This window comes from Pinus tabuliformis, chromosome 4_2 (assembly GCF_031772625.1).
Source record: "Pinus tabuliformis cultivar Carrire ecotype Pingquan chromosome 4_2, CPIR1, whole genome shotgun sequence".
NCBI classification, from domain to species: Eukaryota; Viridiplantae; Streptophyta; class Pinopsida; order Pinales; family Pinaceae; genus Pinus; species Pinus tabuliformis.
In genome coordinates this window covers 88,096,833-88,168,921 of record NC_142304.1, presented here as the reverse complement: position 1 = coordinate 88,168,921, position 72,089 = coordinate 88,096,833, and the positions used below count along the sequence as shown (strand labels likewise).

Below are 72,089 nucleotides of genomic sequence, written 5' to 3'. Positions count from 1 at the left end.
CTTTTAGTTCTGCTGTTACCTTCTCTAGTGCAAGCTCTTTTTCTAGTTCAGCTATTCTCTTTTTTAGAGCTTTTATTTCTCTTTCCTTTGCTGCCTCATTCTGCTTGCTTTTATCAAATCTTTCATTCACCTTAGTCAAATATTTTTTGACTTCATCAAGCTTTTTCATTTGGGATTCAAGAACTCGGATCTCAGCTTGCAACTTCTGCATATCCAGACTAGGAGTCTGCTCTGTTGTTGGCATAGTTGTGGCTGTAGATGGTGCTGTAGTTCCCGTCTGATGAGGAGGAAGAGTAGTTATTGGAGTAGCTTCTTCAAGATTGATTACTTCCGGAGGGGGCTGGGAAGTTTGGCCTTCTTCTCTTTGCTTTAATGCTGCTTGTAGTGCTGCCTTTGCAGCTTCTGATTCTCCTAGCTTGTCTTGAATCCGAACTAGCTCCTTATACAGGGATATCATTAGGTCTGTAGCATCCTTTTCCTGCCTTTGCTGGGCAACCTCGTCTGTTTGTGGATGGATGGTAGCTGGGAGCTTGATTTTCTTTCTTAAGGCCGCCATGTCTGCATCCCTTAGCTTCAAGAGTTCTTGGATACCTTTAACATCTTTAGGATCATGTCCTATTTCTATAATTACATCTTCCAAGGACTTGATCCTGTTGTCCTTGGCTTGTGATGATGCTCTTTCCAATTCCAGCTGAGAGGCTGTGTTATCAAGGCTACTCTTCAATTTGTAGTTCTCCAATGTTTCATCTGCCAAGGAGGCATACACCATTTCACCGGTTTGTTTATGCAGTTCGATCTTATCCATAGGGTGTATGTCTTTAGCCATAACCTCCATGTTGGTTCTTAGATAATCCGAGGTAGATTGAGGATGCAGCGTTGTGGGCATGAAGTGACTCATGATCATCTTGCCTTCACTTACATCAAAGGCAGACATGAGTCTTTGCTGATTGGTAGGAGCCAGGTTCAGCAAATGATTGTACAGCTGTACTTTAATAGGATCACTTCTCCTCTTAATGTCAATAAATTGCTGTTTGATGCTTGACTGTCCTTCTCTGTGCTGGCTGGAGGAGCTGACCTCTCCTCCTATATCTCTATCATGTTCATGCTGGAATGAACTGGCTAAAACTTCTCCACTGGGTGGGCCCATGCCCATTGCTTGCCTTACTGCTATGTCATCCTCTGGAAAGTCATTTAGTCTTTGTCTTTTCTCTCCCCGATTGATGGATGAAGTCAGGGGAGTCTCTCTATCTCTTTTCCTGGTTAAGTCCTCCTTTTGTGGGGTTTGGAGGACCGAGGTATCAACAGTAGTCTCTGCCCTAGGAGGCACTTTTGTCTGAGCCTGTTGCTCTGTGGAGCTTGGAGCATCAATCACTTTTTCTTGCTGCAAGGGTTGCTGTTCACTATATTGTACCTCTTCTTGTTGCTGCCCTTGTTCCTGCTGCTCCATTTCTTCTTGCTGCTGTAGCAATGTATCCACTTGTTCTTCTGTCAATGGAGGTGGCTGCTCCACCTGCTTCCCTTTATCTTTGCTTGCTGTCTGCGGTGCCTTCTCAGCAGTTTGCTGCTGGGTTGTTGATGATGTAGTAGCTACTCCCAGCTGTCTTCTGTATGAATGAGGAACCTGTCCACAATTTTCCAAGTCAGCTTGCTTTTGTATATTTCTAGCTTCTCTTTCTAGAAGCTCTTCAGCAGTTATTTCTTCTTCTAAGGTACCCTCTTCCCAGCTTAAGGCATTGGCATACTGTTCAATCTCAGGTTGTCTCTTGTGTGCATAACCACCCAATTTGTATCTTATCCTCCTGAGGGAGATAGAATGATTGGGGTCATAGGGTACCCATTCAAAACTAGTTTGCAGTCTGAGGCCTTCCAGGATAGTGTTTGCCTCTTTCCATCCCTCCTCTTTTCTGTTATATAGGAAAGGACCCAGCTGGCTCCTTACCTTTAGCTGTGACTTCTTGTTCTTGCTCTGAAAATGCAGGTAGTCTGAGTTGCCAAACTGTCTGAAATATTCCAAGGCAAAAAGCCTCATGGGGACATACCTTGGCAATCTAAAAGGTGTCAACTCACAGCCATATATTCTGATGACTGTATGGTTTTGGTAGAAGTACCAATTCCCAATGCTGTAGGACTTATTCAAATGGAGAATTCTCCTCATGTCATCGGTTAGTCTAGGAGGAGGAGTACCCTGCAGTACTGTCATGGCTGGATAAATGAATAAGTCAATGAACTCATTGTATGTATAAGGTGACACAGAGGTATGATGAAAAACAGAGGTCCAGAACACAACTGACCTTGGACTTCCTTGGGCATTGAGTGGCTTTAAAGGAAAAGAGAAGGTGGCTGGTTGATAAAACAAGAAGAGGTGGTATATGTATGAGGTATACCTGAATAGTCTTTCTCTCTTTAAGTTCATAAACTGGTCATGGATTTTATCTGCAATGTATGTAGCATAATCATAATGCACAGCTGGGGGCTTACCAGGAGAGAATAGAGACAGCATTGCTATTATGGTTTCATCCACATCCTCCATTCCCTTGAATCCTAGGGCATAGCTGATTAAATCCACTAACATCCTGCCCAATTCATTCAAATATTGATACCCAATAGGCGGGGTTCTGATGGTGTCCGAGCCTGGTCTTACAAACAGCTGATTAATCTTAATGATTTGGTCACCTGACAGCTTGCTCCCTTTGTTTACCAAATTTTGCATATAGAGGGGGGTCAATTGCTTGGCAGTATGGAAGTGCAGCATTCCATTTATACTTTCTGGGGTAATCTGGAACAGGACTGAGCCTGTGGGGCTGATGACAGCTCTTTGATTTGGGTCATAGCATTCCTGGCAGCTGTATATCAACTCTGGCATAGGATTTACTTGGGGGAGGTTGTAGATGGGCAAGTTTGAGTCCCAAATCCCCAAGATATCTGCCCCACTCAGGTGCTGGGCTTTCAACTCATTCATCATCTGGATATTGTATTTGGAGCCCATAGGGAACCAGTCCAGCATCTGACAATCCATGTCTCCTAGGGCTTTCCATGCTAATTCCTGGTGAGGAGCATTGAGGGGCTTGATATTCAGAGCAATAGGAGTCTCCATGGCCTTCTTCAAAGTTCAACAATTGTAGGTGGATTGTTTAATGGAAGCAACACAGAATAGAAGTGATTTTCTGTAAAAACAGTTTGTATCTCAGAGACCAGAGGAGGAAATTACACAACAGCAGTTGAAATACTGTTTGTTTCAGGAGCAGGGCTTCTCTATGGTCTCACTATGTCCTCTTTTAGCAGGTGAATTGAGCTTAACAATAAATTAGCCGGGAATACGCAGTGAATGTTGTTTTTGAGTGAAATTACAGGTATTAAGGCTTGGCTGGTGTCTTTGGACTTCACAATTGCAAATGTGGATGTGCAGAGAGAAATGGCCGGTGAAAATATAATTTTTATGGTGTCCTTAGCCCCCTGAGTAACTTTTATTTCAATAACAGGCGTATGGAGGGCAGCAAGTGGTAAATACCTGTTAATTGACGAACAGAGGTCGCATGGGCGTGCACAGTTGGAGCTGTGGAGGTCGCCTCGGTCAATCGAGCAGGTTGGCGAAAATTTGGACGTAAACGCTCATGCAGAAAAACAGTAGAGAAACGCACAAACAATGGAAAAATAGACGTTTTTTGGCTTAATATGGGCTTTTTATGATTTTGGCGCTTTTTAGTGATGACGTCAGCATGACGTCATTGATGGGTCAAGGTCAAGTGACGTCAGCTGACGTCATCGGGTGACGTGTCAATACACTGTTGGTCCATGGGGGCGATGAGGTGGCAGCCATGTCAGCGGCCAGGTGGACGAATAACAGGGGCGAGGGCAAGCGGATATGACGTGGCGAAGCATTAGTGGAAGAGAGATGGCGGTTAGGACCGTAGCGGTTACGGTTAAGGCTAACCGCTACGGTCTCTCGGGGCGGTTTTGGTACGACGCTGAATGTGTCAGGCCTTGCTCCGAGAGACTTTAGCGCTTGACGCGTGGAGAGGCCCTGACGTGACGCAACGTCACCTTCTCGGGCGGTAAAGGACGGCTGCGGGGGCTGCTCCGATATCATCGTGGATCGTCGGATCTTCAGGCCTTGATCCGACGGTGGGCGGAGCCACAACATGCTCGGGTGATATGTGGGCGGAAAACTTTGGGTTGCGGGTTTTTTTTAATGGTTTTTCCAATGTTTTTTCATAAAATCAAACTGCGCGCTAACCCTTTGGAAATGCGCCAGAGGCGGGTTTTTTGACTTTGGGTAATTCTTGCAAAGGTTTTAAGGGGTAAAAGAGGGTTTACGAAGGTTTTTCAATGCAAATGGTGGTTTGAGGAGCGAGTTGGCTTGTAGCAAGGGGGAATGGGATTTGATAGGTTCACCAAGGTGACCAGAGGTCTCTTTGGTTCCTTTTGCAGAGCATATGGCTATAATGCCAAGGGGAGGAGTATTTATAAGATTTTGGGGCTTTATACACCATAGTGTTAGTATTATTAGGGGAGGGGTAAGATAAGGGAGCTATATAGTAGAATTAGAGGTTAATATGAATGAGGGGAGCAAATGAAGGGGATTTTACTGAGTTTATGTAAAGTTGATTTAGTTTTGAGAGTAGATCAAAATGAAAAGATCTTAGACAAGAAATGTGGCTTCTGAAAGAACAATAACCATCATAAAACCATGATCTCTCTTCATAAATCTCAGCTAAAGAAAGGGAATGTTTGTAATGGAATGAAGGGGGAGAGGGAGGTTAGTCATGCTCCTTGCTGTAATTTGATGGAATTCACCACTTTGTCCATTGATAGATTTTTGCTTTGGCAAAACACCTCTTGACATGTGTGAAATGGTGAAAATACCTTTTCTGCAACCACAAGTGCTTACCCAGCTACTTTCCTAACATTTTTTGTTTCTCCTTGGAGGGTGCATTTAGGCTTGCAAACCCTTACTTGCCTTTTCTTTTCTTTGGCTTTTTCTTTATTCTTTTCTATCTACTTCTACCCTTATCTCTTCCAAGGTCCCAGATTAAGCTGTTGGGAACCTTTACTTCTCTACCTAAACTACTTGTCTGCCAAGATTAAACAGTTTGGACAGACTTCTTTCTCTATTCTATAACTCAAAATTGAAACATGGCATGATCCAGGTTAAACTGTTGAATCATCCACAAAATTGAAATAAGGTCCTCAATATTTGAAACAGATTACACACCTCTTGTTCTCTAGGAAATATGGGATCTTTGTAATACCAAAGCAGAGCATATTTGGACTTTCCTTGGCCAATCATGAAATATGAAACCTATTAGTATAGGTATCCAACACGCTCGAAGGAGCAGGTTCGGGGCGGGAGCCGATGCAGCAACGATTTCGATGTAGTTGAGCTCGGTGGGACTCAACAGCATCATATCACCCCAAGATTCCATCTGATTAGCGGGAGGAAGAACCCACAGACCAGAGTGCATGGAAATCATGTTAATTGGAGTGAGATTAGGAGGTGGAAGTGGAAAGACACCCATAAGGGCGGGATCTTTAAAGAGTCTGGCTCCCACACTCTCGAATGATTTGGAGGTATGCTCCATGAACGACACATTGCCTTCGGAGGAGGAGGCGAAGAAGGAGAGCTGGTCCACCGTGACAATCTTCCCCTGATGAGGGAAACGAATGACACAGAAAAGGGAGGAAGCCATGGCTTGCATGGCGTATGTCCAGCTACGTCCGAGGAGGAGGTTGTAGGTAAGATTAGCATCGACAACTTCGACCTCCACTTCTACTATCTTCCCTTCCAAGGAGATGGGCAACCGTTGGAGGATACCATAAGGACGGGACTCTCTTCCATCAAAGGCTTCTAATGTCGTGGGAGACTGGCTCAACGTCGGAGAACCAATAGCTTTCCAACAGGCAACAGACATGATGCAAGTTGAGGCACCTTCATCAATGACTATACGATGAATCGTTTTAGTATTGATAATGACCTGTATGAGGAAAGGGATTTGGTGAGGCAGTCTCGGCGTATGGCCCTCGAGGTCAAAAGAAATCAGATTCGAGTCAGCCGGGTCTATGCCACCGATGGCCGATAGCAAGGACTTCCTCTGGGAGGGGCAACTCTGGAGTACTTCTAAAGCGGACATAGTAGACGGGGCCTAGGCTATGTCCTCAACGATGCTGTAGTGTTGGGCAGCACAAGCATTAGGGTTGTAAGAAGACTTCCGGAGTACACCTTTTGGAGGGGGTTGGATAGTCGTCTCAGTGCTAGGTCTTTCGATGTGGAGTGGACCAGAACTGGATGGAGGAGCGCTGGAGGGGACCTCCGGCTCTTTCCTGACATGAGATGGATATTCTTTTGCTCGAGTAGTGACATGGATGGGAATTGTCCCAGCCATAAATACTTGAGAGCCGAATGAAGAAGAGGGTTGCGATGGATCTGCCACCATTTGAGTTTGCTGTGAAGGGAAAGGTTCTTTAAGCACAGCAGGAGTCCCAGGAGCACCTTTCAACAATCGACTAACTTCGGACTGCCTGGGGTAGTATTTAGTGTAGTGATCCTCATCACAGATAAGACAAGGATACTTAGGTTTACGTTTGGCTCCTTCCTCGTGTGGAGGTTTAGGGGAGTCCTGTTTGGGCTGTTTGGATTTATTCTCGGCTTTCCCTTTCTTTTTCCCTTTCGAGGATTTATCTGCCATGGTGGACTGGATGGCGTTAACCTCGGAAGTGTTTCCAGAATTAGATTGACCCTGAGAAGTGTTTCCATTAGAAGCATTCTGTTTTTACTTCCCAGGGTTCGCGGATGATTTCTTTGAAGATGCATTTACAGAGCCAATAACACCGTCAACAGATGGTTTTGGCGGAGCTTTGGATGTTCCGGGTCTCGAGGCTTCTGGCAAATAATCATATAAAGTATCTGACTGAGAATAAACTAAGTCGAGGTACTGAGCACACGCGATAGCTTGCTCTTTAGTTACACAAGCTCCCATAGCAATGTCTCGTGCAATTGCAGGGACAAAGGAGGTTGTGAACCAATCGGTTGGGAGCTGATCAGGAATCCAAAACTTGATCAAGCGACGACGCCGTCTCCATTCATGTATATGATCGGATATATGCGTGGCCATGTCCTGTTTTAGAGACGTAAGGAGATGTGTCCATGTCTCATACCAAATGGGTAACTGAAAATGAGTTAGGAATGCCATAGCCAGCAAGTTGAAATCTTGAAATGTTCCGCGATTCAACTCAATATACCACTTAGCGGCTGAGCCGGTGAGAGTCCTTTGGAAGAGGCGGAGCTGGATGGAGTCATCAAGCCATGAGTTGGATGAGCACCAAAGGTGATAGGTCATGACATGGGCTTGAGGGTCTTCACCAGCTTTGCCATCGAATTTCGGGCAATCACCGGGTATCTTAGTTGGAACTGGTGGCCAATATGGATTATGAAGAATGGGATCATTCGTCAACTTGGACACATCTGGGAGTTCCAACGTTGCTAAGAAAGGCAACTAAGGGTTAAAGGACATTTGTGGCTGTGGAAGAGAGGTAGTACCAGGGTTCGAACCAGGTGGTGGTTGCCCCCATGGACTTTGTCCGGATGTGCCTGGCCCATAAGGGTTCTGCCCATAGGGATTTTTCCAATAGGGGTTCTGTCCATAAGGATTCTATCCATATGGATTCTGTCCATAAGGATTCTATCCATAAGCAGACAGTTGACCCTGGGTCTGCCCCCCAGCACCCCATGGATTAGCAACTTGACTTCCAGGTGCAACATACTGTTGCTGATAGTTCTAGTAAGGACTGACCTGCATTTGTTGATAATTTTGATAAGGGGTAAATTGAGTTTGCCCATGGGGTTGCTAGTAACCATTCGGTTGCTGAGCTCCATACTGATCCTGATAAGAAGGCTACGCTTGGTAAGAAGGTTGGGGTTGTGGCCCACCTTGCATCTGATAACCAAGTTGAGTTTTGGGCCCAGAAGGATGTCCTTGAGCTTGAACCATCTGGCCGGAAGGTTGTCCTGGTTGGGTTTGGGACGGACTCGTTTTCCCAGAAGGATGAGCTTGCTGGGTACCAGGTTGTCGTTGAGCAACCGAGGGTTTTCCTTGTGGAACAGAAGGTTGAGCGAGCTGGACGGCCGGTTGACCTTGAGGTTGACCAACCTATCCAGAGGGATGACTAGGCTGGGCAGTGGGTTGGCCCTATTGTGCGGAAGGCTGACCCCCTTGCCCAAAAGGATGACTATGCTAGGCATTGGGTTGGCCCTGCTATGTGTAAGGCTACCCCCCTTTCCCAGAAGGGTACCCCTGTTGGACTGCCGGTTGACCTTGTTGAATATAAGTTTGTCCTACTTGTCCAGAGGGATAACCCTGCTGGATACCAGGTTGACCTTGTTGGATGTAAGGTTGTCCTGGTTGTCCAGACGGGTAACCTTGCTGGGTACCAGGTTTCCCTGGATAACCAGAAGGTTGAGTCAGATAAGTAAAAGATGGACCACCAGTGGCCAAAGGTTGTCCCTGATAGGGTTGTCCTTGTAGGCCCCCAGGTTTTCCTGGGTAAGACTGACCATAATTTTGCTGCCCTTGGGGGGATTGCACATAAGATGGCTGGCCTTAGTTAGGCGGTCCCTGAAGCTGTGGAGGCCTTACTTGGCCCCCATGGAAAGTGGTGGCGTTCCAAGCAATGGATAATGGTACCGAAACCTCAACAAAAGGTTGAGTAGGCAAGGGTCGAGAAGGCTGAAGGTATTGACCAGTAGAATCGTAATAATAGAAAGGACCTTGCGCATTCGGATCTTGAATAGCTTGTCCATAGGCATCATATGGGCCCCCTCTTGGGACGGGACCAGAAGAGGGTGGTGTACTTTGTGCAGGATGGACAACTTTGGGTGTGTGTGCCGGCTAGCCGCTACTCACTTGACCGTGATGGGGACCAACACCAGTATTCAGAGCTGAGGATGTTGTGAAGGCACTAAAAACCAGAGTTGAATGTGCTACACAAACAGTTGGATTCGTTGGAACTGAAGTGACAAGTGTAGTGTGGACTCGTGAAACAAAAGATCCTGAAGTGGGAGTGATATGGGGGTCCCACATACTCGAAGCAGGGATATTAGCACTTATATTATCCCTCAACGACTTATAGCATGAGGGTACCGGAGAAGTGGCCAGGATGGGAGTGTTGATATTCGACAAAACAGGTGTCTCACTCACTCTAGGAGATGTCTCAACCATGTGAGAGGTAGACATCAGAGACGAAACACCAGGGGGGGTAAAAGGAATATCGTACTCATCAGGCTCTTTGATGGGATTCCAATTGATTTCGTAATCCCCGTCGTCCGGGGCACGAGAGTTGATCGATTGGATACTCAGGATAACAGGAAGAGTATCACTGACAACCGGTACCTCGTGAGCAATGGAAGACAGAGACTCTTGATCACTTGGAAGGGGAGTCGATGGTTCAGCCAGGATGACAAACTTCAAACAAGACCTAAGAGAATCTAACGATAAAGGACCCTACTCAAACTAACGCACACAAGATCTAACCAGGTAATGTTAATCGTGGCCAAATAAATTTTAAGACGCAAGGACACAACTTGACCTTTTCATGTCTTAAGAGTCGAGAAAAGGACAAAAAGTTGACTCTAGTCGCCTTCGAATGTTTTGTGAGCCCGAAGTGACAAACTGCTCAAGTGAGCCTTTTCTTTTTAAGGAGTCTAAAAAGGATCAAAAGTGACTACTCTGGAGAACTAGGCAACAGGGTTTACCAAACAAATCCGTAAAACTGCATATACACCTTGGCAGTCATATGAAAACCAAGGACTTCCCGTACGGCAGTCAATATTCCCGAATGCTGTGTTCGGTGCGTTACGGCTTGTAAGGCGGAAGACACGACTTCCTATGGATAAAGGATGATAACCTAGTGGGGTCTCCCCTTGTTATAGACATTTTTGTGCCTTACAGCATGAAGCATGAAATGTCCATAATCAAAGGGATCCAAAGTCCCTAAACATGTTGTTCTTACCCCTAGAGGAACAAGGTCAGCAAACCACAGCACTTCAAATCAGTTCTCCACCTGAAAACACTTCAGAACAGGCTTATTTTGGATCATGTCAGCTGCTTAACTGAGCTTCTGCGCTGTATTGCAACTGTCCCACTCTGTACCTGCGCTGGAAGTCAAAAACAATGAAGGCTACCTGCGCTGGGCGAGATTGGCCAAGTGGCACAGTCCTCCTGCAAGGTGTCAATTGCCCAGGAAGCTTCCAAACTGACACTTGGGTCATGAGATTCGCCCTGTGATGAGTAAGAGGTACTTGATCACCATGTGTAAGCAAGGATCTCCAAGTGGACACAGGAACTGAAGATTAACTGGAGATGGAGAGGACACAAGGCAGCTTCATGTCAGTCTCAAGCTGACTCATCCTTTTCTCTTCTCTCCTATATATAGAGCTCTTCTATGAGGTCTATAGGGGCTGGAATTTTGGTATAAGCAAGGAGGTGCTGTTGGTATACTGCCAGGATTATTGGGTGATTGTTTTACTAGAGGTGAAGAAGAGAGTTCTTGCTGCCGAGGAGGTGCTGCTGGATTGGGGCCAACATCATTGGTTGTAACTTCCTCTGGAACCCTGTTACTTTCTATCAATAAAGTTTGCATGTTCTTCTATATACTTGTTTTACATAGATGCTTTTGTGTTTACATGTATATTTGATGCAACCTAATCCATGCTTCAATTATGATTGCTTGTATCTCGTAGTTTGCTCCCTTTTGTTGTGCAGATTCTGTGTGTAGCTGGATCGGCTTGGAGAGTAAAGAGCTGGGAACGGGATACAAAGCGAGAAGGACAAGGATCGACTAAGCGCAAGACACCAGGTTGGTTGATCCTCTCTCTATTCTCTCTGTGCTTTCATAAAGATGAACATGAAAACTTTGTCATTCAGTTGTTGCTAAAGTCTGTCACCTTTAGAAAGGGTTAGTGTCATCCGCATCGGATACTTTTCCCCACAACAAACTGGCGACTCCGCTGGGGAGATCCTAGTATCTTGTTGTTGTAGTATTTTGCTATTCATTTCTTGAAGAAAGGAGTACCGAATCGAAAAGCTTTTGACTCTATCAAAAGCGAAGTAGAGGGTTTTTGCTACTCTTGCTCCTTTGCTGAGCAAATTCAAGATTTAAAGAGCTAATCTACAGATGAATCCTTACTCTTTGTGATAGATCTTTATCCTCTTGATCATCCCTTAGCCTGTACTTAACCCATAGCATTTTATTTCAGTCAAAACAGTACATTTTTGAGCTTTTTATGACCCGGAATTCTTAGCAGACGTAACTCTCGTAAGTCAGTGCAGGCTGTCCACAGGCAGTATGCATTACAGCGCAGGTGCTCCCTTCGGGAACTGCGCTGAGAGTGAAACTGGCAGACCAGTGCCTGCGCTGGTCCAGTTGGCCTTAGTCTAGCTCAGCTCTTCCTTTGTGTCTTGGCCCTGTTTGCACTTGTTTTTTGGCTGATTGCTTGCTGGTTATTGTATTTGCTGTAGACCACTTCTCCTTGACATTATTCCGCCTCAGTTGTGTGATGAAATTGTAAACGTTCTTTCAGTATTTCTTGTTTCAGTTACAATTTCCCATTGTGAAAAGCGAACCTAGTAGCTGTGGCCTCTTAGATTGCGATCTTATGAGTTAGTGTTATTACTGTTCATAGCTGTTTAAGTTGGTTTGTTTTCACTTTATGGTTTGAATTCATATATTTTTGGTGTAAAACAAGTACCTGTAAAGCGTCTTTTCATTTAGACAATACTTGTTTGTTTACGCTTCAAATTGAATTCGAAAGTCATACAACAGTTTTCCTTTTGTTAAGCATCAACATTAAAGGAAAAGAAAAGAAATACATGCATCTTGCATTTGCATTTTTGATAAGTTTGGGTGTCTGATCTAGGAGAAAGTGCATTAGTTTGTGCTTTGTGCTCTGTGTGGAAAGATATTGTTTTTCTCTCCCCTCAGTAGTTAGGATTTTCAAAGCTAAAAGGATTGTGAAAGCTTGCTTATCATTTTAGCTGCATTTAGGAATTTGTACCAATACATCTCGTGGTGATCCTGAAAGACAAACTGATAAACAAGATCAACTTAAAATATATTGAATGAATCTAAAAACGCATTGTAACATAACGCTCACAATAGAGGTCTAGGTAGAGACGTGTTCCGGCGTCGTTAAACGTAGTGACTGTCGATCTCTACGAAGGTGGGTGATTCCTCCTGAGGGACGATAGCACTAATACGGATTTGAGCTCCCGCGTACCGTCGCGTATATTGGGAGACCCCTATAGGCAATTATCCTTTATCCTTAGGAAGCCGTGTCGACCGCCCTACTGATCGCGATGCAGTGAACACAGCATTCACGAAGATCGACCACCCGTACCGTAAAACGTATTCTGTGGTTTCGCGAAAGGTTTGGCACACCCTCTGCCTAGATCTCCAGAGCAGTTTCTTTTGGCTCTTTTCAAACTCTATAATTGAAAAGGTCCAACCGAGCATTTGTCACTTCGGGCTCGTTAATACATCGAAGGCGACTAGAGTCATCTTTAGCTTTTTCTCGACTCTTAAAACATGAAAAAGCAAAGTTGTGTCTAAAAGCGTCTAATAAAATTCATTCAATACGGAAACATAATTCCCCTTTTTTGTATTTTAGTTGATCAAGTAATCCGCAATCGTGGAGGAAAGTCAATTAAAACCCCGTCGTTCAGGGAGGCTTGCAGGTCGACCATCTTTGTCTCCGGAACCGAAAGTAGTACGAGCAAAGCGATCTCGCTGGACCAGGTCAAAATCTCCTTTTAAAGTTAGAACGGAAGTTCCAACAACATCTGAGATTCTGGTCACTCCCAATATTTCTGGAATCTCTGCCTCTATTGAAGAAGTTCAACGGCAACAGAAGGACAATTGTATTGATCCTAGTCTGAAAACAAGTACTTGTTTAACTGAACCAGTTCCATTTGAAACCGGTCCACAGAGTCTTGTTGTTCAAACAACTGTCGCTGTCGAAACAACCCCTTCTTCGGCATCAGAAATCTTTTACGGACCTGACGGTCTTCCTCTTCCTCCTGGTCTGATTGCAATAGAGGAAATCGTAGAGGACCAGCAAGCAAATACTCCAACTCATTTTGGAGTAGGCATCACTCTTTTTCCTTCTGCATCAGAAGTTTGTCCATCGCCAGTGGAAGTTCCTGTAGAATCGTTAGGCAGTTTATTGGATAGACTTAAAATGTCTGAGCAACCGTCGACATCTAGGACTGTGCCAAATGACACAGCGACAGCGGAAGCTCCTGCTGTCACTCCGACGATGTTTGCCGGCATACCAGCTGTCCCGACTAGCTCTCAACAGCTAGAAGGAGTCCACCCAGGGACTATTATGACAACTTGGTCTGTTCCAGTTTGTTCTTCCGGTATAATACCCGGTAATTCTTATGTTGAAACTAGACAAATTGATCCCTTTGGAAATCAGTTTGGACCATCCAGTCCTCAAAGGCAATCTATACCCTTGAGCTCCGGATTGTTACCGTATGGGGGGCAATATGCCCTTTCACTTCCCCCTCCGGGAGGATACCCATACGGCAGTTTTCAACTGCATTCAGGTTTGACTGAAGTTACGACGAGTGGTTGGGTGCCTATGTTGCCCCAACAACCGAGAGTTGTATATTCCATGCAACAATGTGTACCTATGTCTAGCATCCTGACGACGCCAGCAATTGTAACCGTGTCGCAAGTTCAATCGATGCCTGCAACACAACCACAATCGCCAACTGCCGGGACGACACAGATACAAACGGGAACCATAACCCCGCATCTTGGTCCGTCGGTTAGTATCGCACAGCAAAACATGGCTTCGCAGCCATGGATGATGCAATACCAACAACCTCAGTTTGAACAGGTGTACTAGGGATCTGAGCGACAGATCTTTGCAAATAGTGGGCAACCCTATATTCAGAACGGGTTAAATCAACCACTTTACAGTGGCCAAGCCCACCAGCCATATCAGTCCTATCAACATCAGTTGCATTATGCTGGTATGCAAAGGCCTACTGCTCAGGCGATTCCATCGTATCCTGGGTACGCCTTGCCAAACCTAAATCAGCAGTTGCCATTCGTGGCGACTCTAGAATTACCAGATTTACATCGATTGACGAATGATCCAATCGCCTATGCCCATTGGTGGCCAGCGATTCCTCACAAACTTCCTTCGGACATTCCTAAATTCAATGGAAATCCTGGCGAAGACCCGTCGAATCATGTGATGACTTTCCATCTGTGGTGTTCGTCGAATACCTTGAATGATGATTCGATAAGGCTTCGCCTTTTCCAGAGGACATTGACTGGTCCGGCGGCTAAATGGTATATTGAATTACCTAGAGCCTCTTTCGACAATTTTAGTTCCCTAGCCACGACTTTCTTAACACACTTTCAGTTACCTATAAGGTACGAAACTGGAACCGAGATCTTAACCAATTTCAAACAGACAACGGCCACACATATATCAGATCATATACATGAGTGGCGTCGTCGTCGCAGAATGGTAAAGACTTATGTTCCAGATCAGCTTTTAGCTGAGTGGTTTATAAAGTCGCTTCTTCCTGCTATAACAGAAGATGTGGCCAAGGGAGGTGTCGTAACAGAGGAACAAGTTATTGCTCGTGCCCAGTATTTAGACTTAGTATATACTCAGTCTGGCACGCTCTATGACAAGATACCTGACGCCCCTAGACCGGAATTTTCAATTCCTCCCCCTCCTGGATCAAATAGTGACTCTCATGTCGGCGATGGTGTGATTGGCACTGCAAATGCAAAGTCAACACGGGATTCGTCTAAGAAAACCCGTAAGACTTCGAATCAAAATGCAAATGAAGAACTTCTTGCCTCGGAAGTAAGTGCCGTGTCGGACGACAAGGGCAAACAACTGAAGCAACCAGGAGACAAGAAGAAAAAGAAAGGGAGAAAAGGGAAACCCCCTTCGGGGTGTCATATATGCGATGAGGATCATTGGACAGCAGATTGTCCATGCAAAGCTGAGCTTAAAAGATTCTTTAAGAGTCCGAAAACCTCAGCTGTGTTGACTGATCCGTTTCCTAATCCTGGTCAAAATCTGGTTGCTAATCAAAATGCTTCCCGATCCCAAGTGCTTATGTTGTCTACCTCAAAGCAGCAGAATAATGCTTTGACAAGGAATAAAGATTACGGGAATCCATGGCTGTCGAATAACAAGGCTAATGAACAACCTAGTAGTTCGACGACAGATTTGACCAAAGTTGTGCCACCCATCATTCCTGAACCAATGATAAAGTTGCCAAAGGGAGTAATACACAAATCGACATTTAATCCTCGTGCCAAAATAGCACAGAATTATAATATAATCGAGGACCTGGCCCAATCGCCGTCCGCTATGTCGACACTTGAGGTACCGCAAAATTGCCCCTCCCAAGAGCAAACTTTATTATCAGCAATAAATGGGATTGGCCCAATGGATTCCAATCTTGTGGCCTTTGATCATAAAGGATATGACCCTAAGTTACCAGCTCAACTAGCTTTCCTTATTCAAGTGAAAGCCCTCAACAAAACTGTTCATCGAACAATTATTGATGAGGGGGCATCTACATGTCTTATGTCGATGAGTTGCTGGAAAAATTTAGGTTCACCACCCTTGTCGAAATCATCGACAACGTTAAAGGCATTTGATGGACGATCATACACTCCATACGGGATTTTAAGTAACTTGCAAGTTGAACTAGGGGGCAAAACAATAGGAATTGATGTTGAAGTAATTGATGGAAACCTCGATTACAACATCCTACTGGGAAGGCCCTGGATATATGCCATGGCAGCAGTTGTGTCGACCTACTTCAGGAAGATTGCATTTCCCTTTCAAGGAGGAATTACAGTCGTCGACCAACAAACTTTTCTCCCCGACAGTTCACAAGTTACGGGAAGCATTCCAATGATCCATGGAAGCAATCATTCGCTTCAAAATATCGGAGTAGGTCTCCTAAAAGACCCTGCCTTAATGGGTACTTTTGCCCTACCGCCTGCAAACAATCTGGCGGAAGTGGCAACAGTGGAAACTTACAATATGAAATCTTCTATATCTAATGGATTCGGAAGATTCCTAAACATTTTGTCAGCATGGATCATCGCCCTAATGGAAATACTGTAAATACAGTGGGCTCCGAGGACAGTTCTTATCTCATGTCAACCTCGTTAAAAAATGAAACAAGGATCCATGAGGATAGTTCTTTTACTGTGTCAACCTCATTAAAAAATGAAACAAATCCCCTTTTTAAAATTCAAAGGTAAACCTTCATTCCAACCACCAAGTTGAATGCAATGAAGCTTGGGGGGCACCCTCCTTTGACATGCGTCATTATTATGCTGGGGGCATGCAAACTTATCATCGAGCAGTTTTAGCACATAGTTCATGCTCGTTAAAAAATAAACGCAAGATCCGAGCAGTTTTAGCACATAGTTCATGCTCGTTAAAAAATAAACATAAGTTTATGAGCAGGCTTTCCTTTAGAGTTCAAGCTCATTCAGAAAAAATGAACCGGTAAATAACCTTTTGAGATCGTAAATTCATCAGCCATTAAAGCCTTGGTCGTGTTTGTGCACCGTCACCTCCACTTTTCATTTGGCTGATCATTCACCTCCATTTGTGTGTTTACCTCTTTTGAGAAACAGCTGCGAAGAGTGATTTCACCTAGCCATCCTTGTGACACTGCCGTGATTGGAAAATTCCAACCTGTACCTGGAATCTGCTGCTATCCCTGTTTATCACTCGTTCCTCAAAAGACAAGTCTTCTTTGAGCTCTTTTCATCTGACTCGTAAAATATGAAAAGTTTGCCGAGTTTTGGCCTTCCAACTCGTTAAACGACCGGAAGAGCTATCCCTCCTCTAGATTTTAATCTTTTTTGGACCTGAGGGATTATTGCACAAAAAGATCGAGCGCTTGTCTTGTTCGGCTCGTTAAAAGTACTGAACACTCATCCCTTCTGTATTGTTTTATACTTTTTCGAACTTAAGGGATTAGATGACGAAAAAGGAATTATGGAGTTAACTTTCTGTACCTTTTCAGACTCTCTAAAAATGAAAAGGACCGAGTTTTCCTTGTCGTTAGACTCGTTAAAATGATTAAATAGCGACAAACTTGTCTTTAGACGAGAACGAGTTTCCCTATCGCTAAGCTCGTTAAATCATAGCGATGGGCTTGCCCGAAGGGCAGGTTATAGAACAAGCATATGTTATCCTCCTCAAGCTTGACAAAAATAAAGAGGTACTGGTCAGAAATGACTGGGGAAAAATTGGGAGAACATCAAAGCTTAATGGTAGCAAGTCGCTCTTGAACATGACACTTTTCCTCCGTACCACATCGGGTTGGGTTGTTTCATTCACCGGTCTCATCGCCATGGTCTTCGCCAAACCATCCACATTTTGGGGTAATGCTACCGATCCATCGCATCAGTGTCGTTATATGTTCAAGAGAGGTCATTCTGAAAGTGTCAACCGTGTCCCATCCACTGCCATACATTATCCTTCATCCATTCATGATCGCCACCCTGAATCATATGTCACAGTTTGTTTTCACCTCCACTAAAATCATTAGCTCCGTTCCGTGTCATTGATGGGGGATTCATTAAGGCCCTCCTTTGACGGATCGCTTCTTGTCGACTTCAGCTCATTATCCAAGAAGTTGATCTAGGAACAACCCCATCAGTACTTTGAAGCTTGCATGCCTCAATGGCAAGTTTCTCACTTCCGGCGACAGGTATACATCAATGACCTTCGACCAGAAGATTTTGCGTGGCGTTCGACACCAAGTCCTTTATTCACGCCACGTGAATTGTACTGCAGTACCTTGAGGGTCATTATCATTATCGGTGATTCCTCTCGCGCTTGTTAACGGTTTTCATCATTGACCGATAATCAAGCGATGTCTTTCCATGTTCGACTTCAGTGCAATTCTCACATGGATCGACTTGTACTTAGAGTGAAGATCGAGCGAGTTTGAAGACCCCGGATCTAGTTTCATCCATCCGGGCTGCGAAATATATTCAGGAAATATAAAAACATTTGTCATGTACATCATTGCAGCAGATGATCATCCTATTCAAAGGATGATAATTTCAGCAGAGAATTATCAGTCTACCATCAGACGATCGTCTGTTCTATGTACCAAAATGTATTTATAAAGCTGAGCATGGGAATGCCCGCCTCAGCTAGATCATGAAAACAGAATGAAAAATAATGTATTGTATTGTATCGTATTACAGGGCACCTCTCAGCACTTGAATGAACTTCGGATCCTCTGGATAAAGCATTTCACCCGATAAACGACCTCATACTTTAGGGGGCAACTGTTATAGACATTTTTGTGCCTTACAGCATGAAGCATGAAATGTCCATAATCAAAGGGATCCAAAGTCCCTAAACATGTTGTTCTTACCCCTAGAGGAACAAGGTCAGCAAACCACAGCACTTCAAATCAGTTCTCCACCTGAAAACACTTCAGAACATGCTTATTTTGGATCATGTCAGCTGCTTAACTGAGCTTCTGCGCTGTATTGCAACTGTCCCACTCTGTACCTGCGCTGGAAGTCAAAAACAATGAAGGCTACCTGCGCTGGGCGAGATTGGCCAAGTGGCACAGTCCTCCTGCAAGGTGTCAATTGCCCAGGAAGCTTCCAAACTGACACTTGGGTCATGAGATTCGCCCTGTGATGAGTAAGAGGTACTTGATCACCATGTGTAAGCAAGGATCTCCAAGTGGACACAGGAACTGAAGATTAACTGGAGATGGAGAGGACACAAGGCAGCTTCATGTCAGTCTCAAGCTGACTCATCCTTTTCTCTTCTCTCCTATATATAGAGCTCTTCTATGAGGTCTATAGGGGCTGGAATTTTGGTATAAGCAAGGAGGTGCTGTTGGTATACTGCCAGGATTATTGGGTGATTGTTTTACTAGAGGTGAAGAAGAGAGTTCTTGCTGCCGAGGAGGTGCTGCTGGATTGGGGCCAACATCATTGGTTGTAACTTCCTCTGGAACCCTGTTACTTTCTATCAATAAAGTTTGCATGTTCTTCTATATACTTGTTTTACATAGATGCTTTTGTGTTTACATGTATATTTGATGCAACCTAATCCATGCTTCAATTATGATTGCTTGTATCTCGTAGTTTGCTCCCTTTTGTTGTGCAGATTCTGTGTGTAGCTGGATCGGCTTGGAGAGTAAAGAGCTGGGAACGGGATACAAAGCGAGAAGGACAAGGATCGACTAAGCGCAAGACACCAGGTTGGTTGATCCTCTCTCTATTCTCTCTGTGCTTTCATAAAGATGAACATGAAAACTTTATTGATAGAAAGTAACAGGGTTCCAGAGGAAGTTACAACCAATGATGTTGGCCCCAATCCAGCAGCACCTCCTCGGCAGCAAGAACTCTCTTCTTCACCTCTAGTAAAACAATCACCCAATAATCCTGGCAGTATACCAACAGCACCTCCTTGCTTATACCAAAATTCCAGCCCCTATAGACCTCATAGAAGAGCTCTATATATAGGAGAGAAGAGAAAAGGATGAGTCAGCTTGAGACTGACATGAAGCTGCCTTGTGTCCTCTCCATCTCCAGTTAATCTTCAGTTCCTGTGTCCACTTGGAGATCCTTGCTTACACATGGTGATCAAGTACCTCTTACTCATCACAGGGCGAATCTCATGACCCAAGTGTCAGTTTGGAAGCTTCCTGGGCAATTGACACCTTGCAGGAGGACTGTGCCACTTGGCCAATCTCGCCCAGCGCAGGTAGCCTTCATTGTTTTTGACTTCCAGCGCAGGTACAGAGTGGGACAGTTGCAATACAGCGCAGAAGCTCAGTTAAGCAGCTGACATGATCCAAAATAAGCCTGTTCTGAAATGTTTTCAGGTGGAGAACTGATTTGAAGTGCTGTGGTTTGCTGACCTTGTTCCTCTAGGGGTAAGAACAACATGTTTAGGGACTTTGGATCCCTTTGATTATGGACATTTCATTCTTCATGCTGTAAGGCACAAAAATGTCTATAACAGTTGCCCCCTAAAGTATGAGGTCGTTTATCGGGTGAAATGCTTTATCCAGAGGATCCGAAGTTCATTCAAGTGCTGAGAGGTGCCCTGTAATACGATACAATACAATACATTATTTTTCATTCTGTTTTCATGATCTAGCTGAGGCGGGCATTCCCATGCTCAGCTTTATAAATACATTTTGGTACATAGAACAGACGATCGTCTGATGGTAGACTGATAATTCTCTGCTGAAATTATCATCCTTTGAATAGGATGATCATCTGCTGCAATGATGTACATGACAAATGTTTTTATATTTCCTGAATATATTTCGCAGCCCGGATGGATGAAACTAGATCCGGGGTCTTCAAACTCGCTCGATCTTCACTCTAAGTACAAGTCGATCCATGTGAGAATTGCACTGAAGTCGAACATGGAAAGACATCGCTTGATTACCGGTCAATGATGAAAACCGTTAACAAGCGCGAGAGGAATCACCGATAATGATAATGACCCTCAAGGTACTGCAGTACAATTCACGTGGCGTGAATAAAGGACTTGGTGTCGAACGCCACGCAAAATCTTCTGGTCGAAGGTCATTGATGTATACCTGTCGCCGGAAGTGAGAAACTTGCCATTGAGGCATGCAAGCTTCAAAGTACTGATGGGGTTGTTCCTAGATCAACTTCTTGGATAATGAGCTGAAGTCGACAAGAAGCGATCCGTCAAAGGAGGGCCTTAATGAATCCCCCATCAATGACACGGAACAGAGCTAATGATTTTAGTGGAGGTGAAAACAAACTGTGACATATGATTCAGGGTGGCGATCATGAATGGATGAAGGATAATGTATGGCAGTGGATGGGACACGGTTGACACTTTCAGAATGACCTCTCTTGAACATATAACGACACTGATGCGATGGATCGGTAGCATTACCCCAAAATGTGGATGGTTTGGCGAAGACCATGGCGATGAGACCGGTGAATGAAACAACCCAACCCGATGTGGTACGGAGGAAAAGTGTCATGTTCAAGAGCGACTTGCTACCATTAAGCTTTGATGTTCTCCCAATTTTTCCCCAGTCATTTCTGACCAGTACCTCTTTATTTTTGTCAAGCTTGAGGAGGATAACATATGCTTGTTCTATAACCTGCCCTTCGGGCAAGCCCATCGCTATGATTTAACGAGCTTAGCGATAGGGAAACTCGTTCTCGTCTAAAGACAAGTTTGTCGCTATTTAATCATTTTAACGAGTCTAACGACAAGGAAAACTCGGTCCTTTTCATTTTTAGAGAGTCTGAAAAGGTACAGAAAGTTAACTCCATAATTCCTTTTTCGTCATCTAATCCCTTAAGTCCGAAAAAGTATAAAACAATACAGAAGGGATGAGTGTTCAGTACTTTTAACGAGCCGAACAAGACAAGCGCTCGATCTTTTTGTGCAATAATCCCTCAGGTCCAAAAAAGATTAAAATCTAGAGGAGGGATAGCTCTTCCGGTCGTTTAACGAGCTGGAAGGCCAAAACTCGGCAAACTTTTCATATTTTACGAGTCAGATGAAAAGAGCTCAAAGAAGACTCGTCTTTTGAGGAACGAGTGATAAACAGGGATAGCAGCAGATTCCAGGTACAGGTTGGAATTTTCCAATCACGGCAGTGTCACAAGGATGGCTAGGTGAAATCACTCTTCGCAGCTGTTTCTCAAAAGAGGTAAACACATAAATGGGGGTGAATGATCGGCCAAATGAAAAGTGGAGGTGACGGTGCACAAACACGACCAAGGCTTTAATGGCTGATGAATTTACGATCTCAAAAGGTTATTTACCGGTTCATTTTTTCTGAATGAGCTTGAACTCTAAAGGAAAGCCTGCTCATAAACTTATGTTTATTTTTTAACGAGCATGAACTATGTGCTAAAACTGCTCGGATCTTGCGTTTATTTTTTAACGAGCATGAACTATGTGCTAAAACTGCTCGATGATAAGTTTGCATGCCCCCAGCATAATAATGACGCATGTCAAAGGAGGATGTTCTTCTATATACTTGTTTTACATAGATGCTTTTGTGTTTACATGTATATTTGATGCAACCTAATCCATGCTTCAATTATGATTGCTTGTATCTCGTAGTTTGCTCCCTTTTGTTGTGCAGATTCTGTGTGTAGCTGGATCGGCTTGGAGAGTAAAGAGCTGGGAACGGGATACAAAGCGAGAAGGACAAGGATCGACTAAGCGCAAGACACCAGGTTGGTTGATCCTCTCTCTATTCTCTCTGTGCTTTCATAAAGATGAACATGAAAACTTTGTCATTCAGTTGTTGCTAAAGTCTGTCACCTTTAGAAAGGGTTAGTGTCATCCGCATCGGATACTTTTCCCCACAACACCCCTATATACGCGACAGTACGTGGGAGCTCAAGTCTGTGCTAGACCACTATCGAGTCACAAAAGGAGGAATCACCCAACCGTAATGTGAAACAACAGTGACTAGGTTTAACGACGCTGGAGCACGTCTCTAGCCTAGACCTCTAATCAGTGAGCGTTATGTTCCAATGCATTTTTAAGTTCATTCAGTTCATTTCATGGTTGATCTTTGATTAAGTTTCGATTTCCAGGTCCTACTGTATGTAATCTCTCACAATTCCCTAAATGCAAGCTATATGCCAAAGAATATCATTTTGTTCGATGAATACTAACTACGAGAGAGTTGAGAATTTTTCAAACAAACAAATGACCACAAACAATCAAGAACCACTCTAACGCAGCTAATGGCAATAAACGATTTTTTTATTTTTTTTTAATCACTAATCAATGAAAAGCTTCTAATTTCAATTAACTAATTCAACGCAAAAGAGATTGTTCGTTTTCTTTTCAATGGAAAAGTGCACTAAACAAATTTTGAGAGATAATAACACCGAGCAAAAGAGACAAATTTCACTCAATGAGAACTCAATCAAATCCTCAAAACACCAAGACAGTCCTTCAAACCAAGAAGAAATCACAAATAGCTCTATGAGCTATGTAATCTAAGCCCAAACGAAGTCAAGCGAAATCCAGGTGGAAAAGAAACCAATCACTTGAATATCAATAAAAGGCTTTGACAACTACTGAGTAAGTGCAAAAAGTAATCACAAAGTTGTCTGGACGATCAAAGAACCCAAGACTCCTACGGAAGGCTCGATGCACAAAGCCACTAGATGCCCTAGGGCTAAAATGTGAAATCGATAGAAAGAGGTAAACACCCGAAGGACGGAGGTCTAAAACCAGTCAAACAAGGATCAAACACACTCCAGTAATTGAAAAATACGTGGCAAGATACCAACCCAAGCTCAGAAGGCTCGAAAACAAGCAAACTGGAAAAGTTGACAGGCCTGGCGCGAATGTCAGGCTATAACTCGCGCTTTTATGGGATTGGCGTGGGTTGTCTTTGAGCAACTTGCACCAATTGGCGCGACTGTAAGGCTAAAAAGCGCGCTAATCAAGTTTGCTAAATCAAAAACAAAAAAAAGCAATCGAGGGCTTGAAAACAGTATCTAGGCAGACCAGGAAGCAAGAGACAACAAGAAATCTAACCCAGAAAGCTATCTAATCAATCAAACAAGAAACCAAAGAGACAAGACTCCCCAACGGAGTTGCCAAATTTTTGTGGAGGTAAAAGCTCTCTGCGGACAGAGACGATCCCTACTAGCCCAGAACGGGTCTAGCAACAATCAAACAATGCTATCATGCAAGTTACTAATTGCAAATAAAAAGTGGATGGTGAGAACTTACTTAGATTCCAACGCTAATGTTCGTAGAAGAGACGTTGCTCTCGTTCCTTTGCCTCGGCCGGTCACAATCCCCACGATCTCCATGATTGGACACCTGCACATGCAAAGAACAACACGAATACAAGCATAAAATCTAGTAGATGCAATTATATATCAGTCAGAAAAGATATAACTCAACATCGATCATGAGACAATGAGAGTGGAACCATAATGATAGTCATCTATTATTAATAAATAACAAAGAAGAATACAACCATAGTTCTGACGTCAAATCCTCCTTTGGCTGGGTAGTCAGCTACACAAGTCTTGCAAAGCTTGTTGGGATAGGGAACAAGCCTCTCTCTCTTTGGGTGACAAGAATCTCCTTACTTAGATTTGGCCTTATGGGTGCAAAGAAGGCTCTTGCAGCTTCAAACTCTTGAACTCCTGGTATTCTCTATCACTATGCTAGAACTGGAACTACTAATAGCTTGCTCAAGGCATAGAGACAAGCTTTTATAGATAGAGAGGAAAGAGATAGGATCAACCACATTATTCATGGGATTGGCTTTATCACTTGGAAACTTCCATGAAAGGTGGAAAACCACTTCCCTTCTGTGGAGATTCAAAGCCAAACCATCCTAGCTGAACATAGATTCAGTTGGTGAATGGGTCAAGGAGAACCTTCGGAAGCTTGTTCGTTGAAAACTTTACTCAATTCGGTTGGCGCGAGTGCGACTCTGAGACAGAGCGCGAATGGCGTGCCCTTTTTAGAGGATTACCTTCATTGGCGCGGGCAGTGAACTGTGGACCCGTGCTAATGCAAAAAGAGCTGTTTTCATGGATATTCTACATGAGATGTTTTCAGGGCATATGAAGCTCATACTTAGAGGAATATGATGCAAGTGGTTTCAGGTCATGTCACTTCTCACAGGTCCCAGAATGAGTCCTCCAGTGTGCGGGTGAGGGACAACAGGGACGGTGACAAACGGTGACAAATTACTGTGTAACACCTTCGTTTCAGTCGTGCAGGCGCTCATGTTAACTCATTCAGGCGGGTCATTTGAGGGTGTCCATGTCAAATCATTCAGGTGTGTCATTCGGGTGGGTAGTTTGAGCACATCCGTGAAAACTCATTCGGGTGGGTTGTTTGAGGGCATCCGTGTAAACTCATTTGGGCGGGTAATTCAGGCGGGTCAGGCGAGGGTGTCCATGTAAACTCGTTCAAGTGGGTCAGACAACGGTGTCTGTGTAAACTCATTTGGTCAGGTCATTCAGTGTGAGGGCATGCTTGGGCACACGAGCCTGTATCAAAAATGCTAAGTTGTGACCCGGGGTGGGGTTTGTGCATGTTCGTGTAGCTCGTTTGCCCGACTCTCCCTAGTCCCTTCGTTTTGGTCGTGTTGGCATTGATGCAAACTCATTCGGGTGGATCATTTGAGGACGTCTGTGTCAAATCATTCGGGTAGGTTGTTCAGGCAGGTGGTTTGACGGCATCCATGTAAACTCTTTCGGGTGAGTCGGGCGAGGGAATCCATGTAAACTCGTTTGGGCAGGTTGGGCAAGGGTGTCTATGTAAACTCGTTTGGTTGGGTCATTTAGTGTGAGGGCACACCCAGGCACATGAGCCCATATAAAAAATGTTAAGTTGTGAGCCGGGGTGGGCTTTGTGCATGTTCGTTCAACTCGTTTTCCCAGCTCTCCCTTGTGCCTTCGTTTCGATCGTGTGGGCACCCATGTAAACGCATTCGGCCAGGTTGTTTGAGGGCATCCATGTCAACTCATTCAAGTGGGTCACTTGAGGGCGTGCATGTAAACTCGTTCAGCCGGGTCATTCAGATGGGACATTTGAGGGCGTCCATGTAAACTTGTTCAGGCGAGTCAGGCGAGGGCATCTGTGTAAACTCGTTCAGGCGGGTTGGATGAGGGAATCCATGTAAACTCGTTCAAGCGAGTCAGGCAAGGGCATCCGTATAAACTCGTTCGGGTAGGTCGAGCCAGTCGGGTGAGGGCATCCATGTAAAAATTTTTAGTGGGGTCACTTAGTGTGAGGTCACGCCCAAGCACACAAGCCCGTATAAAAAATGCTAAGTTGTGACCCGGGGTGAGCTTTGTACACGTTTTTGTAGCTTGTTTTCCCGACTCTACCTTGTGCCTTCGTTTCGGTCGTGTGTGGGCATCCATGTAAACTCATTTGGGCCAGTCGTCTGAAGGTGCCCATGTAAACTCATTCGAGTGGGTTGTTTGAGGGCATTCATGTAAACTCATTTTGGAGGGTCGTTTATGGGTGGCCATGAAAACTCGTTCGGGCGGGTAATTTGAGGGCACCCGTGTTAACTCGTTCAAGCGGGTCGTTTGAGGGCTCCCGTGTAAACTCATTTGGGTGGGTCATTTGAGGGTGTTCGTGTAAACTTGTTCGAGAGAGTCATTTGAGGGCACCTGTGTAAACTCGTTTGCTCAGGGCATTCAGTGCGAGGGTGTGCTTGGGCACACAATCCCATATCATAATTGCTAAGTTGTGACCCAGAGTGGGCTTTGTGCACATTCATGTAGCTCGTTTTCCTGGCCCTCCCTTGTGCCTTTGTTTCAGTCATGTGTGAGCACTCATGTAAACTCGGTCAGGTTAGGTCAAGTCAGGTTGTGTCATGTCCTGTGAGGGCACCCATGAAAAATCATTCGGTTGGGTCGGTTCGGGTCATGTGAGGGCACCCATGTAAACTTGTTCGGGCGCGGTCTTGCTTTTCGTGTGAAAAGTGGGCTGGTAATTGAGATGTTTGTTCAGTTTTTCCTAAAGGATGGCCTTGGGTCATTTGTAGGGTGGTTGATTCTCATCTACTCTCCATCCCCACTCGGTAGCACATGACCAGTAATGTTGGCCATGCTCGTCTTGGTCCCTGGGTTGGCTTTTCATGTGAAAGGTAGGTTGGTAATTAAGTTGTTTTTTTGGATTTACCTTAAGAATGGCCTTGGGTCATATGTAGGGTGCCCGATTTTCATATTCTTTCCATCCCCACTTGGTAGCACATAAGTGGTAATGTTGGCCATGCTCGTCCTGGGAGGAATATGTGAATAATTCCCCTTCTACTCTCCATGTTCTTGGAGTTGTATGGATTGTTGTGGTGTGGCTCCTGAGATCGTCTTGGTCCCTCATGCCCATCCAAATGATACAAGTGATAGGTTCTCTTCTCATGTGAAAGTTGGGTTGGTAATTGAGTTGTTTTTTTCTGGTTTTCCTGAAGAATGGCCTTGGATCATTTGTAGGTTAGCCGATTTTCATCTTCTCTCCATCCCCACTCGGTAGCACATGAGCAGTAATGTTGGCCATGCTTGTACTAGGAGGCATATGTGAACAATTCCCCTTCTACTCTCCAAGTTCTTGGAGTTGTATGGGCTATTGTGGTGTGGCTCTCGGGCTCATCTTGGTCCCTCGTGCCCATCCAAATGATACAAGTGATATATTTTCTTTTCATGTGAAAGGTCGGTTGGTAATTGAGTTGTTCTTTCAGGTTTACTTGAAGAATGGCCTTGGATGATTTGCAGGGTGGTCGATTTTCATCTTATCTACATCCCCACTCAGTAGCATAGGAGTGGTAATGTTAGCCGTGCTCATCCTAAGAGGCATATGTGAACAATTCCCCTTCTTCTCTCCAAGTTCTTGGAGTTGTATGGGCTGTTGTGGTGTGGCTCTCCGGCTCATCTTAGTCCCTCATGCCCATCCAAATGATACAAGTGACAAGTTTGCTTTCCGTGTGAAAGGTGGGTTGGAAATTGAGTTGTTTTTTCGGGCTTGCCTGAACAATGGCCTTGGGTCATTTTTAGGGTGGCCGATTTTCATCTTCTCTCCATCCCCACTTGGTAGCACATGAGCAGTAATGTTGGCCATGCTCATCCTGGGAGGCATATGTGAACAATTCCCCTTCTGCTCTCTAAGTTCTTGGAGTTGTATGAGTTGTTGTGGTGTACCTCCCTGGCTCATCCTGGTCCACGCGTGCCCATCCAAATGATATAAGTGATAGGTTTTCTTTTCATGTGAAAGGTGGGTTGGTAATTGAGTTGTTTTTTTGGGTTTTCCTGAAGAATGGCCTTGGGTCACTTTTAGGGTAGCCGATTTTCATCTTCTCTCCATCCCCACTCGGTAGAACATGAGCAATAATGTTGGCCATGCTCGTCCTAAGAGGCATATGTGAAAAATTCCCCTTCTACTCTCCAAGTTCTTGGAGTTGGATGGGTTGTTGTGGTGTGGCTCCCTGGCTCGTCCTGGTCCCTCATGCCCATCCAAATGATACAAGTGATAGGTTTTCCTTTCGTGTGAAAGGTGGGTTGGTAATTGAGTTTTTTTTTTTAAGTTTTCCTGAAGGATGGCCTTGGGTCATTTGTAGGGTGACCAATTTTCATCTTCTCTCCGTACCCACTCATTAGCACATGAGTGGTAATGTTGGCCATACTCGTCCCAGGAGGCATATGTGAAAAATTCCCCTTCTGCTCTCCAAGTTCTTGGAGTTGTATGGGCTATTGTGGTGTGGCTCCCTGGCTCGTCCTGGTCCCTCATGCCCATCCAAATGATACAAGTGATAGGTTTTATTTTTGTGCGAAAGGTGGGTTGGTAATTGAGTTATTTTTTTGGGTTTTCTTGAAGAGATGTCTTTGGGTCATTTGTAGGGTGACCGATTTTCATTTTCTCTCCATCCCCACTCGGTAGCACATGAGCGGTAATGTTGGCCATGCTTGCCCTGGGAGGCATATGTGAACAATTCCCCTTCTCTCTAAGTTCTTGGAGTTGTATGGGTTATTGTGGTGTGGCTCCTAGGCTTGTCTTGGTCTCTCGTGCCCATCCAAATGATACAAGTGATAGGTTTTCTTTCCATGTGAAAGGTGGGTTGGTAATTGAGCTTTTTCTTCGAGCTTGCCTGAATGATGGCCTTGGGTCATTTGTAGGGTGGCCAATTTTCATCTTCTCTCCATCCCCACTTGGTAGCACATGGGCAGTAATTTTGGCCATGCTCATCTCGGGAGGCATATGTGAACAATTTCCCTTCTTCTCTCTAAGTTCTTGGAGTTGTATGGGTTGTTGTGGTGTGGCTTCGTGGCTCATCCTAGTCCCCTCATGCCCATCCAAATGATAAAAGTGATAGGTTTTCTTTCCATGTGAAAGGTGGGTTGGTAATTGAGTTTTTTCTTTGGGCCTGCCTGAACGATGGCCTTGGGTCATTTGTAGGGTGGCCAATTTTCATCTTCTCTCCATCCCCACTTGGTAGCACATGAGTTGTAATTTTGACCATGCTCATCCCGAGAGGCATATGTGAACAATTCCCCTTCTGCTCTCCAAGTACTTGGAGTTGTATGGGATGTTGTGGTGTGGCTCCCTGGCTCATCCTGGTCCCTCATAGCCATCCAAATGATACAAGTGATGGGTTTTATTTTCATGCGAAAGGTGGGTTGGTAATTGAGTTGTTTTTTCAGGTTTGCCTGAAGAGACGTCCTTGGGTTATTTGTAGGGTGGCCGATTTTCATCTTCTCTCCATCCCCACTCGGTAGCACATGAGAAGTAATGTTGGCCATGCTCACCCCGGGAGGCATATGTGAACAATTCCCCTTCTTCTCTCCAAGTTATTGGAGTTGTATGGGTTATTGTGGTGTGGATCTCAGGCTCGTCTTGGTCCCTCGTGCCCATCCAAATGATACAAGTGACAGTTTTTCTTTCCGTGTGAAAGGTGGGTTGGTAATTGAGTTTTTTCTTCGGGCTCACCTGAACGATGGCCTTGGATCATTTGTAGGGTGGCCAATTTTCATCTTCTCTCAATCCCCACTTGGTAGCACATGAGCGGTAATTTTGGCCATGCTCGTCCCCAGAGGCATATGTGAACAATTCCCTTTCTTCTCTCTAAGTTCTTGGAGTTGTATGGGTTGTTGTGGTGTGGATCCTTGGCTCGTCTTGGTCCCCTCATGCCCATCCAAATGATACAAGTGATAGGTTTTCTTTTTCTGTGAAAGGTGGGTTTGTAATTGAGTTTTTTTTTTGGGTTTGCCCGAACGATGGCCTTGGGTTGTTTGTAGGGTGGCCAATTTTGATCGTCTCTCCATCCCCACTTAGTAGCACATGAGCAATAATGTTGGCCATGCTCATCTTGGGAGGCATATGTGAACAATTCCCTTTCTACTCTCTAAGTTCTTGGAGTTGTATGGGTTGTTGTGGTGTGGCTCCCTGGCTCATCCTGGTCGTCTTGTGGCCATCCAAATTCTACAAGTGACAAGTTTTATTTTTGTGTGAAAGGTGGGTTGGTAATTGAGTTGTTTTTTTGGGTTTGCCTGAATGATGGCCTTGGGTTGTTTATAGGGTGGCCGATTTTCATCTTCTCTCCATCCCCACTCGGTAGCACATGAGCGGTAATGTTGGTCATGCTCGTCATAGGAGGCATATCTGAACAATTCCCCTTATGCTCTCTATGTTATTGGAGTTGTATGGGTTGTTGTGGTGTGGCTCCCTGGCTCATACTTGTCCATCATTCCCATCCAAATGATACAATTGATAGGTTTTCTTTCCATGTGAAAGGTGGGTTGATAATTGAGTTGTTTTGTCAGGTTTTCCTGAACAATGGCCTTGGGTCATTTGTAGGGTGGCTGATTTTCATCTTCTCTTCATCCCCACTCAATAGCACATGAGCAGTAATGTTGGCCATGCTCGTGCCCGTCCCTCTTGACCATATGAACGATAAAAATGTTAATGTTTGCTCAGCGCTCCTTTGAGCCTTCGTTGTTGTGGTCCCAGATGGAAACCCCAAAACTCCGTTGTGCCTATTTCACTATTGTGCCCCTCGGATGTTGCGAATAGAAAATTTTGATTAGGCGAGGGAGTCATGTGTGGCTCCATTGAAATTGGCTCCTTGTTATATTTTTCACCTCCGCCCTATTTGGTGGGGAGGGTTTTGCTTTTTGTGTTAAAGGTGGGTTGGTAATTGAGTTGGTTTTTCAGGTTTGCCTCAAGAATGGCCTTGGTTCATTTGAAGGGTGGCTGATTTTCATCTTCTCTCCATACCCACTTGGTAGCACATGAGCGGTAATGTTCACCATGCTTGTCTCGGGAGGCATATGTGAACAATTCCCCTTTTGCTCTAAGTTCTCAGAGTTGTACGGGTTGTTGTGGTGTGGCTCCCTGTGACGGCTAGCCTCTTCATTGTTCGGTTATTTATGGTGCTAGTTTCTTGTGCTTGTACTCTTTCTGTGTTGGCATTGTCGGTTGATATGCATACATTTAAGAGGAACGTGGAAGGGTTTTCGTTGTAAGCCACCTACCCTCCCTCTTGCTTTCTTTTTCCGTTGGGTGATGTGAGGCGCTCTTCTCCTTATTGTAAAGTTAAGTGTTGGCATTTTCTTCAAAGTGCACATTGTCTGTGGTTGTGTTGGCTTTCAGGTTTTTATAGATGTGTTGGCCCATATGTTTGATCGAGTGGTCAGATTTTTCCTTTCATCTCGCATGCATGGTAGGCTTTTGCGGTTGGGAATGTTAAGTCACGATGTTTATGGGCATTTATTGTTTCAATTGTGTATGCACTCATGGTCCAATGGGGAGGAGGCTTGCTACATCGATGGTGGGGGCTATCTGGAAGAAGGATTTTGAGGTGGAATGATTCGACCTCTCTCATTTGCGTGGAGGATGCCGTAGGTGAAAATTATTCATTGTCTAGTTGGTAAAGTTGTGGGAAATCTCCTAGGTTACCTGTACATAGGGTGCGTGGGGAGGGGAGGATTCAAGGGAATTTCTAGGGGCGTTTTCGGGCTCGATTTGTCTTGTATTATTTCCTTCCCTTGCCTTTGTGTCGAGGTGGCCATAGGCGATCATCTGATCAAGGTCCACTGTTGCTGCTGTCTGGGCGGACTCCTAGGTGGCATATGTGCGGGGCCGAGAGGTTTTTATGTCCTCTCTATGATAGGATTTGTGGTTGGTCATCCTCTTTTTATTTCCTTCCTTTTCCTTCACATCTTAGCTGCCATAGGCAATTGGGAGATTGATGTCCATCGTTGTTGTTGTCCGGGTGGATTCCTAGGTGGCCTCAATGTGGGGCAGGGAGGGTTGGGGCTCATTTATAATATAGTGGTTGTGTGGTTGGTCGTTCTCCATTTATTTCCTTTACATCGAGGCTACCACAAGTAATCAGGAGATCGAGGTCCACCATTACTGTTGTCGAGGTGGACTCCTAGGTGGCCTTAGTGTGGGGCGTGGAGGCTTTTGGAGGCATTTCTAGGGGGTGGGTGAGTGACCACTCGTTTTCTTGTTGGTTGCGGCGTGGTTGCAAACTCTGAAGTGGCCTTGGTGCATTGTGGTTCGGCAGGTCTACCCATTTTTTCGCCATGTCCTTGGCATGTTGTGTGTGCTTCATTCTTGGGATGCAAGAGGTGCAAGGCATAAAAGTTTTACATGATATTTTGATCTCTCTTTGATTTGATGAGTGTTTAGGTTGGCTCTTGCTAAGAGAGCACCCGAAATGCCCTTTGAAGTGGGAGGGTGCTACCTGGTTGATCCCGCCAGTAGTCATATGCTTGTCTCAAAGATTAAGACATGCATGTCTAAGTATGAACTAATTCATATTGTGAAACTGCGGATGGCTCATTAAATCAGTTATAGTTTTTTTCATGGTACCATACTACTCAGATAATCATATTAAGTCTAGAGCTAATACATGCACCAAGTCCCAACTCTTTGGAAAGGATGCATTTTTTAGATAAAATGTCGGCGCTGGCTTGCCCACTTCTCTGGTGAATCATGATAACTCGACGGATCACGCAACCCTTATGCTGGTGATGCTTCATTCAAATTTCTGCCCTATCAACTTTCAATGGTAGGATAGAGGCTACCGTGGTGGTGACGGGTGATGGAGAATTAGCGTTCGATTCTAGAGAGGGAGCCTGAGAAATGGCTACCACATCCAAGGAAGGTAGTAGGTGCACAAATTACCCAATCCTGACATGGGGAGGTACTGACAATAAATAACAATACTGGGCTCATCGAGTCTAGTAATTGGAATGAGTACAATCTAAATCCCTTAACGAGGATCCATTGGAGGGAAAGTTTGGTGCCAGCAACTGCGGTAATTCCGACTCCAATATCATATATTTAAGTTGTTGCAGTTAAAAATCTCGTAGTTGGATCTTGGGTTGTAAAGGTCGGTCCGCCTACTCGGTGTGCACCTGCGCTTTCATCCCTTTTGTCAGCCGCATGCTCCTAGCCTTAATTGGCTGGGTCATGGCTTTGGTGGTGTTACTTTGAAAAAATTAGAGTGCTCAAAGCAAGCTTATGCTCTGAATACATTAGCATGGAATAACGTGATAGGAGTCTGGTCCTATTGTGTTGGCCTTCAGGACCGGAGTAATGATTAATAGGGACTGTCGGAGGCATTCGTATTTTATTATTATAGGTGAAATTCTTGGATTTATGAAAGATGGACCACTGAAAAAGCATTTTCCAAGGATGTTTTCATTAATGAAGAATGAAAGTTGGGGGCTTGAAGACGATCAGATATTGTCCTAGTCTCAACGATAAACAATGCCAACCAGGGATCAAAAGATGTTGCTCTAAGGACTCTGCTAGCACCTTCTAAGAAATCAGAGTGTTTGGGTTCCGGGGGGAGTATGGGTGCAAGGCTGAAACTTAAAGGAATTGATGGAAGGGCACCACTAGGAGTGGATCCCACGGCTTAATTTGACTCAACACGGGGAAGCGTACCAGGTCCAGACATAGTAAGGATTGACAGATTGAGAGCTCTTTCTTGATTCTATGGGTGGTGGTGCATGGTCGTTCTTAGTTGGTGGAACGATTTGTCTGGTTAATTTTGATAACAAACAAGACCTCAACCTACTAACTAGCTACGCAGAGGTTCCCTTTTGCAGCCATCTTCTTAGAGGGACTATGGCCATTTAGGCCATGGAAGTTTGAGGCAATAACAAGTTTGTCATGCCCTTAGATGTTCTAGGTTGCACACACGCTCAACTGATGCAGCCAACAAGTTTTTATTCGTGGTTCGAGAGGATCAGGAAGTCTTCTCAAATTGCATCATGATGGGGATAGACCATTGCAATTATTGGTCTTCAATGAGGAATTCCTAGTAAGCGCGTGTCATCAACTCATGTTGGCTACATCCTTGCCCTTTGTACACACCGCCCATTGCTCCTACTAATTGAATGATCCGGAGAACTATTTAGATTGTGTCGATGATGGTGGTTCACCAACGTCGACATCATGAGAAGTTCATTGAACGTTATCATTTAAAGGAAGGAGAAGTCATAACAAGGTTACCGTAGGTGAACCTGCTGTAGGATCATTAATAGCAGGGGTTTTCTTTTTTGGTTCAGGTTGGTTGGGTTTTGATAGCAATGTGGGACTGTGTGGTGTGTCTCTAGGGGAGTAGATTTGGTGTTTGGTGGGAACATTGTTGGTTGCTTGCCTTGAGGTAACGATTGTTTTTTTCGTGTGTGTGCTTGCAATACATGCTTGTGCTTGTCCCATCCATCCTTTTTTTTCTTTCCCCTAATGTGTTTCTGTAGAGGGTTTGGAAGATTGTTTCTTGGGAGCCCTTCCGAAAATCTGTTGCACAAAAATTGTCACCTTGAAATTCTGCAATCTATATGAGTCCATTACCACTCATACTTTCCTCCTTTGCAAGTCTTAAGCCTCAGTTTATCAAGCCTTGAAAATAAGAGAAAGCCCTCAAAAGTCTATAAAACTCTAGTTTCGCACTTTCTCTTAGCATTACCTACGGTCCCGCACCTAAAGGTCATGTCCCCTGCACACCTAACCACACTGTCTCTGTGTTATGGGTGTGGACCCCTGTAAAAGTCAAAAGGGCACAAGTATATTCTTAAAAACTCACTTTAAGTCATTTCTAGAAGCCTCTAGAAGGAATCTTGAGGTTGCAAGTTCGCTCCCTTAAGGTTCATGCATCCCATACCTTAAGGAGCTAACCCCTTGATATGAGGAGGTTATTCCTTTGAAGGAGGACTCTACCCCTTCATAGGTGGACTTGTAGCCTCCTTCCTTTGCACTATAAAAGGAAGCATTGGGCTAGTTACTGGAGAGGTTGAAAGCTGAACATTTTTGAGGTGAAATGCTGTTGGAACTTAGTCTTCCTAATTGAGCTTTTATGAGGAGATATTACATACCTCTTTGATCTCATTTGGAAGAGTGTAAGGCTTGTCAAAGTAAAGGAGATTTCTGTTTCGGACCCTGGGAAGAGCTTGTTCAACATCGAGGCACCAAAGGTTGTAAGGTTCTTGTACTTCAAAGTTAATACAAATAAGTTTGCTTTTCTCAAAAAGCTATGTTTTATGGTTTATTTTATGGATTACTTGATCATCATAATGAACATGATTTATGATATTAGCTATGCAGGTGTTATTTGATGTTTGCTTGTTTGTGTTTGTAGGTTCTAAAAAGGAAACTCTTTCGGATGGTTGAAGGATGACTGCTACAAACTAGCGTTGGACTTAAGGTAGGGTCTAAAAACCTCTATAGTTGTTATTAATGAATCACAATATGCTTAGGGAAAGATAGATTTGCTTGTCTGCTTGTTGCTAGACATATTTTGATACTAGGGAGATTAGCCTTGTCTGCAACATTGATTTATCTAGCCAACAAATTGGCGACTTCACTGGGGAACTGAATTTGGTTTTTGGTTTTCCTTTGTCTTTGACTTGAGAAACTTGTTCTTGCTTTTGGTTTTTTCTTGATGTGTGTGGGATTGGGTAGTTTTTAGGATCTGGATTATTTTTTGTTTTTTTTTTCAAAGTTTTCAGAGGACCGCACTTTCTTTTTACAGATAGTGTGGGCATCCCCGCACTTTTCCTTTAGTACATAGAGCGGTACCGAATCTGGTTCTTTTGGAAGCCTGTTGACCCTGTGAAATTTTTTGAAAAACTTAAAATGTTTTCTTCCTGTTAAGTTTAGGTTTCATTTACAGCTTTTAGTGTATACCAAGATCTGCATGTGTTCTGTCAAAAATCTCTTATGAGTGAGTTCCATTGGTATTTTTATTTTAGATGATTTTCTAGAAGTTTTGCATGCCTAGAGTGGTTTTCACTTGGTCTATGTAGTGACTCAAATATCAGAATCTTGAGAAACCTTAGATTACCTTGGTGTCTTTTTGTCTTCATGATGAGTCTGTCTAGTTTGTGAAATCTATCCTTTGTGAGAAATAGATTTACTTTCCTCTTGCAAATCTTTGAACGAACTTGGTTATAAGTTTTGAATTTCATTTTATAAAAGAAAACATATTTGTATGTTTTTTGATTGATTTTTTATTCTGAATGAATTAATCCTTATTTTACATAATAACTAAGTAAAACGTCCTCAAAAAGAATTGAAGCTTTTATAATTAGCTTTTTAGAAGTTTTTATATCTCAAGATTCGTTTTTGTAGTTTTGAGTGTTTTCTAGAAATTGTAGAATCTCTTTTGAAAGAAATTGGTTTTTGTAGTTTTGAGTGTTGAAAAAGGAAAAGGATTTATTGTGAGCATAATTAGTAGTCTCGTTTCGAGTTCTTATTGAAAAAGACAAAAAGATTTTCTTTTAATTTACATGTTGAAAGAAATATTTGTTTCTCAAAGAACTACATTCTTGAACTCTTTCTTTTAGCTAGAAATTCATTGAAAGAAAAACAGATTGTTTATCATTTTAGGTGCCTTTTTTAGTGTTTTTGGAGTCGAGTCTTCACACCATCAAAGTTTCATTTCCATACCTATTGACTTAAAGAACAACCCATAAAATTAAAGCTTAATTAAAATTGATCTGGCAATCTTTTTATTTATAGGGCTCTTATCACCAATATAGCTTAGGCTAGTATCTTGGAGTAGGGAGTAATTAACTCTCCAAGATAGTTAAAACAAACATGTAGCTATATCTTGCATTAGGAAATAAATCCAATTGTAATTGATATAATCTAGGAAGCTTCTCTTAAAGGAGTCAATCATGATATCATGTCTAAACCTTTGAGACAATCAAGTCTGTTTCACTGGGAAAGATAGAATATTTGCGCGTATTATAAATGGTAAACATTGGATTAACCATTGTCGAGGAGCTTGGGGTCACTTGTTGGTAAACCTCAGATTGATCGTGTCGAGGAGCCTTCAAGGGGATTGATCTTTGTTACTCTACCCTTACACGTAGATCAAATCGTAGACTGTTCCCCCAGTTGTATTTGTTGTTGTTGGTAACCTTAGTGTCCATAAACTTAAGATTATTTCCTAAGGTGACGTTGAAGGATGGGTCTCACTGTACCTAGAACAGACATCGACTAGACTCACTTGGACTCTCTAGTGGGTTCTCTTCACTCGAGATGGTTTTGTGAAGAAATGTGTGCCAGTCTGTTTCATTAAGCAGGTTGTCGAGGTAACTATTCCAACCGCCCTTTCTATATTAAATTCTATGACGTTGGATTTCATCACCAACTAGTGTTTTTAGTACAAGAAGTTACTGTTTGTGTGTGGTTTGAACTCTTGGATTTTCTTTTTAGGCATGTGATTCAATTTTTTGGTTATTTAGAGACTTTAGATGGTTTTATTGAGATTTTCTTTGTTTGCGTGTGAGTAATTAAATATCTAATCGTGGCTGAATTACCGAGACAATCCCGTAGACTTCGGGGGAAACCTCCCGAGTATATACCAAGCCAGCTTGAAGGGATACAAGCTCTTGTATCACCTAGTGATAGTAGAGTTGGGTCACCGGAAGCTAGAGAGTCGTCTTTAGTTGTTCATCCTAATTATCAAGTTCAAGCAACAGAGTATATTTCTGAACCAATTTCATTTTCCAAAGTTACTGGTAGTATTTCGCCTACCAGTGAATTAGCTAAAGAACTTAAAATTTCTGAGCCTGAAACTAAACCTGCTACTACTCCATCTTCAGGATTTGTTTCTCCAACTTGTAGTGGTCCTGGTTCACCTTGGGTAGGAAATATCATTACCCAAAATCTTCCTTCTGGACTCATTTCTATTGAATAACTTGTCAGTATGGACGAAGATATAACTCTTCCTAAAATTCAACCAACTTTAGAACTTAGGGAGCGTGAATCAATTTTCTATAGTCCTTTTAGGAGTGACGCTTGGTACGTATCATTGACAATTTTTTTAGAAAACCCGGGTCTTAGTTTTTCACCACCTCGAATTCCTTTTCATCCTACTCCCAGAGGTTATTATCCTCCTTTGAATATGTTGAAATGGTCATCTATGTTTTCTCAAACACCGAAAACATTTATATATGGTAGTCCTTCTGTTCCTTCGGGTTACCGGTCACTCACTGGTACCTTTTCAGGAGCATCTCCTCAATCAATTGAACATGAGATATCAACTGGTAATAACAGAACTCAAGCGTTGAGTGTAGAAGAAATTCTTATGATGTATGGTGCTATTCCAAATCCACAACCTCAAGGTAGTCAGTTATCACCTGGGGAGCAACCCCAAGGTAGTCAGTTACCGCCTGGAGGGCAACCTCAAGGTAGTCAATTACTGCCTGGGGGAAAATCTCAAGGTATTCAATTATCTCCTAGGGGGCAACCTCAAGGTATTCAGTTACCACTTGGGGGGCAACCTCAAGGACAGTACATACCGTCACGACAGTACATACCTCAAGGTCAACCCCAGACTCAGTACATACCTCAAGGTTAACCCCAGTATCAATATATACCTTAAGGTCAACCCCAGTTTCAGTATGTGCCTCAAAGCTATCAACCTCAAGGTCAGTACCCAACTCAAGGTTTCCAACCACCTTTTGGTCAACCATTTGCACAAGGAGCTGGAAATGTACCTCTCAATTATCAGCCCTATGCTCAACCCGATTATGGTCCTCAATATGCACGACCTTTTATGGGTCCATACCCAGGAATGAATATGGTGTGGGATTCATCTCAACAGACTATGCAACCTAATGTGAATTTATCAAGTCAACCTAGACAACCTTTGGTTTCTGGTCCAACCCAGCAACCTGTCTAGCCTACTGTTCAAACCTCTGCATCTAGTATAGTTCAGCGGCCTGGGCCTATTTCACCTCGAACTCCACCTCAAACTGCTACTGCAACTACTGCGACTTTTGTTCAACCTACCACACCTTTTTCTGGAGTATCAGTAGCTCTGATTTCTACTGTTCCTGCATTAGTGCAAAGTCCTCAGGCCTCTTTACCACAGTCAGGACCCACAGTTCAAACTTCGGTCCAGATGCCTACAAGACAAGCTGGTCCAAGTACGATTGTCACAAGTCAACCACAATTTACTTATCAATTGTACCAGGGATGGTACCTATTCGGTCCTACTGTACCAAACCTAATTTATCAGTATTAAACGTACCCTGAATATACTTATCATCAACCTCAACAACCCAAGTTTGGTCCAGTTAATACTGGTTTTCTAGGAGGTTATAATATTCCTAATAAAAATCAAATTCTAGGTTATCCTGGATATCCTCCTCCTGGGGCTGGTCTTGTTACCCAAGGTTTTCGAGACCCTAACCATCAGTTACCTTTTATTGCAACACTGGATTTACCTGATTTGTCACACCTTATGAACGATCCAATTTACTATCTTCCATATTGGCCGCCAATGCAAAATAAGTTGCCCAGTGATATCCCTAAGTTTAAGGGTAAGTTAGGATAAGATCCGTCAAATCATGTGATGACTTATCACCTTTGGTGTGCATCTAATTCCATTATTGATGATTCAATTCGCTTACATATTTTTCAACGCACTCTGATTGGTCTTGCTGCCAAATGGTACATTGAGTTACCATGAGGCTCTTTTTATAATTTTAGTCAGTTAACCACTTCTTTCTTTACTCATTTTCAGTTGCCTGTTAGATACGAAAATAGCATGGAATTATTAACTTCATTAAAACAATCCACATCCAAATATATTTTTTATCATATTCATGAATGGCGACGTAGAAGGCGTTTAGTGAAAGTTTTTATTTCGGATCAGATTTTAGCAGAATGGTTCGTAAAATCATTATTACCTAAAATCACTGAAGATGTAGCTAAGGCAGGAGTTGTTACTGAAGAGCAAGTAATTGCTCAGGCTCAGTACCTTGACCTCATCTATACACAGTCAAGTACTTTACATGAAAAAATCCCTAACCTTCTAAAACACAATCAAATAACTGCAGCTCCTTCAGGGTCTCATGTCGCTGATGGTATGATTGGTTTAGTTAGTACCAAAATCCAGAAGAAATCTTCAAATAATTCTTCTCCTATTATAACTTTACCAAATTTCCCGACAGGAGACTCTTCCGCTGAAATTCCTGCCGATATCCATGTCATAGAATCATCTATGGCCAAATCAAAATCCGGTGGTAAAAAGAAGGGAAGAAGAAAAATAAACAAAACTCAAAAGAGAAAACTGATAAAAATGAATCTACTGACGAGAAACGTAAACCTCGCTATCCTTGTCTCATTTGTGACTGGAGGATTTTACAAGAGACTGCCCACATCGAGCAAAGGTTTCGAAAATCATCAAAGGTTCTCAAATGCCTGCTGTCTTGAAGGATCCTTTTCCTAATCAAGATAGTAAGATGATCGGTTCTTCCTCAAATGCCTCAAAAGAACCCATTATGATGATGTCTCATGTCAGGATTGCGATGCGATTGCAAGTTTATGGTAGTAAAAATCATTTTGGTGGTAAAGAAGCAGAATCTTTTAATTCAAACCCATCAACTACAACTCCTCCTGGTTCTGATCCACTACAGATCAAGAAACCTAACCCTGAATTCGTAATCAAACCGCTTGTATACTTCAGAAATCAGCTTTCAATCCACATGCGAGAGCTGCTCAGAATTATAACATTGTTGAAGACTTAGCTATTTCCCCTTCAACAATGTCGGCTTTGGAGGTGTTGCAATCATGCCTAGCATAGTGTAAATTACTATTGTCAGCTATAGGAGCTGTTGATATTCAGGATTCAAACCTAATAATCTTCGATTTAGAGAATAGTACACCCCACCTACCTCATCAAATGGCTTTCCAGATTCCAGTATTAGTCAAAAATAGAACTTTCTTTCGGACTGTGATTGATGAGGGAGATTCTACGTGTATTATGTCGATCCAGTGTTGGAGATCGCTTGGTTCTCCTACACTCAATCAGTCTCCAATGATTTTAAAGGCTTTTGATGGATGAGGGTTCCATCCTTTTGGCATTCTACAGGATTTACCTATAGGGGTCGAAGGAAAAACTGTAAATCTAGATGTGGAAGTGGTTGATGCCCCTCTAGATTACAACATTCTCTTGGGTCGCAATTGGTCTTACATTATGACTGCTATTGATTCATCGGTATTTCGGCTTATCAAGTTTCCTCATAATGGAAAGATCATTATTATAGACTAGTTGACTTATTTTTCATCTGACCCATCTTCTTCAAATAGTATTCAGCATGTCGGTAAAACAACTATCCCTTACAAGGATGTTGGGGGAGGTTTGATTAAATATTCTGGTTTACTAGGAACTTTTTCCTTCCCTCCTCCTAACGTATCGCTTTTTATTGCAACTATTCATATTATTTCATCAAACACTATTGCTTTTGATGATCCTTGGATCGTACCTTTCGATTTTGGGGTGGATTCATTTGGTAACATGATGCCTTTTAGTCCCTTTGAAATTGCATATCAGGCTGTACATTTGTTTTCTAACTCTTGTTCAACTGAAACTGATCCAATGAATGTGGTCCATGGGGAATCACTTTCAATATCAACCTCAGCTTCAAAAAATAATTTTGATCCTGTTCATACTGATGAGCAGATTCGTGAAATTTTGTTTGTTCATGATTTACCATGGGAAGATCTTCATCATCGATCTTCATTTTTACCTGAGCTTGATCATTTTGAAAATGATTTTTCATCTATTTTTACCACTGACTATGTCAAAGAACCATAGAATCCATTGCAACATCCTGATTCTGAGTTAAATTTGGGAAATATCTCTCGAACGGTTCCTATTGACATTTCAGTTAAACCTGAAATTATTGAAAACATTCATATAGGTGCTTCCTGTACGGACGATGAAATCCAAACTTATAAAGCCCTATTTCAAGAATTCCGCGACGTGTTTTCCTGGTCATATGAAGAAATTCAAGAAATTGATCCATCAATTGTTTTCCATGAAATTCAAACTTACTCGGATGCTAAACCTGTCCGGCAAAATTTGCGTCAGATACATCTGAGAAAAGTTGCTGCTATTAAAGCTGAAGTTGAGAAATTACTTCGAGCAGGTTTCATTTATCCAATTCCCTTAACGGATTGGGTATCAAATATTGTTCCTGTTAACAAAAAGCAAGGAATGATAATAATATGTATCGATTATAGGGATATTAATCGAGCTTGTCCTAAAGACAATTATCCAACCCCCTATATCGATCAAATTATTGATGATTGTGCCAACAGTGAAATGTTCTCCTTTATGGATGGTTTTTCCGGTTATAATCAAATCAACATACTCCATTCTGATCAACCTAAAACGACTTTCATTTGTACATGGGGAAATTTTCTTATTGCAAATTACCTTTTGGATTGAAGAGCGCTAGAGAAACTTTCCAAAGGGATATGTCTTACGCATTTCATGACATCAAGCACATTGTGTAGGATTATCTCGATGATTTACCCGCCCATTCATTACGTAGAGCCAATCATCTCACTCATTTACGAGCGATCTTTATGAGATGTAGGCATTATCGAATTAGGCTGAATCCACACAAATGTGTATTCTATATAGAAACTAGTCGTTTACTGGGATTTGTCATTTCAAAATCTTGCATTCATGTCGATCCCTCGAAGGTTGAATCTATTGTCAAATTACCTCCTCCTTCGACTCTTTGCCAACTCCAAAATTTGCAAGGGAAAGCAAACCTTTTATGTCATTTCATTCCTAACTACGTCGAGATAACGAAAGGTTTTACCAGGTTGTTGAAATAGAATACTCCATTCTTTTGGGATGAGATCGTTGACAAATATTTTGATGCACTTAAACACATGTTAACCCATGCACTGTTATTGCATCCTCCCAATTACAACTAGGATTACTTTCTGTACCTCGCCACTTCTCATTCCACCATTGGGATGGTTTTAGTTCAGGAAGATGAATTCAAAAGTGAACATGTTATTTACTATCTTAGTCAAACTCTGAATCCGACTGAGCTTAAATATTCGCATGTGGAGAAATTGTCCTTGGCAGCTATTCAAGCTGTCCAAAGATTTCGTCACTACATCTTATTATGCAAAACCACAGTAATTTTTTATTGTAACCCTATGATGTATATCTTGACCAAACAATTGCTAGGGGGTAACTATTCCAAATGGATAGTTATCTTGCAGGAATTTGAATTGGAATTTGAAAAATCTAAGGCAAAGAAATCTTCAGTTTTTGTGGAATTGATGTGTGATTTCCCGCGTACTGATACTAAAACTGTGGCAGAAGAGCCCATTGCGGTCGAATCCTTGTTTCTTATCAGTACTCTTGATCCATGGTATGGAGATATTATTGTTAATCTCCAAACCCAATCTTTTCAGCCTGGAATCTCACAATCTCAGCGACGGAAAATATGTTTCCAATCCCAACAATACAATATTATTGGAGATACACTCTATCATCGTGAGGCGGATTCCATTTTCCGACGTTGTCTAACTCATGAAGAAGCTGAAAAGGTTCTGAATGACTCTCACTCTAGAGCATGTGGCAGTCATATGTCTCGGTATGCCATAGCCCAAAAGATATTGCACGCTGGTTATTTCTGGCCATCCTTATTCAAAGATTGTATCTATGCAGTCCGAAAATGCTACAATTGTCAAATTTTTTATCGTAAGATGCATGCTCCACCTGCTCCTCTCCACCCTATAATTGTTGTTGGTCCTTTCGCAAAGTGGGGTATCGACTTTATTACGTGTAACCCTCACTCAGCTAGGGGGCATGTGTATATCATCCTAGCGGTAGATTATTTTACTAAGTGGGCCAAGGTGATGCCTACATTTTCGGCAAATGGCAAAACTGCTGCAACTTTCATTTTCAATCATATAATTGCTAGATTCGATGTTCCTCAAGCTATTATTACTGATCATGGAAGTCATTTTTGAAACATCATGATGACTGAACTAACAGATCAACTTGGCCTGCGTCACGATAGTTCTACTCCATATTACCCATAGGCTAATGGTCTAGTTGAAGCTATCAATAAAGTTCTAGTCACTATGATCCAACGAATCATTGGTATTCATAGGTCGAATTGGCATAACATGTTATTTTCAGCACTTTGGGCATATCGAACCTCAGTAAAAACATCAACTGGTTTCACTCATTTTCAACTGGTTTACGATTTGGAAGCAGTGTTACCAATTGAATGGGAAATTCCGTCATTGGAAATAGCCATAGAATTACTCCCAGTCACTTCCGAAGAGGAGAAACATTTGTTGTACTTCACTCAGCTAGATGAGAATTGATGCAATGCTACATTAGCAATCGAGACTCATGCAAAACGAATAAAAGCTCAGTACGACCGAAATGTTACACCTCGTAACTTTTCAGAAGGAGACCTAGTTTTACTATACGATCAAGCAAGCGATAAACTAGGGGCTGGAAAAGTTGTACTTATGTGGCATGGTCCTTATATTGTTAAGCAAAAGCAGGACAAAGGGGCCTATGAATTGGTAGATTTTGACAGTATCTCTTTGGGTAAACCCAGAAATGGGCTTTTCCTGAAGAGATATTATGCTCAAATTTTGGTGTGGAGATTTTTGTTAGATTAGTTTCTTTCTAGCTAGTGTATTTTAGATTAGAAAAGTGTGCCTAGTTTAGAGAGTGCTTTTATCATTATTCCTGCTTATCTTGATTTTACTCTTGATATTGTAGATGTCAACGTCTCTTCAAACATACATTGGTTTTGTTGATGGTTCTTGTCGTAATACACAGAACATTTCTTCCGCAGCTTGGGTTATCTATTCACCCTCTGATGAGTTAGTATCTATGCATGGGGTAAGCCTCGGTCAAACGACGAATAACATTGCAGAGTATAGTGCAGTGATTGAGTTATTATTTGAATCCATCTCGGAGTTTGATTGTTAGGTTAGATTCTGAACTCGTTGTATTACAACTTAACAAGGTTTATGCCATTAGAAATCCAGTATTATTAAGATTATTTTTGAGAGTTCGTCTCTTGGAACGTGAATTTGATTACATTGAATATCAACATATTCCAAGATATTTAAATACGTTAGCAGATGTAGTTGTACTCGTATGATAAATAAACATTTACAATAACCAAAACAGTAAATTTATAACATTCCATAACATGTTACACAAGATAGCCAGTAATAGTCATATATCATAGCATAGAAGTGTGTATACATCGTCTTCGATCATAGGTTGAAAAACACCTTATGATCGATAAAAATGATAGTACAAAAAGACATAAAATGTCGTATGAGTCTACAAAAGCGATCATCCGATCCCTGGTGATGATCATGATAAGAAACCACTGCTCGGGCCACCCTATAAAGGAACCTCCTAAAATGTCCAGGGACCCCAATCACATATCATTGTAACCTAAGTGGAATAGCATCTACGCCAGTCTCTGGAATATCTACTGTCAAACACTCTAGATGATTCTCCAATTCAGTCAGGGTCTCTGTAGATTGGTCCTATGGGGCCAGTACTGCTGCAGCTGGGTGTCTCCTCTCATAAGGCTGGAGAGCGGCTGATCGTCGTGGACCCACATCTGCATTTAAAACTTTTTATTATCAATTTTGGACGATTTAGAAAATAACAAAAAAAAATAGTTAAAACTTAGAAAGTGTTGAAAATGATTTTACCTTAATCATCCCACTACTCTCCTGGTGGAAGAATCATGTCTGGGTCACTGTGATAATTCATCCCGGCATATGGAAAATCCCGAATCACAAAAATTTGGTTCCTAAACCAACGAAAATAATCAGGCAGAAATCGAACAACCTCTGAACCCTCCTCAGGATGACGGGCCATCACTGCAACCCAACACATTATCCTAAGCTCTCGAGGAAGACCAGCCTCAACAGAAAGCTGCTATGGGACCAACATAGGGACCCTCTCTAGACCAAAGCTCACAACCAGGAAATCATATCCAAAGTTTTTTAGTTGTTTGTTCTTTGCTCTAGTTAGTTGGCCTTTTACTTTCGCCAACATAGCCTCACACCAGTTGAAGATGGTACCTCGATAACAGTCTACTGCCATTCGCATCTGGGATCCAGTAGATACATGCAATGTTTCACTCCCGCATAGTCTGGTGACAGTGAACACAATAACCTTATGTTCAGGATGGGTGATAGTTTCAATATCGATCCGTTTATCCTCTGTTTGATCATTTCAAAACTCTAATCGAAGACTAGCGACAGACTGGCCACCTGGCCTAGTCCCGAAAAGAGATAATCGTTCACCTCTCTTGGGAAAACCAGTCAAAAATATATTTCCTCTAGCTCAATTTCGAGCCGGTGGCCACCAATCATGAAACACTGGTCCTGTATGTTCCACCTGTCTACCAGCCATTGCAAAAAGTCTACTTGGGCCCTCATTCCTGGTATGGCCCAGAATTTGAATAGTCTGCATGCTCTCAATGCATCCAATGTGGGTTGATGATTTATTACGGAAAGGTCCACATCCTCATGCCCACGTTCCCACCAAATAAGAGTTTTGTATGTCTTACAATGCAAAAAATACATATTAGAACAATTTAGTTCAAAAAATTTTGGGCGGAAATGGAAAAATTTTAAATTTTAAAACCCATTTCATGGGGTCTGCACCCACTGGTTACAGACAATGTGTAGGTCCGCACATGTCATAAGCAATAGGTGCAGACCCACGACTTTTTTCTTTGTATAAAAAAGTTGAGGTCCGCAGGGGCTGCATGTTGCACCTACGGACCCCTGCGAGCATTTTTCTAAATCAAATTCTCCTTAAAAAATCAATTTTAAAGCCTAAAAATGAAATGTAAACGGTTGAAATGCAAGATAGGGATGATGTGGATTACCTAGAGCTGACGGTTTTCGATTCCAATGGATGGATTTTCCACAATCTTCACAGGAAGTTTCTTACCCAAAAGCTCTCACTTCTCACTCTGAAATCAAACGGTAAAAATGAATTTACAAAAGCCCTTTTTATAAGCTTTTTTGAGTAAATGAATTTTTAATTTATTTATTTTTCACTTTAAAAAGGTAACTTTTTGATGCATTTTTATTTATCTTAAACAGGTATGAGTAATGTTTTCAGTTTTTTTGCAGGATATTGGGTTTTTCAGGGAAAATTAATCATTTTCAACAAATAGCATACTTTTCTCACTTTTTCGGACTCTTCCAAAATTTACGAAAAAGTGAAACATTGGAGTCCTCTTTAAGCTCTTTTTTGGCTCGTAAAATATGAAAAGATTGCTGAGTTTTTCTTTTTTACCTCGTTAAACAGAATTAAAAACATAGTCCAATTGCAGCTCTTTTCTAACCATATAAACATGAAAATATCGTTGGAATTTTTTCATTTCAAGTTTGATTTTGGTTATAAAATGACGTGTCTTCAATCGCTTTTTTACTTTTTTGAGATCGGAAGCACTAATTATGAAAAGTACTCCTTGATCATAATGGTCAAGTGGTTCTCTCAAGTATTATTTTATACTTTTTTGGGCTTGGGGGGACACAAATTTATGAAAAAGGACACCCATGGAGTTTCCTTAAGTTTTTCTTCTGACTCCCTAAAATTGAAAAACACCGAGTTTTTCCTATACTAGACTTGTTAAAATTTAATAGTAAAGGACCTGTTCAATTTTAAACAGGAACGAACCACTCCTTCTTAGGGTTCAAATTTTAAACTAAGTTGGAATCATCTAAAATATGATCTTATAAACAAGAAAATGTTATCCTCCTCAAGCTTGTCAAAAATAAAGAGGTACTTGCCAGAAATGGTGGGGGAAAAGAGAGAAAAATGAACTTGTTTGTTATACTTTGTTTTTTAGAAAAGCAATTAACCACTCTTGAACACGACACTTTTTATTCACATAGGTTCAGAAATCCTTTGCCTAACAGTTAATCAAACCATATTGAAAGTCTTCAGCCAGTTTCTGGGTATTAGCTTTGGGTCAATTGTCACCGAACCATCTGCAGTGTCGTTACATGTTCAAGAGGTCAGTTGAAATAAACCATTCATTTGCAAGGAGCCCATATTCAAATCCATTTAATCCAGGAGATGACATGGGTCCAGGGTGATCCAGGGTGATCCAGGGTCTTGATTTATGCTTCCCGAACTAGCACGATTCTATCCATGTGAATAAATGTGTCGAAGTTGAACATGGTAGAAACCACTTGATTACTAATATGGGTCTAGTCATCTGTTTATTCACACGGATAAACAATGGTTAGGAAAGCGGACAATGTGATAGGTTGTCCTAGCCGTCAAAGAAAGCAGCAGCACCCGATCTGTAACCAAGTCATAAAGGAACAGCGTATGAAAATATGCCATGTTTAGAAAAACAACGAATTACCGAAATCGAGGCATAAAGTTGGATCGCGTATTACGTAAGAGGCTGTTGTGATATGATGCGAGGGCGGGGGATAGGACATTTGTCGTACTTTCCAAATCTCAAGTGGTCATTGTCACCTCCTTTGCCATGATTGGTGGTAATATATGTTCATGCGACATATAAGTCGGGAAATAATGTATGATTAGTGCCTAGGATATAAGAAACAAAAGAGTATTAGTATCCTACCTATTGGTGTAATCAATGTGACTTCAATACCATTAACAGTGCTCTGCTGCCGACAGGTGTCCATAACCTTGGCAGAGTTGTTTATTTCACCCCTGGAACCATGATTCTTTATATGGATATTAAGGAATGTAATGTCAAAGTGTAGTCCATTATGTTGGCTTAGTAACCAGTTTTCCATAATGCCATTCACGAGGAGGGGGTGAAGAGTGGGCAGGCCGGCTTGTGATGAGACCTCCTGTTCCAAGGTTTGTTTATTTGATATACCTTTTGGACCATATCCCTGGTGTGGTGGCCATAGTGGGAATGCCACTTCACTTCCATCCTCATGATCATGGTAGGCTGGCTCTTGATGAGACCCCCTATCCTGCATTTGACAACTTATAATTCATTTTTTTCTTTCTTTTTTCATAAAGCACTTTTCCTTATTTATACACAAAGGGTGGTTCAACACTCCTTAAGAGTGGGAATGGTGGAAGAAGTCGTATCATCCCAATAGGAAGATATACACTTTGCCCTTATTCATAAACAATAATCAAAGAGGATTAAAGAGAATGTCATGATAAAGATAACCAATCAAGGCAAAATTAGTAAGACAATGACAACAAAAGATGATGAATAAGTATGTCCTTCCTTCTGTCCTCTTACCGATACAAAGCCTTATAAAGATAGCGATTTATAATTTTCTGATTTCAGTATGTTGTGATTTTGTGGTCATTGCATAAGTGCATAGTTGTCTCTAAAAGACTTTGAAAGAACAGGAGCAAGAAGCATCCTCAATTTATATCAGCAAAAGGGATAAGTTGTTTCACAAGGAGGGAAAAAGTATGCTAAAAGTGTTCCTTTTGGGAAGAGGAACAATAGAAGAGCATAGGTCTCAAAAAGTGCAAATGTCGTTCCTTTTGAAAAAGGAACAGCAGAAAATAAAATAAAATAAAAAGAGGGAAGCAAACACTCGAAATGACGTTCCTTTTGAAAAAGGAACAGCAAAAGACACAAAAGTGTTGTTCCTTTGAAAAAGGAATAACAGAAATCAAAAATATGTTGCGCCTTTGGGAAAGGGACAGCAAACACACCGCTGTGCTGTTCATTTTGAAAAAAGGAACAGCAAAAATCAAAATGCTGTTCCTTTTAGAAAAAGAACAGAAAAAACAAGAAAATGTCGTTCCTTTGAGAAAGGAACAACAAAAATCAAAATGTTGTTCCTTTTCCTTTTAGAAAAGGAACAACAAAACAAGCAAATGTCATTCCTTTGAAAAAGGAGTAGCAAAAATCAAGAGTGCGGTTCCTTTTGAAAAGGAACAGCAGAAACATCAAGAGTGTTGTTCCTTTTGAAAAGGAACAACAAAAAAATCAAGAGTGTTGTTCCTTTTGAAAAGGAACAACAGAAAAATAAAGAATGTTGTTCCTTTTGAAAAGGAACAGCAGAAAAATCAAGAATGTTGTTCCTTTTGAAAAGGAACAGCAGAAAAATCAAGAATGTTGTTCCTTCTGAAAAGGAACAGCAGAAACACACAAATGCCATTTGTTTAGAAACAGAACGGCACAAATCAAAATATTTGAGCAGAAAAATGACAGGAACACATTTAGTTCAAGCATATGTACAGGAACGACTTAAAGAAAAGAACTTATGTACAAATTGTAAAAATAAATGAATTCCTTAATGAATTAGAGGTGAGGAAGACTTCTCTTCCTCTCCTAAAATCTCCATATTAGTGTATCCGCATAGCTGCTGGCAGAAGGATTCCTGAGTGAGTGGTTTACGATAGGGACGAACTCGATGGCCATTTACTTTGAAGGCATATCCAGAACTGTCAATGGTGATTAAAGTGATGGTCCCCTTGTCATGTACCTTCTGGATTTCGTATGGACCCAACCAACGAGTCTGGAGTTTCCCAGGGAAGTCCTGAAACTCAGAGTCATATAAGAGAGCCCAGTCTCCCTCATGGAAGACTTTGTTTTTGATGAGCGCGTCATGCCATTTAGCTCGCTGTTGTTGAATCAATGCTGTATTTTGTAGTGCAGAGAGCCTAATTTCGTCCAATTCATTGATCTGCTATAGTCGATTAATCTGTGCCTCGGTTAGATCTAAGCCAACTTCCTGTGTTGTTCATAATGTTTGGATTTCAAATTCTATAGGAAAAATGGGTTGTTTTCCAAACACTAATTGATAAGGTGAGTAACCAGTGGTGCTTCTCCATGTTGTTCTATAGGCCCAGAGTGCTTCAGGTAGTCGGGCATCCCAATCACGCCTATGTGACGCAATGGTTTTTGTTAGGATTGATTCTATTACCTTATTGATGCTTTCTACTTGTCCATTCGCCTGTGGTTGATATGGAGTAGTGATTTTATGCTGGAAATGATAATTATTAAGTGTTGCAACTAATCTATTGCCAGCAAATTGTGGTCCTCCGTCTGTAATTATTTCCCTTGGAAGGCCATAACGTACAAATAGATCGAACAGGAACTGTATGACAGAGTCCTCTGTGGCTCTTGGAAATGCTTCTGCTTCAGCCCATTTGGTGACATATTCTGTTGCCACCAAGATATATGTTTTTTGATTTGATGAGGGGTTTATGGGTCCAATGAAATCAAGAGCCCATCGCTCAAATGGTTCAATGAATAACTGTGGTTTCAGAGGCATCTCGCCAGCTTGACCAAGACATCCTGCTTGCTGGCAGCTGTCACAGGCTTGGAAAAATTTCTTTGCATCTCTGAAAATCATGGGCCAATAATATCCTGTCTGTAATACTTTGTGTCCAGTTCTACGCTCAGCGAAGTGTCCCCCACATGGTCCGTCATGACAGGCTTTTAGAATGTCAAAGATTTCATCTTCTTGAACAGACCTCCTAATATGCATGTCTGCCCCTGTGTGAAACAAATAGCCCCCAATCCAGGAGAATCGAGTACTCTTCTAAACAATATGTTTTCATTCATTAGGGGTTAGGTGTTTTGGTAGTTTACCAACTGCAAGGTAATTGGCAACATCAACATACCAGGGTGTTCGAACGGCAATAGCAAACAGATGTTCATCCGGAAATTGATCTTCAAATTTTGCAGCATCAATTGGCTTTGGCATTCTTGAGAGAAAATCAGCTACAGTATTCTCTTTTCCAGGCCGATCCTTGATTGTGATATCGAATTCCTGCAATAAGATCAACCATCTAGTTATTCTGGCATTTGTGACAGACTTATTTGCTAAATATTTTATGGTGGAATGATCCATATACAAGATAACAGGATAGCCTATAATATAATGTCTAAACTTATTGACAACATTTATTACAGCTAGGAATTCTTTTTCAGTAACAATGTAATTTAATTCAGCAGGGGATAAATTTTTGCTGATGTAATAGATAGCGTATGGTTTTTTATCCTCTTCCTGCCCAAGGACTACGACAATGGCTGTATCTGAGGCACCAGATGATATTTGAAATGGCAAATCCCAGTTTGGTCCTCGAAGGACTAGGGCTGTGGATACGAGCTTCTTTAAATCCTTGAAAGCACGTTCACATTTTTCTGTCCAAAGAAAATCAACGTTACCAGTTAGTGCACATAAAAATGCAGTAATGTGTGAATAATGTTCTATAAATCGTCTATAATAACCAGAAAATCCAAGAAAGTTGCGTACCTCTGTTTGAGCAGTAGGAGTGGGAATAAGAAAAAGTATTTGGATTTTGTCCGGGTCTACCTGAATGCCGGCTACTGAAACATAGTGTCCTAGAATAAGTCCTTCAGTCATCATCATGTAACATTTTTCGTGGCTTAAGCAAAGCCTGGTAGCTATGCAACATTGTAGGAATTTTTCTAGGGTGTTTAGTGTTGGATCAAAATCATCTCCATATGGTGTAAAGTCATCCATATATACTTCAAGTCCATCATTTATTAAATCTGCAAAAATGCTAAGGATAGCCCTTTGGAATTTGGAAGGAGCATTACATAGGCCAAAAGGTAGAACTCGGTAGGCAAATGTTCCCCAAGGACAACTGAAAGTAGTTTTGTCCTGGTCTTCAGGGGCAATTTGAATCTGATTGTATCCACTGAAGCCATCCAGGAAAGAAAAGAATTTCTTTCCTGCCAAAGTATCTAGCACTTGGTCTATGAACGGGAGAGGAAAGTGGTCTTTTTGTGTTGCTTTATTGAGTTCCCTTTAATCCACACAAATTCTCCATTTCCCATTCTTTTTTGGTACCACCACAAGCGGAGAGACCCATTTACTGTCAGAAATAGGATAAATAAAATTGACATCTAAAAGTTTCTGAAGTTCCGCTTTTACCACATCCTTTAGATGAGGATTAAGTCTTCTTTGCGGTTGACGGACAGGTCTAGCATCTTTTTCTATATAAACGTGATGTGTATACAATTGTGGATCGATTCCTTTCGTATCAGGTAATCCCATGCAAATGCTTCTTGATATTTTCTTAACAGATGGATGAGCTTTGTTTCTTGTTCAGGTGTGAGGTTGGCATTGATATTTATAGTTTTTCCCGGTTCAATTTCCATAATTTTACTATTTGCGACAGAAGTAACAGGTATTGTTTGATCATGTGTGTCTTTCAAAGGATCTTATTCTAATTCATTATCAAATGCTGCTTCTATCATGTGACATTGTGTGCAGGATCCGGATTCAGTTTGACTAATGAAGTTGTTAATGGCATCATCTTTTGTTTGATCTTTAAAATCAAGTGCCTCTTGTATATTCAATGGAGATCTAATGTTATCAGTAAGGTATGATACATGATACTTGTTAGTTTTAATTATTGTGACACTTGGCTGCGCTGGAGGGTATAGAACTAAATTCTTGATATCAGGTCCTTTGGTTATGGTCATATTTCCTTGCTGGCAACCAATGTAAGCATCGGTAGCGGTAAGCCAAGGTCTACCTAGGATTAGCGGGTGTCCATCAAGTCGGGTTTTTGGATTAATTATCAAGAAATTGGTTGGATATTCCCAGGAATCTACAGAGACCATGACATCATGTAGAGTACCCTCTGGTCTAACCACAGATCGGTCAGCCAATTCTAACAAAGTAGAAGTGGGTTCTACAGATTTAATGCCGAGCTTTTGACAGGTAGTGGTTGTTAAAATATTGATTGTAGCTCCTAGATCAACTAAGGCATTAGACAGGGTCTGACCATAAATTTGAATAGTTACAATGGATTTCCTGGGTCTTCATATTTAATGGGTGTTTCTTTCCCAGATAATAAATTAGATAAAGTACCGACTACTTGGACTCTTGGATTAGTTTTTATATTCCTCCTTGGTTTCTTTATGCACAATTCTTTGATAGTTTTTGCGTATATAGGAATGTCTTGTATGGCTTGGAGGAATGGGATTTTTATGTACAAATTTTGTAATTCTCCCAGAATGTCAAAGTCAGGATACTGTAAAGGTCGAGGTATGACTAATCGTTCTGGGAATGGAGGAGAGGATGTGGTTGCTTGATTATGAGTCTGCTGCTTATTTACATCCTCTTGTTGCAACTAATGTTCTCTTGATAACTGATCTTCAATATGAACTGTTTTATCTCCCTCAGTTTCAATGATACGTCCAGATCGTAATTGAAGATCGTTACACTTCCACAGGTCGAGTCCTATTTCTGGTGATTCTATGATTTGAAGAGATTGGACTGGTCTGTTGTTTGGATTGGGGTTGGGTTGGGCTGGGAGTTGCGGTCTCAGATTAGACTCGGGATTTTGTTGTAAAGCTGGCAGAGTAGGTTCAGGGAGTGGAATAGTTGCTACTGGCTAGTGCATCGGTCTTTGCCAGTTTGTCTGCCAGGGTGAACTTTGTGAAGTAGGGGGAGTCCATTGTGGAGGATATGGGCTATTTTACCAATATGGTGGAGTGTAAGGGAAATTCGGCCAACCAGATTGGCTTTCCTGATTCAGCCACGGGTTTGAAGAAGGAAACGACGGTGGCGACCAGTTTGAAAATGGGGGTTGGGACTGACTTTGCCACATACTATATTGTTGAGAATTATATTGTGGAGGCTGAAAAGAAGAAGTTGGGTCTGGAAACATACCAGATTGTCTCGGCTGCCACTGGTGGCGCTGGTTGATCAAGTACACCGATTCTGGTTCTTCCTCTGCTTCCTTGTATACTGCTTTTAATCCAGGAAGTGAGGGACAACTTTCTGTAAGATGATCTTTTGTACATATGGCACATGTTTGGACTGTATCCAGTGGACACTCCTTGTGACTATGCCTTTTCCTGCATCGGGGGCAGAAGATTGCCAAATTCTGTTCCGCCTCCATCTGCTTCTGTTTGGCCTACATAATATCAAGTTGTGTAGTTAGTGTCCCTAGAATATCAGCCTTAAAATTTTCTAATAAATTTTCAATTTTCACACGTGTTACTCCTTCTGTTGATATTTTGTTGTCTCTTGCAAACCGATCATATTCTGTCGGTTTTACTCTTATGCTGCCTCTCGAACTCCTAATACATAAATCAATGATGTCAACAAAATTCTCTTGATAAATATCCCCTTTTCCCATGATGTTTAATGTTTCAATCCACTGTTCCTTCATGCCCCTTATCAACGCAGTTTTTAACACATTATCAGGTAAAGGTAGTGATGCGTAAGGAGATCTTTGTAAATTATACTGAAAACGTTCCACATATTCTTCTAATGTTTCATTTGGTTTGGCTGTCATTTGGAATATTTCGTCTTTCAATTCTCTAGACTTACAATAATCCTGATATTTTTTTAAGAAGGATTCTTTCATTTGATCCCAATTGTTGATGACCCCACCACCTAGTCCCATAAACCATCTTAAAGCAGCCCCCTTTAATGTAGAGGAGAATAATTTCAATTTCTGAGGATCGGTGGTGTAATCATATCCCCTACACAACACATCAAATTTGAATAAAAATGCATCCGGATCTTCTGATGTGAGACCGTGAAATGTAGGGATATGTTGAAGAGGGATAACTTTCATGGGCGCATTTGCTGTAGAATCCACTATAGGATAATGTAATGTAGAGGTTTGAGTATTTGGCTGGTTCTGAGCCATAGGATCGAATATATGCCAATAACCTTCTGGGATATCTAGGAGGGTATTCCTAGATTGAGAGGGAACAGTTTTGGCAGGGATAGTTTTAATGGCACTTCCTTTATCTAGGATAAGGGGAATACCTGATGCCTGAGGAGATTGGACTCCTTCAATGATGATTTCCACAGCGCTGCCCTTATCTGGGTTGTTTAATGGCTGATCTGTTCCAATGGGAGATTTTGGTTCCTCGGTTTCCCCTGTTTCTCCTTCTCCTTCAAAAAAGTTGCTGAAATTCCCTTCCTGCAATAGTTCTGGAGTAGAATTTTCAATTTCTTGAAAGTCCTGCTCTTCAGTTTGACTATGCACCTCAGCAAAGGCTACAGATGGTGATCCTGTGGCCTGAAAGGAACTAGTAGGTTGTTTAGAAATGATTTTCCTGGGGCCTACTGATGGCTGAGATTCTGTTTTCTTATAGATTTCGTCTATGAAAGTTGTTTGGCCAAGGGTCACCATCCCTTAGCTTTTTCAGGCTTGGATGGAAGCTTAATATTCTTTTCTGTTTTTTTCTGCTTAGTCATGCACTCAAATGAACTACTAAATTCTATTCAAACAAAGCAACAACAAATCTGTTAGGAAAGCGGACAGTGGAGCAGGGCTTTTACATGCTCCGCACGCAGGTTCTTACCTTCCGTTTTTAAGATCTATCTTTTCCCTAGCAAGTTTGTACACTACTCTGAAAAAGACAAATGGCTACACTCTTTCCCTGGCAACGACGCCAAAATGTAGAGCTATAAAAAGGGTCTCTTTCACCTCTAATTATCTCACATTAATATGTCAATCCGGGAGCGTTTTGTTATTTCAAAGAGTGACTCAATCTAAGGCTATTTGGCAGAGTAATGCTAGTAGTACAACGTTTAACAAAAATACAAGAGTAAATGGATGCTTGTCTATAACTAAGTTACTTCAAATGAATAAATCACACATTCTAAAACTAGGCAACTTTATTAGTCAAGGGTTCGACATCAATAGCCCATCTATTTGGAAACTGATGGAAAGGAAATTAGAGCATGGACCATGGGTCTGGGAGCTAGGCAGTAAATGCCAAGGCTCGCTACAGCCATAGATCGTCTCTCACACCAAAATAACAAATGTGAGTAAATGAAACAGCAGGTAGAAAAATGGAACAGCAAATAAGAAATCAAACAGCAAATCTGGAATGAAACAACAATGCTAAAATGGAACAACAATTCTGAAATGGAACAATAATCGAATAACTAAACCTCGCAAGTAGTAATCAAGCTTTATCCTACCAACTCAAATGCACTCATTGTAATCAAACATCAATCCTTCATTCTCCAAGCAAATCAAGCAGCACGCGCTAATGGAACAACATTAATTACTAACAAGTTATGGAACAACGTTTGGAAATCATACACACACGACACACTTGAAGAGTAATCTGATTTAGAACCAATCGTCATCAACAGGAATACAATTGTGTTTCAAAATGGAACAACATTACTCCTGAATCATAAAGAACACAACTTTCGGATAAATTCCACAACACGAATATACAACATAAGAGCTCTGTAACAAAATAGTAACAATGTTCAGTTAAGTCTAATAATATTCAATCAATTCTGAAAGAATTAGTGATATAATGCAGAGTCAATACAACAGTTATTGTCTGTAAAAACCTTAATGAACGAATCTTAACAGAGCATATGATGTAACTTATAAAGCATATCAGATTACCAAATAATGACGATAAGCAAACTATGCAGAAATCAAATCGTAGTGATACAGAAGCAAGTGTCCTTCGGGGCCGGGCCCTTAGCCGCAAGGGTACACCACTTTAAGTTAATCCAGACGTAGAGATAAGATAATCACCAAGTTTATATTAATGCATAAAACAGAAAGTACAATGAGCCAAGTTCAACGAGACTCGATGATCAAAGTTCAATCTTTAACAGAAAGTTACATAAAAGCATCATCCCCCAAAGCTAACAATGTCGTCCCTTTATATAAGGGTGATGGCAAAGATGTCTAAGCAATAAGATAAATAAAGCAACAATCCCTCAGGATCTAAGATCCCGAGGGATTCGCCAAACTGTTAATCCTTAATCACTTCTTTCCTCCTCCGCCGAGCTGGTGTCTTCTCCTCCTTTTCCGGACCGGTTTGCTTCAACTTTCTTAGCCTCGTTTTCACTTGGTCCTTCGTCAAAGGGACAGCAGTTACCCTGTTCTTGTCTTTTTCTTTGGAACAGAAGCTCCTCATTTTTACCCCTTCCTGCACAGGAGAATGACAACTATCAGCGGTTACGTCTTGCATACTAATCCCACATGTTTTGTTATAATTCTTTATTGTTTTCTATGTTCATGATGCAAAAAGGTTCACAATTTCCACTGAAAAGCCATTGAAATGATCATCAAAAACATACCCTTTTAGTACTCCACACCTCACAGCCTAAAAATCATAGAATACCATTCTCCTCATAGAATGAGAGAGGCACTAAATAAAAAGCCCATGTAAAAGTAGGCTCTATGAAGACTCAAAGTCAATTGGATTGGCTTGAGACTTAGTCCACCAATGCTCTTATGAATGTTGGAATGGAGGAGAGAATACGAAGAAAGAAATCAGTGGGAAGAGATAGAGAGGAAGGCATAATTTAATTCATAGGAAGAGGAAACTAAAATAGAAGCATGGGATGTCAGGGAGGCCACCAGAGCAATGAAGGACATGGATATAGATTAAGTTTCTCAGAGGATGAGCAACACTTTCAGTAGGGGGGTGAAGATGAGCCTCATCATTAGGTAACTATATGGAACTTAATACACCTCCAAGCTTATTAAAATCAACTCTTCTCATAATTCCTTACATATTTTAATTATATTTTTCTAAATGAGATGAGTAAAAGTAAGATGTTATGTCTAGTGGTCTAATGTGCATTGATTGCAGGTTTTTGGGAGCAATTCATGGCAATTTTGGCTAATTAAGGTGTAGGAACTCGAATGAGACAAGAAGGAGAGATTATAGGAGATGGATCTTCCTCATTAAATCCTCACTCATTCAAATATCCCTCAATCAAATCACACTAGCTCGGAGTTGCATGCAACCGAATCATGGATATCATAGGCAGCTAAGCCAGTGATAGTCAAGGACTAGTTCATCTTGAGTTTGGGAGCCAAGCCCCCCTATATTTAATGAATTTGTTTGATACTTAAATTGTATAAATAGGGAGGCCTAGAGCCTCATTAGGATTCATATTTTTTTTGTAAGAGCACTAAGCATTTTCCAGTTAAAGGATTGTAGCAAAACACTGTTATGTAATTTCTGATATGATAATGAGAGTGGGAATTTTCTTGATCCAGCACTGAGTTGACTCAGAGGGCTGAATCACTTGGATTAGGGCCCAACCCTAGCATCATAGATTCCTCCTATTGTACTTGTATGCTTAGGTTATTTCATAGATTAATCGTTGAGTTGATTTTGGCATTGTTTCATTGCAAGTAGTGGTGAATTTGATTAGTTTGCTTCCATTTGTGCATAGCATTATCAATAGCTTTAGAGAGATAAATGAATACCAAAAAGACTGATAGCAAGTGGATTTTCCTCAATCCTTCCTTCAGGGACCATGGTTTGAGGAAAAACTCCTATTCAGCGCCAAAAAGATAGAATTATGATTTCTTATGGAATTTAGGGTTTTCTGCTAATTAGACCAACATCTTTTTAGTTTTCAAGAATAGGTTTCAGTTTTTATTTATGGTATCTCCAGATTTGTATTAGATCTCATGGTGTTTCACAATATTCTTCAAGTATTTCCATGCATGAACTAGGAAACTAAATAATGTAATTTTGTTTTCTTATGTTGATTGGAAATCTTTCTTGTTTGACATGATCCATGGGTAAATACCAGTGATGTATGTATTGCAGGAGTTTCAATAGTGCAGGAAGATCTTATATTAAAAGCCCCAGCCTAAATTCATTCATCCTTGATCACCAACAACCACTAAGCCCATCAACCAATTCATCATTCCATTAGAACAACTTTCCAGGCTTGTTGAGCAAATCCAACCATCTCAGAAAATTTGATTTAAGCTTTGAGGAAGTCCTAACCACTCCCTTTCCTTATTTCTTCCATCATTCACCTTCCCTAAGCCTTATACCACCTCCCAAACCCCTCCTTATGCTTTCAGCCAGATTTTGTAGGAATATAGGGGATCCTATAGGAGCATTAGGACATCCTGTAGGTGCATGAGGACATCCTATAATATGACCTGTAGTGGCCTGTTTTGAGGCCGATTTGAGGAAATGCATCTAAAAATTTAGGAGAAGACCCTTGTTTTCCTCCTAAGTTATCCGACCCTTCACGACCATCTCTAATCCACCTGCCATACCACCAAGAAGATTTAGCATTCATATTTTTACAAAAAAGGACAAAAAGGAAAAAAGAGTTATTGTGTTCATTCATATGCACTACAGTAAAATGTTTGATTATCTCAGATTTCATGCCTAGGATTGTTAGGATTACACACATGTTAGCTTAGAATTCTTATGAAGCAAGATCTCTTAACAAATAGTTATATGATTGGTGTGTTTAAAGCATTTATTTCAGTTTTTCATTACTGTAGTAGACAATATTTCAATTCTCTCAATCAGGGTAAAATTCCCCTTTCTTCATTGGTAATCAAACTTCTTCTAAATCAATAGAAGGTTGGTTTGAGAAAACATAGTGGTATATCGCCAGCTCAATAGTGACAAAGAGTGGACCCATTGCATCTTCTCGTGTATACAACACTATCACCTCCAAGTTTGTATGAACCCCAGGTTGATAAATTAAAGCTGGTAGCCCTGGGAGTTACAACATTCTTGCTGCAATACTAGTGCTCATCAGATGTGTGTCATGATGGGATTTGGTGATGGTGGGTGGAGTGGTGGAAAATATTAGGGAGGGAAGGAAATATGTTATTGCTTGAAATTTGAAATAGCAGCGGTGGATGAAACCCGCCTGGGAGGGTGGTCCCCACCCGACTCCAAAGGTCAGATAGTAGGAGGACAAACTTGTCCTCTGTCCCCCATGGAATTAATCTCTGTCATTGGATCAAATGTTGAATAGAAAAATTTGGAGGGCTAAATAAGTTTAACATCTCGGGAAGTTGCTCCTCCAAACTAATTCTGGAAGGTGACAAGGCAGGGATGGGCGACAATCTTCCTGGACGCCGCGGGATCTTTAATTAGCAGACCCCTCGTCAGCACTCTGGCTACTTTCTATTATCATTTGTCTTTTCTGCCTCATGGTTCTAGGGACTATGACCACATGCCAATATATCAAAAGCCCCTAACCTCATAATTTCTTAAGAGACTCCTCGTGAAAACTTTTGATATCTGATTCTAGATATGGGTGCCATAGATTTCTTATTTCCTCAATATTCTAAGGTTTCGAGGTCTCATATGAAACCTCAGAGCCTCTCATTTTCCACCACGTGTCACAGAGGGAAGATAGAGAAGAAATAATTTGAATTTTTTCCCTTGTCTTCTGTGCCCATTGTGGGGCGATAAAAAGGTGTCTTGTGAACTCCTAATTACCTCACATTAATTATCAACCCAGGGACGACCTTTTATTTCAAGAGTGTACTCAGTCTGAGGCGGCCATTTACTCAAGAGTAATGTTTTGTAGTATAGTGCTTAAAATGCAAAAGTAAATGAAAGCTGGAAACAAAATCTAATTTGAACAGCAAGAAACTAAATCATTCATTCAAATAACCATCAATCGAGGATACAGTAGCAATAACTCATTCCTCTAGAAATTGATGAAGGAAAAGGAATTAGAGTATGGATCATGGATCTGTGAGCATAATAGCGTCTGTTGTGTCTCACGACAGCCTTGATCCTCCTCCCACACTAAAACAGTAAATGCAAGTAAATGGAATGGCAGAAATTGATGAAGGAAAAGGAATTAGAGTATGGATCATGGATCTGTGAGCATAATAGCGTCTGCTGTGTCTCACGACAGCCTTGATCCTCCTCCCACACTAAAATAGTAAATGCAAGTAAATGGAATGGCAGAAATTGATGAAGGAAAAGGAATTAGAGTATGGATCATGGATCTGGGAGCATAATAGCATCTGATGTGTCTCACGACAGCCTTGATCCTCCTCCCACACTAAAACAGTAAATGCAAGTAAATGGAATGGCAGAAAGTAAAATGAAATAGCAAAAGGAAATAGAACAGCAATAGAAATGAAACAACAATTCAGAAATGGAATAGTAACTGAATATGAATGTACAACAATCCAAATCAAGCACGCAACACACTTATCATTAAAAGGGACGGTAATCTGAGCTTCGATACAATATGCATGAATCACAGTTATAGAGTAACATCAATTGTAACGGAACATCAATCCCGAATAAACGACAGTCACAAATTAATAATACATCATACAGTTGTACCGATTTAGGAACATACAGCACGGTTAATCTGTAATCGAATGTCAATCTGTAAGGAACAACAATGTTATATCAATTATAAAAAAGGAATAGAAATGTGATACAAGGTTAAAATGATAACATAGCATTCCTGTTGAAAATAACAATAGTATCCAATCAAATATATATAACAGCGTTGATATGTAAAACAGTAAAGTGCATCAGATTACTGAATAGAGTAAAAGAAAGAAATCAAACCACGCATGAAGCATAAAGATATAATACAGCAGCAGCGTACTCCACTGGAGGCTGGGCCCTTAGCCACCAGCGGATGCCGCTGGGTTACTTCAGGATCAAAGATGAAATGGCAACTGGATTTATATTAAAATATCAAAGCAGAGTTACAGTGGATTACAACAAGAAATCTCTCAATCTCTCAGCCATTATCCATTCTCTCTGCCATCCTCAATTCTGAAGCTCTAATTCATCCTTAATTCCATCATTTGAATCCCTCTGAAATCACCCTGAAGTCTCCCCCTCTCTGATCTTTGCTCTCCTTTAAATAGAGAAAGATCAGAGAGCATAGATAATTACAGCATGATTTGTTTTACAAATTTAGGTTGATCCTAACCAGATGATCAACAAGAAAATATATTCCCTCTCATCTCTTCAACAAAAGCAAGACGGATTTGGGTTTACAGCTAAAGTTTGGAGGGCGGCCGCAACTGCAAATCTAAGAAAATCGTGCTCAAAGAACCCTGTGTTTTCTCCCTGTACAAGCCGAATTTGGGCAAACTGTTTGTCAGGAAGATAACTGGGCCCGTTCTGGACAAAACCCATGTTTCGGATTTTCCAAATTCGTCTTCATTTGCTCAGAATCTCAACCGCAAAACTGTCACTCCTTAAACCAGCGAATTTCTGAGTTGGCAGATTTAAAAATCAATCTTCAATCTGGAAGTTACCTTGGAGGCTAAAAATGGTGAATAATGTTACAACCAACTTATTAGAACTATCATTGGTAAAATAATGCATAATAATCAATTTATTAGAAATAAAGGAGAATAAATAATGTAAGAGCATGAATCATCATAAAATGGATTTATATAATAAATTATAATAAATGTCATGATGAAGAATGGTAGAAATGGGTGGAATAAACGTTCACAAGTGACAATAATAATGGCATATTAACGACCCAACACACCCCCACACTCAATATGTTGCATGTCCTCATGCAACGAAAACTGAATATATTGCATGTCCTCATGCAACCCAAAGACAAAAACCATGTGTTAAACAAGCAATAAAAAATATGTTCTTCTTAGCTCATGAAATGGATAGAACAAATGAATTCTTCCTTAATTAATAAATATTCACTTTTAGTAATCTTGATGAAGGCATAACAATTTTTCTTTGACATTCAACTATATGTATGAAGTTGCAGCAAAATATGACATAGATAACAACAAACTTCATTAACCATTTTCCCAAAAACTACAACCCAGATTTTGTTGAAATGTTGCAAGTAGATTTGTAATATATGAAGGCTTCTATGATCCAAAAATCAGATCGTTTTGATGCATGGATCATGGGATATAAACAAAATGGTTGTAGGTGAGAGTGCATGATTTCCAAAATTTTTATGAACCAATTTATCTTGAAATTATCTAGGTATGTGTATTTTAATAGTATGTTGGTGTTTCCTAGAGATCACAAGAATGGAGTTCATAGTGTTAAAAAAATATGTGGAAATCAATTTCTGCACTATGTGAAAATGAAATTGTATGCCTTAAATAAGGAAGAAAGTAGAAAACATCCATCATGCATAGCAATTCCTCCCCCTCGCTAAAAAAATTAGCATGTCCTCATGCGATGCTAGAAAACAAATAGAGGTGGTTGCTACCAGCTGTTGAATTCTATGCTTGGTGTAAAACAACATGGAATAAGGGAGGTGTTGAGAGTGAATAAGAATAGCAATGGATGATAAAGAATATGAATGGTGTGATGATAAGAAAGAAAGGAATGAAAGGAACACTCCCCCACACTCGAAAATGACATGCTGCTGAAAAAGGGGAAGTGGTAAAGATGTGGAAGGAAGGATGACAAATAATGCTCAAAATGGATTTTCATTAGATTCTCCTAAATTTATAATAAATTAGAAAACTATGCAATTTTACCTCAAGTTTTACCTCCAAAAGTGTGGAATGACATATATGTATTGACAGTTGTTGAAGCTGATGCAGACAGAGTTGGTGCTGAAAGTGATGCAAAAGGTGGAATCCAGGAAAGCACATCATGTCTGAAGAATTGTTCACGTTCGCGAGCCTCTACTGTAAAGTGCAATAGTGTGGTCATGCTACGAATAGAATTTTGCTCATACTTGTTGTTCTCCTGTAAACAAAGCACTATTTTGCATACAATGTGCTTGAATCCATAGTGTTAGCGTTGAATAGCAACAGATAAGATGCATGCAAAATTGCAATTAGAAAAACTTATGTATACATGCAATACTAATATGTTGTCAAATCAACAAGGTATGGCAAAGTGCAGTAATCATATCGCATGCAATCCCATAATGCATACATTCCCCCCTCCAATTGGAAAATGGGTTCCATAACCATAAAGCATATGAAAGGGGTGGTGTTGATGGCAAGGCAATGGAATGAACAAGATATCAGTAAGGGAAGCAGAGTACACTTATCAATGATAGGACGGTGAAAATTATGGTTATATTGAGAGCAAAGTGTGTAAAGATAGTTATGAATAAGAGATAGGACACTTTGGATTGATGATATGTTATGAAAAGAGAGAAAGGACAACAATATGCTAAAAATATGCTTTACTGACGGTATTCTAGCTGAAAATGATGTGATTGATCATAAAATAATTTCTCATGCATAAAGGTTCAAACAGGGAAAAAGTTAAGGAAATAACTTCTCTGATAAAAAAGAAAATAAGAAAAGGGTATTATAATAATAATTGACGAAAAGATATAACTTCAATACCATAAGCAGAGCCGCTGCTGCCAGCAGGCGTCCATAGCCTCGGCAGGGTTGCATTTTAACCCATATGAGCCAGGATCCTCAATTTATAAATGGAGAGTTTTAGTGCTATTCTACAGAAGAGATCAGTGTGCTGGTGTGGTAACCAGATAGCCACACTGCCATTCACTAGGAGGTAGCAAAAGTGATTAGGCCGGCTCGTGATGAGACCTCCTGTTCCAAGGATAATTTGGCTATCCAATGGATCATAACCCTGGTGCGGTGGCCATAATGGGAATGTCACTTTGTTACAGTCTTATGAACATGGTAGGATGGCTCGTAATGAGACCCCCTATCCTCCATCTGCGAACAAAATTTTGTTGTTATTACACATTTTTATGATAAAAAGAGGGAGGCTCAGTACTCTTTAAGAGTAGGGATGCCGGAAGAAGTTGAACATGTCAATATATAAAAAAATACCCATAATCTCATTTATTACAGACAGAGAAGATTATAACCAGGAAGGGTGGAACCAGCATGATATTAAGATGATCAATCAGTATCATGTACAGCAAAAAACAATGCAGTAAAGTAATATATAAATAATTGTGTCCCTTTTGAAAAAAATCTATCATCAAGGAGCTGTCCTGTTAAATATCATAACGTGAATGATATTAACTCGCTTCAATAGAATCCATAATTCTCGTCCTGATAAAAGTAGTGTACTTCATGCCATAAAAGGGAATCGGTAAAATGTGGTTGAGATAAATTAGGAATAATATCACAAGAGGAAGAAAAGGGTTTCTCTCAAAAATACCCCCAAAGTGTTGCTTTTTTGAATGAACAGCAAAAACACTCAAAAAAATGTTATTCCTTGTAGGGAACGACAAAGGAAATGCACACCAAAAAGCAAAAATACACACAAAAAATATGAAAATGCAAATGCTGTTCCATTTCGAAAAGGAACAACAAAATGTGAAAGTGCAGAAGTGTTGTTCCATTTCGAAAAGGAACAGCAAAACGTGAAAGTGCAAAAGTGCTGTTCCATTTCGAAAAGGAACAGCAAAATGTGAAAGTGAAAAGTGTTGTTCCATTTCGAAAAGGAACAGCAAAACGTGAAAGTGCAAAAGGGTTGTTCCATTTCGAAAAGGAACAACAAAAAGTGAAAGTGAAAAAGTGTTGTTCCATTTTGAAAAGGAACAGCAAAAAGTGAAAATGCAAAAGTGCTGTTCCATTTCGAAAAGGAACAACAAAATGTGAAAGTGCAAAAGTGTTGTTCCATTTCGAAAAGGAACAGCAAAATGTGAAAGTGCAAAAGTGATGTTCCATTTCGAAAAGGAACAGCAAAATGTGAAAGTGAAAAAGTGTTGTTCCATTTCGAAAAGGAACAACAAAAAGTGAAAGTGAAAAAAGTGTTGTTCCATTTCGAAAAGGAACAGCAAAAAGTGAAAATAAAAAAGTGTTGTTCCATTTCGAAAAGGAACAGCAAAACGTGAAAATGCAACAGTGCTGTTCCATTTCGAAAAGGAACAGCAGCTGTTCCATTTCGAAAAGGAACAGCAAAATGTGAAAGTGCAAAAGTGCTGTTCCATTTCGAAAAGGAACAGCAAAAAGTGAAAGTGAAAAAGTGTTGTTCCATTTCGAAAAGGAACAACAAAAAGTGAAAATGATGTCCCTTTGAAAAAAGAACAACAAGAACGACAAAAATGCACACAAATGCTGTCCCTTCAGAAAAGGAACAGCAAAATACACAACCATAAAATGCAAGCACGCAAAGAATGAATTAGCTGTTCACTGTATTGAAGCTGAGGATGGGTCACAGTTTGAATGAAGCAACACCTGAAACACAAAATATAAAAGAAATTAGAAAAGAAACAACATTTTATTTAAAAACAATATGTAAATTAAGTTACAACCGCTATGATATTATGTAAAAAAAAAATGATCTTTTTGAAAAATGTTTTGGCAGCAGTGACAAGACATGAATCTTCAAATCGAAATCAATTCTTCATTTCTTCTATTATGAATCCGTTAGGTAATGACTTAGATGAAATTCCTTTGTTTCATTTAAAATTTCTTTCAAAAATCACTCGTCCATCAATTGACCTTCTTTATTTTCCCAAGACCTGCAAAAAAACGAGTATCTTCCTGCAATAAAACATTAAATCATGAAGAAAGAGAGGTGTCCGGGCTCCCCTAATCCAAGAATTATGCAAAAAAACTAACAGGTAGTTACTCTGTAGAACAAATCCATGGAGAAAATAACAAAGTAAAATTTATTTGTCACCTGCGGGAGAGCAGTGGCCAATCATGCTAACCTGCAGTGTTTTAATCACAACTTCTTTGCTTTTCGTCTAAATTGAGTGATTCCAAAGCAAAATGAGAGATAATTCAAAGGTTTATCTCCATTAGAAATAGGTTTTAAATATTCAATGATATGATATGTCAATTTTAGTTAGAACAACCTGCATAATAGAGTCATTGTCGATTACCCAGCTTAGACCAACAGTTGATATTTCAAGCGCAACTTTTTCGTTTGATGTCAGATTCGAATGATTCAAATTGGAAGTGAAAATAGATTCATTTATTTATTTCCAGTAGAAACAGTTTTTGAAGAGAAGAAGAATTGATAGGTCAACTACTGTAAGGAACAACCGGAAAGACATAGTTTTAAGGGTGCTGATTTACGATAGACAGTCAGTATGTTAATCATAACTTCCCCATACGATATCTAAAATGAGTTATTCCAATTGAATTGTAAACTAGATTCATAGGGGGATCTACCATAGAAACATGTTTTAAAAATTCATTCATTTAGGCCTCCAAAAACTGATTGTCCCAACTATGTTCCTGAGCTGCCCACTAGACACCCTGTCAATGTTTTGTTTCTAACTTTTTCGTTTCAAATCCAAATTGAGTGGTTCAAATTGGGTTAGAAAGTAGACATCAAGGGCTACCTAGGGTAGAAACATTTTTTTAAAATATTCACTTTTGGTCCCTCAAAACATGACTGTCCCGACTGTTTTTCCCGAAAGTTCATCAAGCCCGCAAGCCAAAAAAAATGATATTCAAGCATTTTTTCAAATTGGTGATAAAAATGAAAATGAGTGTTTGTAGAAATTATTATTTCTATTATGATTCATCTACATACACAAATAGATTGAAATTTTTATCACCGATGTTGATTTCAATAGCGTGTTGCAACAAAAGAAACAACTAGTTTTACAAAAAAATGTGTTTGTTTTATTTCTTTATTTTATTTTATTTTCTCCACTATCCTACTCTTCTTTGAGAATTGAATATGTTTATGTATAAGAGTATTTCTAGTGGAACCATGTTAGAAATAAGGCCTCATATATGCACATACCCAAATTCGAAAAATGCATGTTGATAAAAATTAGGGTATGAGAAGCCAACTTCCCTTGAAAAGATGGTTTCAAAAATTTTGAAGTATGGAGTGATAATGCAAACACGTGATGGAGTGAAACCAATCTTCAATATATCCATTACTTTCTTGATTTTCCATCATACCATGAAGTTCTTGAGCTTTTAAAATGGTTTGTTGGCGTAACCTACAAGAAACCTCATTTTTTTCCATAGCTTCTACAATTTTTGAATTTAAAACATTCTGAATCTCATTGTAAATTTTCTTTGATAGTGCATGTGAGATAGAATGGGTGGGAAGGGTGGCTAAATTTGGCAGTTCAACACTTTAAGCATGTTGTACTGGTTTATTGCGGTGAAGGTGTGGAATTAGTTGAGCAGGAAATTCAAAAAATTTGTTGGGCAGTTTCTTACCATAACAGAAGATGTCCTCCATGTGTTCCTTCGAAGCTCCTTCTTCCAATATTCCTGTCAATTAGTTAGTGAAATGGGTGGTGCTTACATCACCACTTCAGTGAAATTATGTGTTTTATTTTTCAAAATTTCTATTTTTTCCTAGTCATTCAAAAAAATTCAAACATCTACTTCTACACAATAAAGCAAGAGCAAATCTGTTAGGAAAGCGGACAGTGGAGCAGGGCTTTTACATGCTCCGTACGCAGGTTCTTACCTTCCGTTTTTAAAATCCAACTCTTCCCTAACAGGCACTCATCAGATTCATACTACTCTTTAGAAATGGCTACACTCTCTGTTGTGGGGAAAAGTATCCGATGCGGATGACACTAACCCTTTCTAAAGGTGACAGACTTTAGCAACAACTGAATGACAAAGTTTTCATGTTCATCTTTATGAAAGCACAGAGAGAATAGAAAGAGGATCAACCAACCTGGTGTCTTGCGCTTAGTCGATCCTTGTCCTTCTCACTTTGTATCCCGTTCCCAGCTCTTTACTCTCCAAGCCGATCCAGCTACACACAGAATCTGCACAACAAAAGGGAGCAAACTACGAGATACAAGCAATCATAATTGAAGCATGGATTAGGTTGCATCAAATATACATGTAAACACAAAAGCATCTATGTAAAACAAGTATATAGAAGAACATGCAAACTTTATTGATAGAAAGTAACAGGGTTCCAGAGGAAGTTACAACCAATGATGTTGGCCCCAATCCAGCAGCACCTCCTCGGCAGCAAGAACTCTCTTCTTCACCTCTAGTAAAACAACCACCCAATAATCCTGGCAGTATACCAACAGCACCTCCTTGCTTATACCAAAATTCCCCCTCTTTAGACCTCATAGAAGAGCTCTATATATAGGAGGGAAGAGGAAAGGATGAGTCAGCTGGAGGCTGGCATATAGCTGACTAGTGTCCTCTCCATCTTCAGTTAATCTTCAGTTCGTGTGTCCACTTGGAGATCCTTGCTTACACATGGTGATCAAGTACCTCTTACTCATCACAGGGCGAATCTCATGAACCAAGTGTCATTTTGGAAGCTTCCTGGGCAATTGACACCTTGCAAGATGACTGTGCCACTTGGCCAATCTCGCCCAGCGCAGGTAGCCTTCATTGTTTTTGACTTCCAGCGCAGGTACAGAGTGGGACAGTTGCAATACAGCGCAAATGCTCAGTTAAGCAGCTGACATGATCCAAAATAAGCCTGTTTTGAAGTGTTTTCAGGTGGAGAACTGATTGGAGGTGTTGTTGTTTGATGACCTTGTTCTTTTAGGGGTAAGAAAAACATATTTAGGGACTGAGGATCCCTGTAATTATTGACATTCCATGCTCCTTGACGCGAGGCACAAAAATGTCTATAACAGTTGCCCCCTAAAGTATGAGGCCGTTTATCGGGTGAAATGCTTTAGCTAGAGGATCCGAAGTTCGTTCCAGTGCTGAGGAGAGTGCCCTGTAATACAATACAATACAATACATTATTTTTCATTCATCATTATTCTCATGATCTAGCTGAGGCGGGCATTCCCATGCTCAGCTTTCTATAAATACATTTTGGTACATATGACAGACGATCGTCTGAAGATAGACTGATAATTTTCTGCTGAAACTATCATCCTTTGAATAGGATGATCATCTGCGGCAATGATGTACATGGCAAATGTTTTTATATTTCCTGAATATATATCGCAGCCCGGATGGATGAAACTAGATCCGGGGTCTTCAAACTCGTTCGATCTTCACTCTAAGTACAAGTCGATCCATGTGAGAATTGCGCTGAAGTCGAACATGGAAAGACATCGCTTGATTACCGGTCAATAATGAAAACCGTTAACAAGCGCGAGAGGGATCACCAATAATGACGATGACCCTCAAGGTACTGCAGTACAATTCACGTGGCGTGAAAAAGGACTTGGCGTCGAACGCCACGCAAAAACTTCTGGTCGAAGGTCATTGATGTATACCTGTCGCCGGAAGTGAGAAACTTGCCATTGAGGCATGCAAGCTTCAAAGTACTGATGGGGGTGTTCCTAGATCAACTTCTTGGATAATGAGCTGAAGTCGACAAGAAGCAATCCGTCAAAGGAGGGCCTTAATGAATCCCACATCAATGACACGGAACGGAGCTAATGACTTTAGTGGAGGTGAAAACAAACTGTGAAATATGATTCAGGGTGGCGATCATGAATGGATGAAGGATAATGTATGGTAGTGGATGGGACACGGTTGACACTTCCAGAATGACCCCTCTTGAACATATAACGACACTGATGCGATGGATCGGTAGCATTACCCCAAATGTGGATGGTGTGGCGAGGACCATGGTGATGAGACCGGTGAATGAAACAACCCAACCCGATAAGGTACGGAGGAAAAGTGTCATGTCCAAGAGTGACTTGCTACCTTTAAACTTTGATGTTCTCCCAATTTTTCCCCAGTCATTTCTGACCAGTACCTCTTTATTTTTGTCAAGCTTGAGGAGGATAACATATGCTTGTTCTATAACCTGCCCTTCGGGCAAGCCCATCGCTATGATTTAACGAGCCTAGCGATAGGGAAACTCGTTCTCGTCTAAAGACAAGTTTGTCGCTATTTAATCATTTTAACGAGTCTAACGACAAAGAAAACTCGGTCCTTTTCATTTTTAGAGAGTCTAAAAAGGTACAGAAAGTTAACTCCATAATTCCTTTTTCGTCAGCAAATCCCTTAAGTCCGAAAAAGTATAAAAGAATACAGAAGGGATGAATTTTCGGTTGCTTTAACGAGCCGAACAAAACAAGCGCTCGATCTTTTTGTGCAATAATCCCTCAGGTCCAAAAAAGATTAAAATTTAGAGGAGGGATAGCGTTCCGGTCATTTTAACGAGCTGGAAGGCCAAAACTCGGCAAACTTTTCATATTTTACGAGTCAGTGAAAAGAGTTGAAAGAAGACTCGTCTTTTGAGGAACGAGTGATAAACAGGGATAGCTACAGATTCCAGGTACAGGTTGGAATTTCCAATCACGGCAGTGTCACAAGGATGGCTAGGTGAAATCACTCTTCGCAGCTGTTTCTCAAAAGAGGTAAACACACAAATGGAAGTGAATGATCGGCCAAATGAACGGTGGAGGTGGTGGATGAAAACACGATCAAGGTTCTTATGGCTGATGAATTTACGATCTCAAAAGGTTATTTACCGGTTCATTTTTTCCATGAGCTTGAACTCTGGAGGGAACATTGCTCACTGCTTTCATTTATTTTTTAACGAGCATGAAGACCGCGTTAAAACTGCTCGGTGATAAGTTTGCATGCCCCCAGCATAATAATGCAAATCGAGGTGCATGCCCCCCAAGCTTC

General features: G+C 41.1%; 1 pseudogene; it reads left to right on the top strand.

Moving 5' to 3' along the window:
- The first annotated feature begins 32,294 nt into the window (after window positions 1-32,294).
- On the top strand, window positions 32,295-34,106 carry LOC149168380 (18S ribosomal RNA; annotated as a pseudogene).
- Window positions 34,107-72,089: the final 37,983 nt, after the last annotated feature.